We start from the raw sequence: 72089 nt of genomic DNA, 5'->3' as shown, positions 1-72089 counted from the left end.
GTGTGGAAATAATTAGTAAGTACCTCAAAAGTTCACAGCATTGCTCTGATTTCAGTGCCGAGTCTATCAGTAAGGACTGCTACTATATGGAGGAGCAAGAGCAACTTCTAGATTTCTGCAGTAAACTGTGCATATACAGATGCCAGAAGTTGCTGTCATATTTACCTTGTAATATAAGTGTGATCACTGATAGTCTCTGCATTATTAATACAGCAAAATCCACACTTTATAGTCCAGGCCCCTTGTCTCAGGATTCCCCTCCAAGTTCTTGATGTAATTCAGTTTAGTCAACTGAACACAGTTCAGCGCTCCTTTGCATTGTTATTGTTATTGTTACATTCATTAAACAAAATGCACAGACTTGAAACTTGCCAAAGACCTATGTCTTTCTATCTTGTCACTCTGCCCCAATTTAAAACTTTACATTTATATAACCCACTGATAAATTGTTTAATCAGGTGATTACATATGCAGCGCAGATGGTTGCGTAGATTCACTCCCATGGTTCAACCATCCTGTAACTTCAAGAGTATTATACTCTTTACTCTGAGCGTACAAACTGAAGCAATAATTTTCACATACAGCTTCTGATTGTTATAAATCAAGGTAATTTGAGAGGGGATCCTGTGTGTTAATTTCAAGTCTTTTAAAACATGTGAGTGAAATAAAAAATTAGTAGATATAGTGCAACAGTGCTTTCTTAGTGATAGAAGACACTACCTTTTGGGTCACAACATCAAAATAGTATCTTCCTCGTCCACTTGCAATATTTTGCAGACGTTTTGCCAAGTTCAAGTTTTCAGATGCAATTTTTCTCAATCTGTAACTTCTTCCTGACCTGTTTAAACTGTTAGAAGATATTTTATCAGATATTACAGGCTTTGAAGTATCAGTAAAATGTGTTTATGTATACTTACTAAAGATATGTGTTCACCAAGTAAATGTAGGCGTTTGTTTAATGGAACCCACGTGGGTATCGGAGCTCCTCCTATTAATTCTATTGTTTGAATGCCAGCTGGAAGACTTTGGTACATGAAAGCACTTTACCTGTATTGCAAACTCAAGCATGCGCTGTCCACAATTTTCCATCAACTAAATGTAGAAAGAAAATTGGCAACCACTTAAGTGCTTGAATTTACAGTAAGTGTTTCTGGCCTGTCAAATGTTTATGCCTGGCTGTTATGTTCCTATTGTTTATTTTACTTATAACCCATCATTAAATTAGAAATAAACAACAATCTTGAAATCCTGGCTGTCTTCAATTTAACCTCTTACAAACTCAATTAAAGAATATTATTAAGGACTTTACTGATTGAGGTAATGATAAAGAAGTGATTCAGAACAAGTGACATACGTTCCACGCCTTATAACATTCCAGCAATCTACATTTGGTGGAGTGTACATTAGTTGGGCCAGTCTGTATATCATCTTCAGATTATCTCTTCTGATTTCTTCTCTCTGCAGCTCTAGCTACAATCATAAGAATAGTTCAAATTAAATGCGGATCAGACAAATTAATATATCTGTTGGATATAAACTTTAATGCAGATTAGTTACAATTAAGTATAATATGCTTCATTCCTCAAACATAGTTCAACCTTCATATGAAAGGTTAAATATGAAAACTAATGTGAATATTAACACAAGCAAAACTAAAGACAAGGAAAGGACATTCAACCCAAAGCACACCATTCTGTTATCTTCATTTACAGATTACATATGGCTGAATATTGAATGTGCCTAATAAAGTTGTTCTCACTGCCCTGCTCATTACTCTTAACATTTATCACCCCTTCAGTGCATAAATCATTTTTAGATATTTGCTTTAAGTTTATTTTACACTCATAAAATTTATATATCCAGCATCGCAACTTCCTGATTTACTTTCATATCAAACTTCTGAATCACCTTTGTCTACGCTCCATAAACTGTGAGGAGGCGGTGACATAGTAGCATTGTCACTAGATTAGTATTCCAGAGACCCAGGATAATACTCTGGGGACCTGAGCTTGAATCTCACCATGGCAGATGGTGAAATTTGAATTCAATAAGAATCTGGAATTAAAAGTCTGATGATGATTGTTGTAAAAACCCCTCTGGTTCACTCATACCCTTTAAGGGAAGAAATCTGCCATCCTTACCTGGCCTGGCCTACATGTTGACTCTTAAAATGCCCTCTGAACAAGGGCAATTAGGGGGTTGAGCAATAAATGCTGGCCTAGCCAGCGACACCCGCATCCCATGAACAAATAAAAAACTCATGTTTTAATGAGCTGGTTGTTCATCTAACCTACAGAGCATATTTCTGACAAACAGGACAGACTCTACCAGCTATACTGTTATCTTACAGCTTCATGGACCAAATAGCATTTTCCCATTCTGTGCATTATAATCTTAATCGACTACATGAATGGACACTTTGGTCCTGACCTTACAAAAATAAAATACTGCAGATACTGGAAATCTGAAAAACAAAACAAAGATGCAAAAAATACTCAGCTGATCAGGCAGAATCAGTGGAGAAAGAAACAGACTTAGTGGGCCTAATCTTGTGCTGGCGTTGGGGTACTGAGCCGCTAACTGGAGAGCTAGCGAGACACCCATATCACCTCTTTTTGAAACGACCCACTGCATCTTGTGCCACTCAGACACCTATCAACCCCACAATGAACCTTGCATCGCAAACCCCACCGCCTCCCCCCACAAACAACCAAGGATCAAGGACCCCGGTAGCAGACATTGCAGGGTGGGGTGGGGGGGAATGGGTGATGGTGGCCACTGCTGATACTGTACCCACCCAAGGCCACGGATTGAGAAGGGATCTAGGCACAGGTGAGTGATATAAAAACTGAAAACTCTGGAAAACCTCAGCAGGTCTGGCAGCATCTGGGGAGAGAGAAATAGAGTTAACGTTTCGAGTCCGTATGAATCACAGGTGAGTGATGGTAGGAAGGGGTTCAGGGGGAGGGTGGGGAAAGGGGTCAGTAGCAAGACCAGGGGCCCCATTCCCCATGCCGGATCCCTCAATCAGGCACTGAATGACTTTGAATGATACCTAGTTTGCTCTTAGGTAATATGGCAGGCAGTGCACTCTCATTTGGAATTGTGCATGCACCTCCTGACTGCCATCTGGAAACTTGGGAGATAGCGTAGAACCTAAAAAGGTGCCACTGCACGACCAATTTCCAAGCCGCTGTAATCAATGTGTGCGATGAATCAAGCATCATATAAATCAGCCTCTGAATTAGCTAAAAAAAAAATCTTTTTATAAAATGCCAGATTGCTTGTAATCTACAGTCTATAACCCATCAGTTAAAATGGCATTTACTTATTGTAACATTGTGGTTTCACTTCCACAGCTGGACAAAAATAAAATCGTTCCACTAATTATACTTTTTTAGACGTGCACATTAAAAGTTCACCTCCATCAGCCGAAGAGTTTTTCCATGTGACTTAATAAAGTCTGTTGCCCTGTTGTCAATCATTTCTTTTGCTGTAAAAATGAAGAATGTAATCAGCCTAATGTTGGAATATTTAAATGGCTCACCCACAAAGCAGCACTGATAAAAATTTGCACATAGTATAAGGTTGGACGGGCAGTGTTCTTAACGAGCTTAATTACTTTCTTAATGGCCTTAATAGGCCATTGGCATTTTGGCAGATGGGCAGCCGACTCAGCGCACCCCCACCGAATGAAATATCGCCATGGCACATGATGACATCGGGATGCAGGACCAACATCACCGCACGTCAGCATGTCAGGCCCATCCCTGCATACTGACCGGAAGATTCGACCCATAGTAAATGTGTTGACACAAGCATCAACCAAAGTCACCAATACTTATAAAAGACAAGTTATCTCCAATGAGTTCTTCGTGTAAGTAATGAAATGCATTTACACAGGAAATAAGGTGAAATTTGTAGATAATTATTTTAAGAAAGTGTTTGATAAGATGCCGCATAGGAGGTTTTTGATAATATTAAGTCACAACAAATTGGAGGGAACGTGGTATCATGCACACCAAATGAGATAATGGACAGAGAACAATAGTTAATGAATGCTTTTCAGAGAGGAAGAGTGTAAACATTGGTGTTCTCCAGAGTTAGAGTTGGGACCACATCTATAATCTAGAACTGACCATAGAAGGCATGGCATCAAAATTTTCAGACAGCACAAAAACAGGGAGTATTATTAACTATGAGGGGGACTGTTAGAGACATCAAGAAGAAATCGGCAGAGTCACGGATTGACCAAATAGATGTCAGATGAAAATTATGGTGCTGGAATGTGATTTATGAGGAAATATAAGGTGAGGGATTAGATCTGAAATGGTAAAACTTTAACAGGAGTAGAGGAGAAAAGAAACTACGGGGCTCGGATATGCAAACCTTTATGAATGGAAGAACAATTTGATAAATTTGGATGAAGGCATTCAATAAAGTGCCACACAAAAGATAAGGTCTCATGGAGTGGAGGTAATATATTACCATGGATGGAGGGCAGAAAGGAAGCAAAGAGTAGGGAGAAACAGCATATTCTCAAGTTGGCAGACTGTAACTAATGGAATGCTGCAAGGATCAGTGCTGAGGCCTCAGCTATTTACAATTGTTATGAATGCTGAACTTCATAAGATGGTTGTGTTTCAAAACGCCTCCTTTAACTTAAAGTGAAACAGAACATTCTGGATGGGGAATATGTCTTCATGCTAAACCTCTTCCCAGAGACAGGCGCATGTGATCTGATTGACATGAGGAAAGAACCCCAAACCAAAACCTATTCAAAAGCAAGAGACAGTTTTCAGACCTTGACACAGAAAAAAGAGACAGCTGATTTTTGGACCCAGAGACACAGAGGAAGAAAGGCAAAAGCAGCTACAGCTGTGAAGAGGTTGAAAAGGCTATTTTTGTGTTAGCTACCAAATAGGATGCTGGTGAGAGCTGGTTCTCTGTTCAAAGAGAAGAGAATGGAGCAGACAGGACTCTTGGACAATTAAGAAACAAGGAGTCACTGAGATGGGCCTTGCTGCTGGAAGTTGGTTCTGGAATACACAGGCCGAGTGGATTGATTTTTGAAGAAACCTGGAATATTCTTCCTGGTGTGGCAGAGAGAAGGATGCCTGCTGGCAATCTGGGAGGAATTTGGGACTTGATCTTTAATGCTGCATGGCGTAAATTTAAAAAGTTTCATAAGACACATTTCAATTGCATTAGTTAGTTAATATGAAAGTATCCTTTCTTTAGTTGGTGTATTAGTTTCCTGTTACGTAATCTTTAGTCTATGCTGATTTTAGTTTTTTTTTTAAAAAGTAAAATTCTTAAACCGTGAAATCTTGTCTTTTGGTTACTTCTGTCAGTCACAGGGAAATTCACACCTTTTTAAAGTTATTGGTCTCTACAGGGATTGTAACACAATCTATATTGATGACTTTGATGAAGAGACCGGGAGTAATATGCCTAACCTTAGTGATGACACAAAGGTAATTGGGAGCATAAGCTGGGAGGAGAGTATAAAGAAGCTGCAAAGAGATACAGACTTCTTCTCCCATTGGTTATTTAACCATGAACTACCATTCATCACTGGCTGTAGCAGGATTCCATTGAAAATATTTGCAAAATTAACATTTAAAAGTTTATGGGGAAGGGAAAATGAAACTGTGGCAATCTCGTGCACAGAACCAATAGAGGCAGGATAAGCTGAATGGTCGCATGATAAGCTGAATGGTCACATTCTAGGCTTTTAAAATTCTATTCTATATTGCTTGATGCAGTCATGACCTCCTGAGTTAAGAGGTAACGATTGTAGCTTTCATTAAAATAATCAGGACCTCTACAATGATGCACCAACAAAAATGGTTTTCCCACAATGAGGTCAAAGTGACGATCAAACTAATTATATTCTTAGGGCCAGAGTGCGGCCAAACACCCCTTTATGCAACCTATTATCCAAATTCTAAATATGTAGCCACCTCAAGATTTCCTTGTTTCTGGAATATCCTTATAGTTGCTGTGATGTAAGGTCCCTGTGGCAGGCTGCTGAGCAATTCTGTTAAGGACAACAGAAGATATTTTAGGTTTGGAATTACTCACCGCATTCAAAAATTCTTCTAACTGAATATGCAACTGCTTTGCACTTATCTTAACTACCGTGTTAGTAATAAAACAGCCCTGATTTTAACATTTATTCCCCCTTGCAGTTTGGTGGAATGTGGACAGTTAAAATGAGGATAATCAATCCGCCTGTGCCCGAATGATCTTTTCTTTAAAGGCAGCTCGTTTCTCTGTTACCATTTTATTGCCAAACATTGATTCCAATTTACTGTGCCCACCCCCTCCATTAATTATTTTGTTCTGAATTGTTCCTTGTCCTTTTCCACAGCTAACCTAAACCTTATGATATTATAATCACTGTATTCTAAATGTCCCCCTGCTGAAACTTGATGCACTGAACCCACCTCTTTCCCGAATCCAGCGATGTCTCCTCCCTCCTTGGGCCATAAACATGCTCAGCTAGAAAATTCTCCTGAACACACTTCAGAAACTCTTACCCCTCTCTGCCCTTTATAATATAACTGTCTCAGGGTATTAAGATAATTAAAGTCCCCCATTTTAACTATGGTTTTTGTACCTCTTTCCTTGTAATTTTGATCCTCTACATCTATCCCACTGGTCAGAGGCCCACAAAATGCTTTCGGTAGTGTAATGGTGCCTCTATTGTTTTCCAGCTCCAAACATGATAGGGTCCCCCTTGTCCTCACTTATCACCCCACCAGCCTCCGCATTCAAAGGATCATCCTCCGCCATTTCCGCCAACTCCAGCATGATGACACCACCAAACACATCTTCCCTTCACCCCCCCAGTGGCACTCCATAGGGATCGTTCCCTCTGTTACACGCTAGTCCACTCCTCCATCATCCCCTATACCTCAACCCCCTCCCATGGCACCTACCCATGCAACCGCAGAAGATGCAACACTTGCCCCTTTACTTCCCCTCTCCTCACCATCCAAGGGCCCAAACACTCATTTCAAGTGAAGCAGCATTTCACCTGTACTTCCCTCAACTTAGTCTACTGCATTCGCTGCTCCCAATGAGGTTTCCTCTACATTGGAGAGACCAAACGTAGACTGGGTGACCGCTTTGCAGAACACCTTTGTTCTGTCCGCAAGCATTACCCAGACCTCCCTGTTACTTGCCATTTTAACACTCCACCCTGCTCTCATGCCCACATGTCCATCCTTGGCCTGCTGAATTGTTCCAGTGAAGCTCAACACAAACTGGAGGAACAGCACGTCATCTTCTGACTAGGCACTTTACAGCCTTTCGGACTGAATATTGAGTTCAACAATTTTAGATCATGAACTCTCCTCCAACCCCACCCCCTTTCTGATTTTTTCCCCTCCTTTTTGTTTTTTCCAATAATTTATATAGATTTTTCTTTTCCCACCTATTTCCATTATTTTTAAATGTATTTCCATCCATTGTTTTATCTCTACCTTTTAGCCTTTTTCGATTCCTTCACCCCACCCCAACCCCACCAGGGCTATCTGTACCTTGCTTGTCCTGCTTTCTATCCTTAATTAGCACATTCCTTTGGATAATATCACCACCTTCAACACCTCTTTGTCCTTTTGTCTGTGGCATCTTTTGGTTGTCTCCACCTATCACTGGCCTTCTATCCAGCTCTCTTGTCCCAACACACCGCGCCCCCCTCCACTTAAACCAGCTTATATTTCACCCCTTTTCTATTTTTCCTTAGTTCTGTTGAAGAGTCATGCGGACTCGAAACGTTAACTGTGCTCCCTTCCACAGATGCTGCCAGACCTGCTGAGTTTTTCCAGGTATTTTTGTTTTTGAAATAAATTATGTCCTTCATCTGTAGGACACCCTCTCTCTCCAGCAACGTCACATTCTCCTTAATCAATACTGCCACCCCTCCTCCTTTCTTTCCTTCATTATCTTTCTTGTACACCTTGTATCCAAGAATATTTAGTACTGAGTCCTCCTCTTTTTTTGAGCCAGATCTCCTGTTATCGCCATTACATCATATTCCCACTTGGCTATCTGTGCCTACAGCTCACCAACTTCATTTATTATTAGCCATGTGTTCACGTACATGTATAATATAAACCTAATTTAGACCTTATTAGGTTCCCTCTTACCACGACCCCACCTAATACCTTACCATTTCTTATTCTAGTGCTATCTGTCTTTCCCACTTCTTTATGCACGTTTTTTCTCTCTCTAATGTTATATCCTGGTTTTCATGCCCCTGCCAAATTAATTTAAACCTCCCCAATTGCACATCTATCTCTGCTCTGTTGAGGTGCAACACATCCAGCCTATGTAGGTCCCGCCTCCCCCAGAAACTGGTCCCTATGACCCTTGAAAGTAAAGCACCCCACCCAACCCCCCCCCTGGCCCCCATCCTGGCACCATCCCAGCAGCCACACATTCATCTACTCTATCCTTCTATTTCTACACTCACTAATGTAAGGCACTGGGAGTAATCCAGAGATTATTCCCTTTGAGGTCCTGCTTGCTAGTTTCTTTCATAACTCCCTAAAATCTGCCTGTAGGACCACATCTTTCTTTCTACTGATGCTGTTAGGGCTGGTATGGGTCACTATCACTGGCTGTTCACACTCCTCCCTCAGAGTGCTCTGTAGCTGCTCAGTGAACATCCTTGGCCCTGGCACCAGAGGGGCAACAGACCATCCTGGATTCACACCTGCAGCCAGAAAGGTCCAACAGTTCCCCGTGTAGAATCCCGTATCACCATTGCTTTTCCAAACCTCCTCCTTCCACCTTGTGCAGCTGTGCCAGCCACAACGCTGTGGGCCTGGCTCTGGCTGCAGTGCCCAGAGGAACAATCACTCTTACCAGTACCCCTGAACTAAATGCTGATTGGAGAATGAGGTCACGCCAGGGACTCCAACGCCACCTGCTTGATTGTCCTTGATTGTCTGGCTGACCCTCTCTGCCTGCGCACCCTTAAGCTGCTGGGTGACCACATCCAGAAACATGCTATCCACATAGATCTCGGTCTCACAGATGAAATGCTGTGATGCCAGCTGCCGTTACAGCTTGAAAACCCAGAGCTCAAGCTTTTCTAGCTGACGACACCTGCCGCAATTATGCTAGAACAAGAGAAGTTTGAAGTTCCCACATGGAACAGGATGTGTATTGAACAGGAATAAGTTACCCTGCCATACTCCTATTAATTAGACCATTAACTGACTTACCAGACTTAAATAAAGAAATGCTCACCAGCTACTCACCATTCAGCTGCTTCTTTTGTGCGAACATCACGTAATTTTATAAGAAGGTTAATTTAAATAAAACGCAAAGTTTACTTAGGTTTAAGCCTAAATAAACATACCAAATTTAAAATTTCCCCAAATTAAAAACCTATTGGGAATTAACTACATTTCTTCATTTAACCCATTGCCTGTAGAGAGATAAAGGCAACAGTAATACTCACCAACCAATCATCTACCTATTATGCTGTGATGCCACTCCTTGATTTTATCTTTTTCACTGACTATTACATTGCCACCATTCAGCAATGTTCAGGGCCTTTGTCTCCTGCTCTATCTAGGACCAAGTCCGTAATGAGATCAACTGAGTGCTCCTGGGGGGACCCAAACTGACCTTTAGTGAGCAGGGTATTGGTGTGTAAGTACCACTTGATAGCATTATAAACAACACTTTGCATCACTATCCTGCAGATTGAGAATAAATGGGGCAGTAATTGGTCAGATTGGATTTGTCCTGCTTTTCCTGGACAGGACATACCTGGGCAATTTTCCAATTATCAAGTAGATGCCAGTGTTGTAGCTATATTGGAACATTTTGGTTATGGGTGCAGCTAGTTCTGAGGCCTTCTACTGCTGGGATGATATCAGGGTCCATAGCCTTTTCTGCATCTAGTTCCTTCAGCCATTTCTTGATATCAAATGGAGTGAATTGCATTGGCATCTGAGATGCTGGGGGCCTCAGGAGGAGGTCAAGATTCATCATCCATTCAGCATTTCTGGTTTAAGATGGTTGCAAACCCTTCAACCTTGTCTTTTGAACTCATTTGTTGGGCTCCCCCATCATCGAGGATGGAGATGATTATGCTGTCTCTTCTGCCTGTTAGTTGTCTAATTGTCCACCACCATTCACAACTAGATACTGCAGGACTGCAGAGCTTTGGTTTGATCCGTGGGTTGTGGGATCACTTACCACTGTCTTTAGCACACTGCTCCTGCTGTTTAGCATGCAAGTTGTTCTGTGTTGTAGCTTCACCAGGTTGACACCTCATTTTTAGGTATACCTGGTGTTGCTCCTGGAGTCAGTGTTAAGCACACCCATGGCCACTACTAAATGTATTCCACTGTGCCATCACCTCTGGTTGATCTGTCTTGACAGTGGGAGATGACTCCTCCAGTGGAGGAATCTGGGACATTGGCTGTAAGATACGATTTGGTGTGTACAACTATGTCAGTCGGTTGACTGATTAGCGTGTAGGACAGCTCTCCCAATTTTGACACAAATCCCTAAATGCGAGTGAGGAGGACTTTGTAGGGTCAACTGGACTGGGCATACCTTTATCGAATCTGGTGTCTCGTTCGATGCTGGATGGTCTGTCCAGTTTTATTATTCAACATTTTTCTACTGGTTTAATACAATTGAATGGCTGCTAGGCCATTTCAGAGAGCAGTTAAGAGTCAATACATTGCTGTGGATCTGGAATCATATGTAGATCAGACCAGGTAAGAATGGCAGATTTCCTTCCTTAAAATGACATTAATGAACCCAATGGATTTCTATGACAATCTAATAGTTTTGTGGTCATCATTACCGAGACCAGCTTTTTATTCGCGATTCATTTAATCAATGGAATTTGAATTCCCCGGCTGGTAGTGGGATTCAAACTCATGTCTCCTACCATTAGTCCAGTCCTCTGGACACAACCACTGTGCTACTGTTCCTGTTTCCTTTTACAGAGTCAGAATAGTACTTTTTTTTTGTTTTGTTTTTGTTCAGACAATATATCCTCACTTTTTTATAGCTGGAGGCGGAGATCAGAAATCTTCAATAACTGGTATAACACAACCCACAGGCTCTCCTCTTGCTCAGCATCCTCGAGTGCTTACAACTTTGCTTGATGTATACATGCTTGGAGTCCCCCATATCTAAGTGAAGACATCGGACAGACTGAATCTAGATCTGCCTCTAATCTATTTTTCTCATTTCAGGTTCTTAAAGCTGCATAAATTTTCCGTCATCCACAAACGATCATCCAGTTCCTACAATGGTTTCATCTAGATTGTAGATAAAGACAGTAAAAAGCAAAGGCGCTAATATTGATCTCTGCAAGATCCCAGTTATGACCAATCTCTTTGGCCACCTCGTCCCTCTTTAACACACTGGCACTGAATCCGATTGTCACACCCCATATTGCGAGGGAATTGAATAAAATCACTGGGGTAATAGTAGGAGTAGTAAAATTTATCCTGGGTTCCTCGGAGTTCTGGAGGGATAAATCAGGGCTTCTGCTTTTGATCGCAAGTCAATATTCCTCCCCGAAAATGTACATGTGGGCATGTTAGGTGAGTACATGGTCTGCTGTTGTGAAAAGATCAATCTTTTCTATCATACCCTTTGCTGTCAAATAGTTCTGCTCACCAGACATGAAGACTGCCCCCTTGGGATGAGGTACTAAAGGGTGACGGACATTTTCTTCATCAGGGAGTCAACGCCTGGACAGGAGGAGGATGAGAAAGAAAACTGACAGGAAAAGAAGTGCTGATCTGGAAATAGGCCAACTGAATGGCCAACTAAGAGTCACTCATTAAATATACTCTGCCTGAAGAATGTTCAGCGCATCTGTTAACTGATATGGCTCTATGGCCTCATTAAAGAATCCAATCTGTACAAAATAAGGAAGTTATCACAAAGTAACTAGAGTTGGTTATTCACATGGAAAGGTACTTACCCTTACAGCTTGCTGTCTTAAATGCACATTTATTTTACTTGTTAAACAAGATATGTCATTGGCATACAGTTTACTTGAATATGAAACGGAGGTGTCATAAATGTATTTGTGACACAATTGAGACATAGTTAAGTAAACTGATTGCACTTCAGTATCTTGCTATATTAATAATGTACAAGTGCCATTTAAGTTTTAGCCAAATGAAATTAATTTTGATATGATAACAGCACAATTATTTTTTACCTCAGGAATCTTTCATTCACTCACACTCTCTTCTCTCAGGCAAAAGATTGAGTATCAGGCTATCAGGATAGCTAAGCTGATATTACAGGGCACTACTGGAGAAACTGCTGCATTATCGGAGGTTATGTCCATCAATTGCAATGCATGTAAAAATTCCCACTGGGGTATTCAAAGTGCATAGTTAGAGATGAGCTGTCCGACACCATCAGAACAACTTAACAGAACTTTCATGTATTTACTTTTTATGTGAAGTAATAGAGCACTAGCTAGCTGCCATGTTCACTTACCTGGCAGTGACTTCAAAAGTAATTCATTGGTTGTGAAGTGCTTTGGGATATTCGGGAGGACGTAATAAAATGCAATAAAAATGTAAGCCCTTTCCTGTCTAACTTAGTCATTTCATGACATATGGAAGTGTTACAGGCTGGACATAATGGCCAATGCATATGTTTTTTCAATTTAAAACATCTGAATTCTCTCCATAATTGCATGATAAAATGGCACAGAATACAAGGCAACTGATCTGAATTGGAGAGTAGCTCAGATAAGAGATCTTAAAAGTCTTATAGTACTAATAGCATCTCATTCTTATATTTAGACTAGCTTCCTAATCACTCTCATGCAGCTGTATTGCTAGCAGCATATGTCCTTTCAGTAGATGGCAAAGATTGGTAAGTGACTCCTTCACAATCATTGTCACATAAGTGTATTAGAGCATGAATGACCTGATAGATGATATTGTGATTAAAGGCAGTACCACTCTGGTGCCTGCTGAACTCTCTAGCATATCTTCTTTCAAATAAATCTAAAGTATTGCAACTGGAGTGTTTTCAAAGAAACTGCCAACATTAAGTCACCAGTGACACTCCACGACGGTGCTTATAGTTTGATACTATGGTGCGGAGTGAAGTGCTACTATTAAAGGAGACACTTGACAGGAATGTTCTTCTTTAAGGGTCTTCCTGTTCTGCAGAATTCTTGAGAAGAGTTTATTTACAATTGGTATTTCTGTGATATTGGAAGTGACAGTTTTCCTGCCTGGGGCAATTTTCATGTATGCAGTAAACACATGGGTGGTTGGGTGGCAACCGGCCAGAAAAATTGGCAAGGGGACCGTGCGATTTTCTAGATCACCTCTTCATTATTATGAGCTCAGTGAAATGTCAGCACAAAATGTGCTCCTCATCAGGCAGCTTACCAATGTACTGATGACAACTCGGGAGATGAAGCCACCAAGAGTGTTCAGCAGCAAGTCAAAGGGAAGTTGTATTTTTTACGTGGCACAGAAAGAACCAAAAGTGTAAGGCAGTAGGCAACCTAAGTTAAGAACCTATAACAGGAACTACATGTGCTTTCAAATTCTTTAAGATAAAAAAGCACAAGAGTCTGCAAGAAAACTAACTCTTAAAACTTCCACACTGCCTTTCTTGAAAGCATCTGAAGGTCCATTTAAATATCAATGACAGTGGTCATTTCCTAACCTGCACAGACCCAGGGCGTCGCAATTTAAATCATATCATTGATACCTATTTGCACATATTCAATTCCTCCATGCCCTGATTAGAAAATCCCAGTAAAAATCCATATTAAATCATATTTCAAAGGCAATAGGATGGTAGGTAGTGTAACTGAAAAAAACCTGTTTCTCTTTCATTTAAAATTACCTGAGCAACTTACCTTTAATATTTGATCTGAATGGTGGAAGGAACTCAAATACTGCGAGATTTGGTAAGAAGACAAGATAAGTGGAGGGACAGTAGTGTGTATTTATTAAATAGGAACTATAACATAGCAAAACTTCTTCAAGTGTCACTGTCAAAAAATAGAAACTGAAGGAATTTTAGTAGGGGCTGGTTGCAGGGGGGACCAAAAACTTGGTCAAAGATGAGGACTTTATCGAGATCTGAAAGGAGGTGAGGAATTGAAGAGGCAGATGGGTTTCGGAAAGGAATTCCAGATTGTGAGGCTTAAGGTTGCCGATGGCAATCCCCCCACAATGGTGGGGCACAGGGAGGGAAGGAGCAAAAGGCCGGAGTCAGAGGAACTGAGTGTACATCAGGTTTACAAGGTTGGAGAAGTTCTCAAAATTGGGGAAGCGGGAAGCCTTGAAGGGATTTAAAAATGAGCATGATCATTTTAATTTGGGGTCCAGGAGTAGGTCAGTGAGGAAAGGGATGATGAGCAGCCACGACTTGGTGCAGGATGGCATACAGGTACCAGAGCTTCAGATGATTTGAGCTTTATGGGAGGCTGGAAAACCTGCAAGGAAAGCATTGGAATAGTCAAGTCTAGAGGTGACAATAGGTGAGGGTTTCAGTGGCTGGTGAGCTGAGGTAGGACAGATGATGTTATGTGGATGAATTTTATGATGAGGAGGATCATTAGCTCAGTTTGAATAGGATGCTGAGGTTGCTAACACAGAAATTTAATCCAAACAAATTAATCAATTTGCTAAAAATAAAGCAGAGCAATTTCTACCCTTTAATCATCAATTTAAATATTTCCTGAAAGTTCACTGGTCATTTTACAGATTTAACACTGGCATTAGTATAATAATCACTTTGGAAGGATAAATAAACTCCAAATAAATAAATGAATAATCTAACCGCTACAAAGTCTAAAAGGAATGAAACCGGACGGACCACACAGCATTGACCTCGGCACCAGAAACACAACTGCAAACTCAACCCTGTTGTCCCTGCAAAGTCCTCCTTACTAACATCTGAGAGTTTGTACCAAAATTGGGAGAGCTGTCTCACAGACTAGTCAATCAACAGCCTGACATAGTCATGCTCATGGAATCATACTTTACGGACAATGTCTCAGACACCAACAGCACCATCCCTGGGTATGTCCTGTCCCACCGACAGGACAGGCCCGCTAGAGGTGGCATTAAAGTTGTATACAGTTGGGAGGGAGGTACCTTGGAGTTAACATTGACTCTGGACCCCATGAAGTCTCATGCCATCAGGTCAAACATGGGGAAGGAAATCTCCTGTTGGTTACCATGTACCATCCCCCTCAGCATATGAATCAGTACTCCTCCATGTTGAACACCACTATGGAGGAAGCAGAGAGTGGCAACAGCACTGAATGTAGTCTAGCTGGGGGACTGCAGTGTTCATCACCAAGAGTGGCTCAGTAGCACCACTATAGACCAAGCTGGCCGAGTCCTAAAGGACATAGCTGCTAGACTGGGTCTGCAGCAGGTGGTGAAGGAACTATCAAGAGGGAAAAACCTACCTGACCTCACCCTCACCAAACTGCCTATTGCAGATGCATCTGTCCATGCCAGTATTGGTAGGAGTGACCATCACACAGTCCTTGTGGAGATGAAGTCTTGTCTTTAGATTGAGGATATCCTCCATCATGCCACTAAGAACACGATAGATTTTGAACAGATTCAGCAGCTCAAAATTGGACATCCATGAGGTGCTGTGGGCCATCAGCAGCAGCAGAATTGTATACAACTATAATTTGGAACCTCATGGCCCAGCATATCCTTCTCAAGGGCAATTAGGGATGCACAATAAATGTTGGCCTAGCCAGTGACACCCACGTCACATGAATGAATTAAAAAAAAATCCCCCACTCTACCATTACCAGCCAGTCAGGGGTATTGACCCTGGTTCAATGAAGGATGCAGGAGGGCACGCCAAGAGCAGCACCAGACACACCAGAAAAAGAGGTATCAACCTAATGAAGCTACAATACAGGACTACTTGCATGCCAAACAAATGAAGTAGCATGTGATAGTCTGAGCTAAGCGATCCCACAACCAATGGATCAGATCTAAGCTCTGCAGTCCTGCCACATCCAGTTGTGAATGGTGGTGGATAATTAACCAGCTCACTGGAGTCAGCAGCTCCACAAATATCCTCATGCTCAATGATAGGGGAGTCCGGTGCATCAGTGCAAAAGGCAAGGCTGAAGCATTTGCAGCCATCTTCAGCCAGAGGTGTCAAGTGAATGATTCATCTCAGCCTCCTCCAGAGTTCCCCAGCATCATAGATGCCAGTCTTCAACCAATTCAATTCATTCCACATGATATCAAGAAACAGCTGAAGGCATTGGATACTGCAAAGGCTTTGGGCCCTGACAACAGTCCGGCAATAGCACTGAAGACTTATGCTCCAGAACTTGCCACACCCTAGCCAAGCTGTTCCAGTACAGCTGCAACACTGGCATCTACCCAGCAATGTGGAAAATTGCCCAGGTATGTTCTGTCCACACAAAGCAGGATAAATCCAACACATCCAATTACCGCCCCATCAGTCTACTATCAATCATCAGCAAAGTGATGGAGATTGTTGCCGACAGTGCTATCAAAGTGGCATTTACAAAGCAATAATCTATTAATTCACGCTCAGTTTGTGTTCTGCCAGGGCCACTCAGCTCCTGACCTCATTACAGCCTTGGTCCAAACATGGACAAAAAAGCTGAACTCCAGGTGAGGTGGGAGTGACTGCTCTTGACATCAAGACAACATTTGACCGAGTGTGGCATTAAGGAGCCCTAGCAAAACTGGAGTCAATTGGAATCGGAGGGGCAGGGGGGAACTCTCTCCTGGTTGGAGTCATACCTAGCACAAAGGAAGATGTTTGTGATTTTTGGAGGTCAATCATCTCAGTTCCAGGACATCACTGCAGGGTTTCTTCAGGATAAGATCCTAGGTCCAACCATCTTCAACTGTTTCACCAATGACCTTCCTTTCATCATAAGGTCAGAAGTGGGAATGTCTGTTGATGATTGCACAATGTTCAGATTGCTCAGATACTGAAGCAGTCCATGTCTAAATGCAGAAAAACCTGGACACTATTCAGGCATAGGCTGATAAGTGGCAAATAACACATGTGCCACACAAGTGCCAGGCAATGACCATCTGCAACAAGAGAAAATGTAACCATTGTCCCTTGACATTCAATGGCATTACCATTGCTAAGTCCCCCACCATCAATATTCTGAGGGTTAACATTGACCAGAAGCTGAACTAGACCAGCCATATATATATATATCATGGCTACAAAAGCAGGTCAGAGGCTGGGAATTCTGCGGCAAGTAACTCACTTCCTGACTCTCAAAGCCTGTGCACCATCTACGAGGCACAAGTCAGGAGTGTGATGGAATACTCTCCACTTGCCTGGATGAGAGTAGCTCCAACAACACTCAAGAAGCTTGACACCACTCATGACAAAGCAGCTCGCTTGATTGACACCCCATCCACCACAATAAACATTTACTCCCTCCACCATCGACACACAGTTGCAGCAGTGTGTACTATCCACAAGATGCACCACAGCAACTCACCAAGGCTCCTTGACAGCACCTTCTAAGCCTGTGACCTCTACCACTTTGAAGGACAAGGGCAGCAAATGCATGGGAACACAACTATTTGCAAGTTCCCCTCCAAATCACACACCATCCTGACTCGGAATTATATTGTCATTTCTTCACTGTTGCTGGGTCAAAGTCCTGGAACGTCCTCCCCAATAGCACTGCAGGTGTACCTCCACCACATGGATTGCAGCGGTTTAAGAAGGCACCACCTTCTCAAGGGCAATTAGGGATGGGCCTAGCCAGCAACAGCTACATCCCATGAACAAATTAAAAATAAACATCATTAATTTCTTTCTCAATGTCTAATGAGAGTAACTGTTTGAATAGTGTGTCTGCCTGAAGTGGTTGCTGTGAAAATCATTATAACATCACATGCTTTGTTCCACAATACCGACACTGTAGCAGACACATTAGTTGACCTGTTTGTGAGAAATCATTTGCAACATTTTTCTGAGTTCGCTGCCCTCCTGTCTTCCCTTAACCCCTCCCTCCAGACTATCCCCTCGTCCTTGACATTTCACTTGAATTCTCAATTGAGATCATCACAATCACAGGCACTTTCTTGTAATCTTCATCAATCACAATCCCCTTCCAACCCAATTATTTTTGCACCCATCTGTGGAAAAAAACTTTCTCCCATCACTTACAATGGCACTTTCAGACTACCAAATGCCTAGCTTTTGACCCTCAATTTGCTTCTACAGCTGTTGATCTGCTCTACAACATCCTCATCTCAATCCCTGATGCTTTGTTCACAGCAAAACCCTTGCGCTCACCCACCCTGTTTGTAACCCGGTATGGCCTCCACCTTTGCTCCATTAAGACCAAGGATGCAAACCTGAACGCAAAAATGTGCACAACCAATTCAGCCATTAATCACCAGAACTGGCTGAGCCACATCAAGCTCCTCATTCCTCTGCCAAATCTAATAACTACTTCAGGATTATCATGGAATGCAATGATAAACACTGGCTTCTTTTTTCTAATTTCAAATGTCTCCTTAAACCCTCACCCCTATTCCTTTCGCCATCACCTTTTTTGTCACTAATGTTCAATTGCCTCTGCCACTTCCTCCCTTCTCTATCTCCCTTCCCTTCCCCACCACCAACCCATTCTTAGCACTGGACAAGAATATTTCTCTAGTGTCTCTCAGATCTTCCGTCTTGCCCTCTCTGAGTTCATTTTTTCAAAAGGCTGACTTTTAGCTCTCTTGACTCTACTCCCACTGAACTGCTGACCACTCAACTTCCCTTCTTGGCCCTCATGCTAGCTAATATTGTAAGTGCCCCTACTCAGGAAGTACTAGTTTCCATATATACACAGGTTATCTCCAACTCTAGCTCACCAACACCACTCTCGCTTCCTCCACTGCTTTCCCAAAATTTCCTCCAATTCAGCACTGGGGAGATCAAAGCCATTTTCTTCAGCTCTCATCACACATTCCATTCCCTGGCTACTGATGCCATCTCAAGATGAAGCAGACCTTTTGTAATCTATTTGACCATCAGCTGAGCTTCCAACTCCATATTCTCTCACAAAGTCAAATTACCTTCCTAAACTTCTGTATCTACCTCTCACTTTCTGTTTAAGACCCACCTTTCAACTTACCTTTGTGACCAAGTCACTTCTACTAATAGCTCCTTCTTTGGCCTGATGTCATACTACATGCGTGTGAAATGTCTGGGATGCTTACTAACATCAAAGATGCAATATAAATGCAAGTTGCTATTGACCTCTTTTGACATATTTACAAATAGTCTGCTTTATAGAACACCTCTGTTCAGTCCGCAAGCATATCCCCGAGCTTCCATTTGTGGGTTATTTTAATTCTCCACCTTGCTCTCATGCTGACCACTATGTCGTCTGCCTCCAGCAGTGCTCCAATGAAGCTCGAGGAACAAATCTCATCTTTCAATTAGGCACCCTACAGCCTTCCGAATTTAACAATCTCAGACCGTAATCTCTGGTCCCATTTTGTTTCCTTTCTTTGCTGGTTTCAGTAGTAGTCTTGTTTTTCCCTGTTCCTTCTTTGCAATGGCTGCTGTTCATCATTCTGCCACTCACACTGCCTCTAGACACATCTTTTGTTTCTTTACTTGTCCCATTAGGACTTCCTTTGGCCCTTCACCGCCAACTCCTTTGTCATTTAATCCCTCCTGTCTTCCACTCTATCACATAACTTCCCTTTTGTTCTTTTTCCATCCTTTCCCCCATACCCCTTCAGTACCTTAAAATCTATGGCACTTCTAACTTTTCACTGACCTGAAACATTTACCTTGCTTCTCTTTCCACAGATGCTGCCTGACCTGTTGAATATTTCTAGCATTTTTCTGTTTTTATTTCAGGTTTCCAGCACCTGCAGTATTTTGCTTTTGTACAACTGGTTTCTAAGTTTGTCCCTTCCCAATTTAAGGGTGTAGAAAAGAAAAAATGGTTTCACTGTGTCCGGTGCCACTTAAAGAATCAAAAACGGCTTAATCACAGTAGTGAACAGTTTTATTAACTGCAGTTTATTTACCCCACATAGAAACAGAGCACAATGATCAACACATTATGTGAGTAGTGCACTTCAAATAGCAGATGCCACTGTACTATCACTCCAGCTTCTTATCAAATCCTTAACGTTGGCCTTTCAGTTTTCATTTTTCTTATGGTTTGAGGAGACAGGAGGGAGTTTTTGGTTGATGTCCTGTAAAAGAATATTTGATTTGATTAATAAGAAAAGACCTATATCTGAGACTAGCAAGTTCACTTTGAAGATGGCATCAGAGACTATCTGAAATTATGTTTCAAATTCATGTTTAACCCATTATTTAGTTCCTCACCAACTAAAAAAAAACAACTGCAATGCTCACTGTGGATTTCACTCCTGATTGTTGTACAGTGATCATGGTTACAAAGAGTACTTTTGGACACTTGGTGAAGCAAGAGAAGGTTTAGCTATGATACACTCATAACTGTGATACACCATGGTTTAAAGGACCATGACACACAACACTTAGGCTCACAGACCTGAGAGACAGAAGGGCTTTAGCTGCTTAAGGAATTACACCCAGTTACTAGCTTCAGTGAAAGAGAGGGGTAAAATGCATGAACTACATGCAAAGAACTGAGAGGTGGGTCCTACCTTCCAGTTATCATTCTGATCACTTGTGCTATATTTCTGTTTCTTCTGTTTCATTCCACCCCTGTCCTTGGGAATGCTAGGAAACGATGTTGATCTTTGATTCGTTGCATAACTAAAGGAAATGAGTTATGTGATTAAATAACACAGCTCAGTGATGCCATGGAACTATAGCCCTTTCGGGTGCCTTGCTCCTATAGCTCCTAAAAATCCTAATTATACATCTTCCAGAATGTACTTAATGTGACTAATAAACGGCATGACAACCACCCAGGATCACAATCAAAGTAACTTCTCAGTAGGCGTTTTTACTGTTTGAGTTCAGACACATAGTGGGTCTGATGTAAATATTGCTGCACATTAATGTTGTTGTAGTCCAATGACAATACCTGATAACATACCTTTGTGCAAAGTGCAATGGCTTTTCATCGTAGGAACATTGGAGCAGGAGTAGGCCATCTGGTTCTTCAAGTCTGCTCTATCATTTAATAAGATCATGGCTGATCTGGTTATGGTTTCAGCTCCATTTTCCTGTCTGTCCCCCATAACCCTAGACTCCCTTGCCGAATGATAATCTGTCTGTTAAATTCAAGGACCCATACAGCCTCCACTACTTTCAGGGGAAGAGAATTCCACACAACAAGAACCATTTGGGAGAGAAAGTTTCTCCTCATCTTTGTCTTAAAAGGGAGACCTCTTATTTTTAAACTACACCCCCTGCTTTTAGTCTTCCTCACAAGAGGAAACATCCTCCAGGTATCCACCCTATTGGATCTTATATGCTTCAATAAGGTGACCTCTCACTCTTCTAAATTCTAATGGGCCTAGCCTGTTCAATCTTTCTTGTTAAGAGAACCCCTTTATCACAGGAATGAGTCCAATGAACGTTCTCTGAACAGCTTCCCAAGCAATTATACCTTTTTTTAAATAAGGAGACCAAACTGCACACAGTACTCCAGATGTAGTCCACCAAGGCCCTGTACAGCTGCAGTAAAGCTTCCCTACTTTTACATTCCATTCCCCTTGCAATAAATGGCAACATTCCATTTGCCTTCCTAATCACTTGCTGTCTTTTGTCAGATTCTTTGGTGCATTATGATAACACTGTTACAATTCAGGCTCTCAACACTTAAAACAAATATAAAATAAAAACATAAAACACTAGAAATACTCAGCAGGTCTGGCAGTATCTGTGGAGAGAGAAACAGAGTTAATGTTTTATATGTTTATGACACTTCATTCAAACTCAGGTAGTTTTCATGTACCCTAACTGGAAGCTTGCATTCTAATGTGTGACATGAATGGGAATAACACATGACAAGGTTAACAATTACCCTTTTACTTCGTTATGCCGCACCACAGATTCAGGCATTTGACTCCACCAATTTAGACAGTTTCAAATATTTAATTGGAGAATATGAAAACTTGCAGTGTCAACAATTCCTGTAATAATTATGGCCAACAGTTTAGAATCAATGAGTGGCTTTAATTTTAATCAAAGTTGCTGCATGTATCTGGTTCAATGTAAACTGTTAGGTTTCTATTAAGTGTTGGCAGTGAGAGTGACTGAGCATTGTTGGACAAACACCACAGATGGAAAGTGTGAATTAGCCTTCATCCTAAAGAAATAAAAGGGATGGAAATTATTGCACTTAAATCTTATTTCATTCAGTTTGGATTCAAAAGCTTAGATGTCTGGATTAATATTGCAAAAGGGAACAAATGCTCAACCATCTAAAATCCTGTCAATGACAAGAGATAAAGAGCTGAAGTGTGCTGTTCAGAATTTAGCTCTATGTACAGGAAGAGTGGAGCAGGATTGCCTGGCTGAGGTGACAGTGCAGTAGCTTAAATCCTTAGCAAGGTTCTATACAAAGAGGTGGCAGGAGAATTTGCTCTGGAAGTCTTACAAATGGCATGCAAAAACTCGAAGGCCAGGGTGAAGACTTCAAGACTGGTCGCCCCTGTATGTAATGCAGAGTTTGATGGGAGGGGCAGTGAGCATGGGAGACAGAATCTGTAAGGAGCTTCTCCTCCAATCACAGATTCTGTCTCTCCTATGCTTCTGTTCTAGCTCTTCCAATCACAGGCTCCACAGGCAGAATCGATAATTGGAGGAGCAAGAAGGGTGGAAGGAAAGGAAGTGCATAAGTTACTACACAGAAGTTAGCTTTATTTTCCAGCCCAAATACATTTTTCAATTGCATACATTATGTTTCGATCTGTTACCATGTTTTGTAGTTTTGATTTTCATATGTTTTGATGAGGCTTTGCTTATTCTGAGAGACTTGAGATAATCAGAATATAGTTTCCTTTGAAACTATTTATTAAGAACTATTCACAAAGACCTCAGAGTCCGCACATAGTTTCCAGGACACACACAAGCTCTATGTCTTGATCTCTTGGAGCCTCTTAGTCATCTGACTCTTAATGTCATGCTCACATCATCAATACCATCATGGTGTCATTAACATAACTATTAAATCATTACTCTACATTCCCCACCAACACTCCCCCCACTTCCCAAAGTATAATCTCCAAATTGTTACATTATTTTGTTGAACTATTTACATTACATTCCCAATATCTGTAATTCTGCTGCAATGTTCAGAGTTTCCATCCAACTCCTACCTCCCCCGACATAAGACACTCCCTGGCCCTGACCACACCACCACCCCCACGCTGTCACCAAAGGCTCCAATCTCCAACAGTGTTGTCACCTTCTTGGTGGAAGTGGTTGGGCTCATGCGTTCCCTTATCTTCGCTTTGGATGAGCAACAGGGTGAAGACTTCAAGACTGGTCGCCCCTGTATGTAATGCAGAGTTTGATGGGAGGGGCAGTGAGCATGGGAGACAGAATCTGTAAGGAGCTTCTCCTCCAATCACATGTGGAATAGCAGCTTCTGACAACTGCCAATTCCTGGGTTGAGACCCTCACGACGACTTGACTATAAAAGCTGTGAAACATAACCAGTGAACAACTGACTCAAGGGAGAAATCTTCAGGACTTGGATGATCACATCCCCCTGAAAAGGAAGAGAACTGATATTTTCTCCATAGTAATCTTCTTCAGCATGGCACACTGAGGGAAGGCCTGAGAAAATGATGCATCTTCAACTTCGATGAAGAATTTCACAGTGGTACCATTCACTGCTGCTGTGACGATGAAAAGTAGTCAACACCTGAGACCTGAATAAATCTGGTAGATAAGGAGAAGAATGAAGAATATCCTGAAGACATTGCAGGATATGAAGGCAACTTCCCTGCTACTCTTAGGGTAGGATTTTCACTTTCTGTAGGTAGTGGCATCATTTCCATTCCATTCAGAGTGAGGCTGCTCCGCTGTGGGCAATGGAATTGCAGTGTCAGCATGAGAAGATAAGGCTACATCATCTTCAACAATGGAATAAACCTTCGGACCTGGATCTATATGAAGATTCTGCAAAGTGCTCTTCATCTGTAGAAGGTCTGTAGTTTTGGCCTCTGCTTCTTCACTGAAAGGCAACTTCAGTGTACCCATGACTTGCTGGTGAGATTCAAGTGTGAGCTTACATTCGTACGAACTAATAAGCTCTGAACTTCCTCTATTATTGGTTTGATCCAACTTAGAATTAAGCATCTCTTTCTCCCTGGATAGCTTACTGCTGTCAGCCGGCAATTGATGATGCATCAGTGGGCTCAGCAGGAATAAGTTGGCAAATTCACCTCTCTAGTACCTTCTTCAAAGGTAGGCTACTGGACCTCTGGGTGGGGAGGGTGGGTGGTTGCCCAAAGTCAGAAGAGGACTTCTGATGAAGGTGACATCTACCATCCTCCCCACCCGAGGCCTAAGCTTCTCATTTTCCGGCTTCCCCTATCCAGGTAAATCCTCCCACCTGCCTAGGAATTGAGGCTGGGCGGCAAACAGCTCAAAAATTGGCCACTTAAAGGCCTCAACTGGAGCAAGAGCAGGCAGCTTGTCGGAGGTTTACCCGCCCCAGCGTAAAATCATTGCGGGGTCAGGGCAGAGGGGAACTCAGAGGGAATTCTGTTCCTTCAATTTTACGCTCCACCCCCACCCCCTGCCTAAAAGCCCACCGGTGAGGGAGAAGGAAATTCAGGCCCAGAACGGTTTAAATTCTGCTCTGTATCCTTGGACTTCCAACTCTACAGACCAGAACTGTTTGTTGGCTTCTTTGATTTTGCCTAGGAATCATCAGGTTGGAAAGGTGCGTCCCCTATTTCTTGGGCCTCAAAAGGATCAGGAAGATATTCTAGCATTCTTCCCTTGAATTGTGTTTTAGATCTGCAGAACTGTTCAAAATGTCGATAATCTTCGCAGTGGTATTGTCTGTTGGCACATCTGGAACATTTTAAAACTCCTGAGGCGGGTTTGGTGAGCTTTTCGGTGGACAGGCTCCTGACTTTGATCCTACATACTGAATTAACCCTTCCTGAACCTCGACACCTCTCTGACTTACATCCTGATTCTGTCACAACTCTGCCTGCCTCGAAGGTCAAATCATCTTTGGATTATAAACAAATCTAACAGCATGTCATCGAGCATGTGGACTATGGTATGATCGTGAATTAACATGTCCTTTAAGGCTCCATAGACACAACTGCTAACCAGCCACTATAAATCTGTAATAAAGGGATCAATGGATTCACCCAGCCTTTGGCTCCTCTGATTGAATCTTGCTATATGATTAGATTATTCTTAGGGCTGAAGCATTTATTGGGAGCTCCCAAAACCTTGTAATAGAATGCCAAAATCTCCTTGACATCTTGTCATACCAGCACATCATCAGCTATGATCCCAACTGCATATAAAATGGCACAGACCTGCTATTACTATGCTTTTCCTTATAAACCCAAAGACATTTTGTACCTTTCAAACTGTCTCCTCCAGAGCTCCTATCACTGCCCATGCTGCAGACACTCCATATGTTGGCTAGGATAGTGGCTGTTCAATGGTTGTCAACATTGTGCATGTCTCACTTTGCCTTACCAAGGTACTTTTTGGTTTTGCTCTTCATCATTGCAAAGTCGATCAGTTCCAAAATCTTCACCCATGGGTTACCAATCTATGGCCTCAATTTCTTGAACTGTGGCTTTCAATACTGCTGCCATATTTCGATCTATTACCATGTTTTGTAGTCTTACCATACCTTGATGAGGCTTTGCTTATTCCATGAGAGACTCGAGATAGTTGGCATATGATTTTCTTGAAATTATTTATTAAGAACTATTTACAAAGACCTCAGGGTAATCACATGATTTCCAGGACACAGACTGTTCTGCATTTTGCTCTCTTGGAGCCTTTTAGTCACCTGAATCTTGATGTCATGCTTACATCATCAATACCATCATGGCCTCATTAACATAACCATTAACCCATTACTCTACACATTACATTGCAAGAAAGCTCAGGAGCCTGGATGGTAACTAAATAAGAATAAATTACCCAAAAAAAATTCTGCATCCTAACATTCAGATACTGAATGGCAGACCAATCCCTCCGTGCCAGCCTTGATTATTTCTTAACTCATGAAACAGTTCTGTTTCATATGAGCCCAGTTATGCTGTGATTGAGGGCTTGGGGAAGAGGGAGGCAGAGAGCAAGAGGGTCAGGGAAGCGGCAAGAGGGAGAGGTGGGGAAGGAGATAACGAGGCAAAAATAAATGAACCCATTTCCTCCAATAAACAGATGTTGGCATTGGGTGTAATATGTTAGTACCCAGTGTGCCAATATTGTGGAATGATTGGAAACGGCTGTATGAAATTCGCCAAATGTAGCTCTGAGTTGGAGAATGCATCAAGTGATAGGGTGACAGAAAAAGTCAATAACCAGGTGACTAAGATGTTCCAATCAATGCCCTTCTCATGAGGAATTACAAATTAATATAATGACCAGGAAGTCAAACATTTAGTCTCCCAAACGGAGAATGATAGCATGCTACGAAAGTGCTGAAGGGAGGGGCAGTACAACATCTGAGGTAAGACAAGTCTCATAGATTGATACAGCTTATGAGGCCATTTAGCCCATTAAACCTGTTCTAGCTCCTTAAAAGAGCTATCTAATTATTCTAACACCCCTTGTTTTTTCCCTATAGCCCTATAATTTTTTTCTTTTCAAATATTTGTCAAGTATCTTTTTGCTAGTAAATGTCATGCTTCCACCATCCTTGTAAATCATAACTTGCTGTATAAAATACTTTTCCTTATGACATATTTCATTGTTTTTCTAATATTCCTAAAGTTTTGCCTTCTGGTGAACGTCCCTTCTGCCACTGAAAAAAGTTTCTCCTTATTTACCCTGTCAAGACCTTTTATGTTTGTAATCACCTCTCATCAGCTGAAACTATAAATATTACAGTAAGGGGTGGTGGTGGTGGAGTCGTAATGTCACTGAACTAGTAATCCAGAGGCCCAGGGCCATGGGTTCAAATCCCACCACAGCAGTGGGTGGAATTTAAATTTAATTAATTAATAAATCTGAAATATAAATCTAGTCTCAGCAATGGTGACTATGAAACTATTTGGTTCACTAATGTCCATTAGGGAAGGAAATCTGCTGTCCTTATCCTACATGTGACTCCAGACCCACAGCAATGTGGTTGACTCTTAACTTGCCCTCATTTCAAGGGAAATTAGGGATGGGCAACAAATGTCCACATCCTATGAAAGAATACAGAAAAAAAATTGTAAATGCACACTAGAGTCAGGAAGCTGGTGAAGAAATGTAAACATGGGACAAGTTCCCCTTGGAAGAACTGCTTATGTTGTGATGTTTGCAGGATCAATGGGACAGCTACTGGACAGTTTACTTATCCCAGTTGTGACTGACTTTGTTCATACCAGTTGTTTATTTTTCTGATTGCATATGCTAGTTCCAAAATCCTATATTCTGTAGCTTCCCATTGAATACCATTGCTTGATTCAATCATTTACGAATGATATAAAGCTGCACCAGCCACATTGGGGTCTCCAGAGATGTGATGGGTATTACCCACGATTAACCATGCAAAAATTCATTTGGTCTATTACAAACTCACATAAACTGCTTTTTATACCTGTCTTTTCTGTTTCATTGTGTCAAATAGTTGGAGTTTGCAATGAATCTGATATTAGTTTACTATTGTAAATTGAGAATTACATTTAGAATTCAAATTTGAGAAAATACCAAGGCACTAAGGAAAAAAGGTATCCTGAGTTCCTCTTATAAAATTGAAAAAGTTGCCCACAAAAACCAAAAACTTGCTCCTGAAGTAGACCTCAACAAAATTAAGCTAGTCAACCTTTTTTTCCCTCAAAAAGATCCCTCGGAGGAAAAAAAAATTGACTCCTGGTTCTTACCAGGATAATGTCATAGATGATATTAATCACTCCTTCCAAGGGAATATAAAAATTGCTGCTTTTTTTATTAAATTCCAAAATCCCCAAATCAGGATAGTTGTATGATGGTGATAGGCAGATTCTGAAAACCGGTAAAAGATGCCTAGTGAGTTATAAGATGCTGGAATAGAAAATCAATGTTACAAATTGGCAAAACAACCAAATTAAGAAATGAAAAGCTGTAGCTGTTGTACTCTTTTCAGAGCTTTGCAAGCTCTCTCTCTCTCTAACCACTGCCCCTTAATAACCAATGACTTGAAGTAGAAGATTAGCCACAATTTTGGTGAATGGAGGAACAGGCTTGAAAGATTAAATGGCCTACTACAGCCCCTATTTCTTATAATGTCAGAAGTGGGGATGTTTGTTGATGGCAGCACAATATTCAGCTTCATTCACAATTCATCAGATAACAAAGCAGCTCGTGCCCACATGTAGCAAGATTTCGTCAACATTCAGGTTTGGGCTGAGATGTGACACAATTTCCAGACAATGACTATTTGCAACAAGAGAGAGACTAACAATCTCCCCTTGACATTTAATGGCATTATCATTGTCCAATTCCCCGACATCAACATTCTGGGAGCCACCATGGACCAGAACCTTAACTGGACCAGCCTCATAAATATTGCAGAGAGTGACTTACCTCCTGCCTACCCAAAGATTTTTCACCACCTATGAGACAAAAGTCAGGAGTGTGATGGATTGCTCACCACTTGTGCAGCTCTAACACTCAAGAAGCACAACATCACCATATCCACCACCTTCACATTCTACATATTCTCCACATTCACTGTCTCCACCTCTGGCCCAATGGAGTTGCAGTTTGTGCCATCCAAGGTGCATTACAGCAACATGCCAAGATTTCGACAGCACCTTCCAAACTTGTAACTTCTACCACCTAGAGGGGCAAAGGCAGTAGATACAAGGAAAAACCAACACCTTCAAGTTTCCCTGCAAGTCACACACCATCCTGAATATCCTGAATTGAAAACAAGTCTCTGTTCTTCATCATTGCTGGGTCAAAATCCCAGAAACCACCACCCCCCCACCGCCAAACAGCATTTTGGATGATGTATCTATACCACATCAACTGCAGCGCTTTAAGAAGGAGGTTCATCACCATCGTCTTAAGTGCAAGTAAGGATGGGCAATAAATACTGGCTTTGCCAATGATGCCTACATTCTATGAATGAATAAATGTTTTAAAATTACATTTTTCTATTATTTTGCATTTTTTTAGTGCCAGCAGTTGACCTGGCAATAAATCATGTTTTTTAAAAAAAATCAGTAACCCAATTAACTTCTCAAAGATTTTAAATATTAAAGAATGAACTCAATAGTATTTTTCTGCTAATTTAATGCATATTGAGAGAAGCAATGTAAAACAATGTCCTACGTTTTTGATTCATAGTCCTTCCAACTTGGTCCACCTGGAGTAGGAGCCATTACCTTAGCTAGTCTTTCTAGCATGAGAAGATTGGCTGTTTCAATACTGCCCTTTTTCATGGGGACTTCCTGTTAAAATAATCATAGTTAATTCAGCAAGTGAATACTTGGCAAATGGATGCTTCTGTGAAATATATAGGAGTCAAGGGAGTGAAAATTCTCATTGTATTATATACAGATTTTGTGCTCATGAATAATATTTTTATTTAACCTAGTGCAGCTTTTATGTACTAATGGTATTACCATCAACAACATTCTTGAGGGTTACCATTGACCAGAAGCATTACTGGGCCCACTACATACATATTATGGCTACAAGAGCAGATCAGAGGCTGGGTATTCCATGGTGTATGATTCATCACCTGACTCCCCAAAACTTTCCTACCATCAACAAGGCACAAGTGTGATGAAATACTCTCCACTTGCCTGGATGAGTACAGTTTCAACAATACTCAAGAAGCTCAACACCATTCAGGACAAAGCAACCCACTTGACTGGCACCCCATCCACTGGAGCTGCAATGTGGCTGCAAGATGTGCCATCTGCAAGAACCACTGCAGCAACCCACCAAAGTTTCTTTGGCAGCTCCTCCCAAACCTGACAATCAATTCTGTCACTCTTTTGCAAGGTCACTGCCAAGCCCCAAACTTCACAACTTGCACCCCGCAGAAAGATCCCATAGTAGCTACCAGCTACAGAGCTCAAAACAACTAACTGAATTAAGATGTAAAAAAGTAAGATTTAAGGCTAGGCCAGTGTTATATTTCATCTGCACAATGAATAAACTCTAATGATTGTTAAACTTAGAATCCTGATAATGTAAAGGCCAAAATCAAATGACCAATATGTTACTTTACTCAGCTCTGTTATTTTCTATTGTATTTATGCATTGTACTAGGAAAAATGATTGACTGTAACACTTACCTCAATTTGGTCCTCAGCCATGACAGAAGTTGATTTTAAGTAAACCTTTGATGAAATGAAACCTGAGGCTTCTATCACATAAGTAGGTCAGAGGCAGCAGGCTTAAGGGAACAGCACCACCTCTAAGTCACACGCCATTTTTCCTTGGAAATATATCACTCTTCCTTCATCATTGCTGGTTCAAAATTCTGGAACTTGCTCCCTAACAGTACTGTGGGTGTACTTTCACCATATGGACTGCAGCAGTTTAAATAGGGAGGTTACCGCCATCTTCTCCAGGGCAATTAGGAATGGGCAGTAAATACTAGCTTTGCGTGTGATATCCAGATTCCATGAGGGAATTACCATTCACCATTTGTTTCCTGATTTCGGCTACTGAAATGTTATGAATATTTAAACTACTCCCATACATCGGTCAGGTTTAGCTTGTTAAATCCTTGTTCTAAGGCATATAAAGGCAATGTGCATCTCCGTTGACTTCAGCCAAATTCATTATTAGAGACGGAGGGCAGTATGCAGAAAAGCAACTGAAAAAGTCATGCAGCGAGAGGCTTTTGATACTCAATTTGCTCCTCACAAAAAGTGCTACATTGATGGATGACCAAGTGAAAAAAAAAGGCAGGGAAGGACAGCCAGCAAAATATTAAAAAGACACATAATTCTCAGCCAAAAATGGAGTACCACCAAGTTTCTGACAAAGCAGCAGTCTACTTAACACAGAGCAGAGATGCAGAACACTTTTGTGTCACACCCAATTTTCCCTTTTATGTGGAGTCATACAACAATAATAAGTTGGCCTCATCTGTCACTACCCCAAAATGCCTGCTTGCTGGGTTTTTCAAAAACTGATTATGATCTTGAATATCCTTTTCGGTGCAACAGGGCTTGAATTGCAACACTTTAGGGATGAGAATCCACGTTATTAGGTGAGGAAGCCTAAGATTAACTCTGCATCTCTCCTACACGGCACATTGACAACATAGGTCAATGTTCTGCAGGTGGAACCTGTGTACAGACTGTGCACAAGGCTCATAAAGCTCTAGCATTTTATGTTATTAATAATAATAGTTCCAGAGAGCACCTGATGAGTGCTTTAAATGCTCAGTGCCTGCTTGAGGACTGATGAGAAATTGCTGGATGACATCCACCACAACATAGGTCCACCCTTCATTGAGAGATCTGCTGTAGCATGGCTTCTAAAATCCTATCTGTTAAACTGGTTCGCTCAGCCCCAAAAGGCATATTTAGCTCAAAAAAAAAGACAAATATTTATGGGCAGGCAACAATCCTTTAACAGCTCCTGACACCTGGTAATACTCTTGATCCCAGTGCTCCACCAGGCTATCATTGTTGCTATGATTCAGAGCACTGACTAAATGCTTTGGCCTGGGAAAAATCAGGAAAACGTGCTCAAAATGCCAGTTTCTGTGAAGTCACGCCCAAGTGACTTTGACCTTCCCGCCATCATAAGGTCAGAAGTGGTGTTGCTCACAGATGATTAGTGTAGTGTACCATTCAAGACTCCTCGGATAATAAAGCAGTCCATGACCTCATGCTGGACGACCTGGACAATATTCAAAATTGGGCTGATAACTGGCAAGTAACGAGTCTAAGTTAATGGCTATCCCCAACAAGAAGAAAATCTAATCATTTCTCCATGATATTCAATGGCATGACCATCATTGAATACCCCACCAATGGCCAGAAACTGAACTGGACCAGCCACATGAATACTGTGGCTACTAGAGCAGGTCAGAGGCTGGGAATTCTACAGTGAGTAACTCGTCTCCTGACTCCCCAAAGCCTGGCCACCATCTACAAGGCACAAGTCAGGAGTGCGATGGAATACTCTCTACTTGCCTGGATGAATGCAATTCCGACAACACTCAAGCGCAACACCACCAAGGACAAAGCAGCCCACTTGATCAGCACCTTAAGCATTCAATCCTTCCACCGCTGCACACAGATGCAGCTAGAAAATGTACTGCAGCAATTCATCAAGCCTCCTTCAACAGTATCTTAAACATGTGACTACTGCCACCTAAGAGGACAAGGGCAACAGACGCACTGAAAATTCACCGCCTGCAAGTTCCCCTCATATGACTTGAAACTATCACCATTCCATCAGTGTCACTGGGTCAAAAACCTTAAACTCACTTCCTAACAGCACTGTGGGTGTACCTACACAAGATGAACTGCAATGGTTCAAGAAAGTGGCTTGCCACCATCTTCTCAAGGACATTTACAGATGGGCAAAAAATTCTGGCCTTGCCAGTGACACTCATATCCCTTGTAAGGATAAGAAAAATTTCCATTCACTCATTTGCATAAGCCTAAACATAAAATTTCCCATGAATCAGTGTAATCAAGAAGTATTATCAATTATAATCAATTATTGACTGGAACAGACTAGTGGGACTTCAAGATTACTGAACTAAACTAACTTACTGAAAATTTCTTCAAATAATTGATTAAAGTTAAGAAACTGACCAATGTGGGCTTCAACTGACTGCTCATCACAGCTCAAGGACAGATTAAGTGACTGAATTTGAACTTATTCAAATGGTTGACAACTGATTCGGATACCTGAGAACTGACTTTAAGGTACTGTACCTTAAAGACATAGCATAAATTAGGCTTCAACTGATTGCTGGTCACTGCATTTGCAGGTCATTAACAATGGAGTAATGTGACCACAGAAGCCTGTGCACCCAAATTTCAGGGAGTACTGTGGTGAACACGCTAGAACAGATGCAATCAGCTGAAACTCTGCATGCTTATCTAGGTCAGTTTTATTATAATATAATAGTTTTTATAATATTTCTTCTCACTGGGGAGTGAGAAAGGGAGGGATAGCGCTGAATACTAAAACCAAATGACAGCAGCAGCTAAACAGGTCAGGGAACAACACTGACCCACAGAAGCAAGTAAAATAGCAGACAGTGGGAGATCATGAAGAGGGAGAAACAATCTGCGACAGAAATCACAGGCAAAAACAGGACGTGCAAAGGATTATGATATCAGTTATTTCCTCTATTCACTAATGCTAGCAAAAAAAGGTTTCCATTAAATATTCATTGTGACACCTGGCACACAATCTAATAGATAGATATTGGCCTGGATTTTGCGGTCAGTGGAAAAGCAATGACACTTGCTGCTGACCTCAAAGAAAGCAGCTCACAAAGACCTCCCACTCATTGCGGTGTGGATTCTCCTTTCCCAATTGAAGTTTGAATCTGGCACCAAGTCAAGGGGTGTCTTGGTGTGCAGCAGCAGTGAAATCATCAGCAAGCAGGTAAGCAGCCTATCCAATTGAAGCATTCACATACAGCACACAAATTAAAAGCACTTAATATTCTTCAATTTTAATTTAATTTCCAGATAGTCTGATTGTATTAAGATAGAAGTTAAAATAAAGGTAAACTTTAAAAAAAACAAAATATGAATTTTTGTAACATAATGGAGAAATTTGACATTCCACCAATATAAAATTAGCTTCTCAGGGTCAGCGAGAATGTTTAGCAATAATTACGAAGTTAGTGCAGTGCACCCAGTTACATCTCATTCAACAAAGTGTAACTTTCACATGGTTTTTACAGTAAGACTAACAACATAAGAGTGGAAGTTCTTGTCAGTTCAATTGATTTCTCATTGATTGCAGTATTGGCAGGAGAGAGGAGTGGTGAGAGGGCGGTGCCTCAACAGCATACCCTCTGCACCAGTGTAGAATCACTGATACCATCTACAGGATTTCCATGCGGCTCTGCACATGCATGGACTCCAGAAGTTGCTGCCAGTTTCGGTGCAGTAATGACAGCAATGCTAACAATTTCACCTTCATTACCACTGTAAAATCTGGGCCATTAGGTAAGAGTTATATATTTGCACCACTCCAAAAATCTATTTTAATTTACAATGGGACAGGACTTACCTTCAGCTTCAAGTCTTTTGGGCGGTTGCTATTCTGATTTGCTACATTCCTAGTTGGTGTAATTTTTGGCATCCTGGTAGCGTATTTAGGTGCACTCAGGCTAGAAGAAATCAGTCCTTTAGTTAACAATTAAAATACTGAAGTAAGTGGTTCCATTTATGTAGTTAGCTGCTGGGTATTTTAATTACACACTTAACAAGAAACATTTAAAGGGGACAAGTGATCAGGGATTTTTATTTTCTAATGTTAAAAAACACTTGCAAGTAACATAGAGATTCCTGGAACACACTTCCTTCAGCTACAGTGCTCAGTTTCCATCTCACACTTGCTAATGATCACATGGTAATGTAATTTGGCAGGTTATTTTATGTTTAAAACTTATAAAGAATCATCCGCTTGAGAAAAACATTTTCTCAAAACCACAGATTTAAAGTACATTTTCCAAGTATATGTATTACAAAAATATTTGGCCAATAGCTGGTAGTTAAGGAGGAACCTCATGAATGGAGCCTCAATATGAAGACAATTGCATCCATCCACAATCATAATATACTGAAAAGCAAAATATTTAATTCAAATTACCAATCAATGGATGTAATTTTTTCTAGTGAATGAACATAATTTGGATCGGATTGAAATGTTTAATTTATGACTTTTTTTTTGAAACAACGACCATAACTATTTTTCATTTATCTGAACACAAATTAACTTGTCTGTTCAGGGAGAAGAGTTACATTTCCTTGCAACACAGATGGTTCCTACATCAGTTCACCTAAAAATCAATCTATAATTTCCCAAATTGACCAGTAAATGTTATCCTTTCATCTACTATTGCTATCCAAGTACCTCCTATGTCTAAAATAGACATTTTAAGTGAACAGAACCATAGTATATATATTTTGCTCTATACTTTAATTAAAAAATAGGCTTCACATTTCTCAATGCTTCTGTAAACAAAATCCAGTATAAGACATGTTACTCAGGATTTAGCATAACCACAATGTTTACCGTGAAGATTTAGATACAGGGGGAGATGCAATATAAAGTTGGGTTTATTGCAGTTGACAGGGCTGTAGCAACATACTTCTCAATTTTTATGACAAATCATTGGTTACAATTCAGACTTAAAATTCACTCACAAACAACCTGCATTTATATAGTGTCTTTAAATAGTAGAACCCCAGGTGCTTAACAGGAGTTTAACCAAAAATGAGCACTAGCCAAAGGAAGGGGCATTAGGACAGCTGACCAAAAGTTTGTTCAGAAATGTAGGTTTTGATGAACACCTTAAAGGAGAAAAAAGAGGGAGGGGAGAAGCATAAGGTTTTAGAGATGGGAATCCAGTGAGAGTCAGGATACAGAAAGCAGAATTTTAGATGAGATCAAGTTTATGGAGACTGCAAGATAAAAGCAGCCCTTTCCAACCTGTAAGGCAATCCTGTTATATCAGTCATTATGCCCTGATTTTCTATCAGTTTGGCCACAGATTCTGGTGCTGGCCTAAATATTTTAGCCTGGTTTAGGTATGAGCCTCAATCTTATAGGAGGACTTATTCTTAAAGTGCTGCCCTGCAAAAACCTTAATAGGTGATTTTGCTGTATGAAACTTAGCAGCAGGGAAAGCACTAACTCTAATAATGAAGAGCCTGCCTATAATGACTGGCTCATTTAGGCAACCTTTACAGTCCACTCTAAATCCTCACGAGCTTTCGCTTAAATCTCAGCCTCTTCCTTCAGGTATCATTTTGACAACTGGTTTAATTTGTCCATTACATTCGAGTTTTCTGTTAAGAAGTTCAGTCTTTGCGTTCCAACATCGAAATCCCTTTGAGCACAGTCTGATGTTTGAAGAAGAGGCTTTAATTGTGACATCACTTCCTTGGAGCTCAAGAATGCATCAGAATTGTCCTCAATACTATATGCTGGTGAGTACATAAACTCAGTAGGGCTCCCACTCTGGCAAATACTGAATATGTGCCAGAGTGTACATCTAATACACTGGGCTCAGCTGTAATGAACCCTGATGAAGGCTTACACATGAGTAATGTCCCATAGACAAGGGACCAAAGAACAAGTAATGTCTGTGAAAGTATACCTCAGCAAAGAGCCATTGCCCTTATGAGCGAAGAGGAGAGGAAAAATCATTGGAAGAAATTTATATGTTTAGAATGACATTCAAGTCTACTGATAGGAAAACGCCTACACAGGTCCAGCATGAATTCGCTGATTTTCCTCATCTTAAAACAAGACCACATGGTTGCTATCTCAAAACTGTTCTAATTATCAGTTTGACAACACTGCAACAATATTAACCAGAAGTTTGAAATGCATTCCTATTGTGCTCACAAGATGTCCACCATGAGCTCCAGAGGATTAACAGAGAAGAATTTCTTCCCCTGGGATTAAATATTAAGGTAGGTGTTCAGAAAACAGATGAAAGATGTACCTGTTTCAATAAGCCAATTTTACTCTTTTTAATTTTTATTTTCATTCAAAAAATAACATACATTTTGTGAAATCGTTGTCCAGATCTGTCTGTCCAGATTATGTTGATCAGAGCCTATATATCATCACTTCAAACACTGATGTTTCAACTACATTTTAGTCATGAGGAGGATTTTAGCAAAGCAGGAAAGTGTATCCTTGAAGGTGGATAAATCACCAGGGCTGGATGGATTGTATCCTAGGTTGCTAAAAAAAAATATGCCAGGGAGAAAATAGAAGATGCTCTGAGGATCATTTTCCAATCCACAGGTGAGTACTAGGGGATTGCAGGTCTGTGAATGTTGCACCAATATCTCAAAAAGGGTGCGAGGAATAGGCCAGAAAATTATAGGCTGGTCAGTCTGACTTCGGTGGTGGGAAAATTATTGGAATCAATTTTGAGACACAGGATAAATTGTCACTTAGAAAGGCAATGATTGATCAGGGACAGTCAGCATGGTTTTGTTCAGGGAAGATCACGTATTACTAACTTAATAGGTTTTTTTGAGGAAGTAACAAGAAGGATTGGTGAGGGTAGTGCGGTGGATGTTGTCTACATGGATTTTAGTAAGGCATTTGACAAGGTCCCACATGGCAGAGTGGCCAGGAGAGGAAGATCCCATGGGATACAGGGGAAGGTGGCAAGTTGGATCCAAAATTGGCTCAGCGACAGGGAACAAGGGGTAATAGTTGATGGATGTTTTTGCAAATGGAAAATAGTTTCCAGTGGTGTTCCACAGGGCTAAGTATTGGGGCCCTTGCCGTTTGTTGTATATATCAATGATTTGGACTTAAATGTGGGAGGCATGATTGGGAAATTTGTAAATGATGTGAAAATTGGCCATGTAGTTGATAGTGAAGAGGATGGCTGTTGTCTCCAGGAAGATATCAATGGTTTGGTTAAGAGGGCAGAAAAGTGGCAAATGGAATTCAATCCAGAAAAGTGGGAGGGAAGGCAAACAAAACAAGGGAATACTCAATAAACAGGAGGATACTGAGAGGAGTTGAGATAGTGAGAGACCTTGGAGTGCATGCCCACAGGTCCCTGAAGTTGGCAGGTTAGATGGATAAGGTGACAAAGAAAGCATATGGAATGCTTTCCTTTATTGGGTGAGGTACTGAATACAAAAGCAGGAACGTAATGATGGAACTGTATAAAACGCTGGTTAGGCTAAAGCCGGAATTTTGTATACAGTTCTGGTCACCACATTACAGGAAGGACAGTTGCTCTGGAGAGAGGACAGAGATTTATAAGAATGTTGTCAGGGCTGGAAATTTGCAGTTATGAACAAAGATTGCATCGGCTAAAGTTGTTTTCCTTAGAACAGAGGAGGCTGCTTTGTGATCTAATTGAGGTGTACAAAATTGAGGGGCCTAGATGGGGTAGACAGGAAAACCCTGTTTCCCCTAGCAGAGAGGTCAATTACCAGGGGGCATAGACTTAAGGTGATTGGTAGAAGGATTAGAGGGGGCACGAAGAAAAACATTTTCACCTAGAGGGTGGTAGGCATCTGGAATCCACACCTAACTTAGTGGCTGAATCTGAAACGCTCAACTCATTTAAAAGGTACTTGGATCTGCACCTGAAGTGCTGTAACTACAAGGGTCAGGTACTGGAAAGTGGGATTAAAAATGAGCAGCTGGTTTATTTTTTTCTCTTTTTTGGCCAGTGGAGATACAATGGGCTGAATGGCCCCTTTTTTTCTATGTAACATCTTGTAGCTAACTGCAAGAGTTCTAAGAGAAAGCTGCTCTCCAGTGTATAAGTCCATTAGGCACAGGCTTGATTCTACAGGGAACATATAGCACAGATAGGCCTTTGTAACCATAAAACAATAGCATAGAAGGGCACAGTCGGAACATTAGTAGAGATGCGCACTGTAGGAGGTATACTGCCTAAATATACATGCAACATTATAAATAAGCTTGAGGGAAGCTAGATTCATTTCAAACTGCTGAGTTGAAACAGCTGACATTTTTTTATTGTTTCATGGGATGTGGCCATTGCTGGCAATGCCAGCATTTAGCACCCATCCTTAATTGCCCTCGAGAAGGTGGTAGTGAGTTACCTTCTTGAAGTGCTGCAGCCCATCTGGTGCAGCTGCATCCACAGTGTTGCTGGGAAGGGAGGGTCCCAGGATTTTGATCCAGCAACAGTGAAGGAATGGCGATATAGTTCCAAGTCAGGGTGGTGTGCAGCTCGGAAGGGAACTTGCGGGTGCTGGTCTTCGCATGCACCTGCCGCCCCTGTCCTTCCAGATGGTAGAGGTTGCACATTTGGAAGGTGCTGTCGAAGAAACCTTGGTGAGTTGCTGCAGTTGAAATGGTTGAAAGGTTATGGGGAGAGGGTGGGAAATTGGGGCTGAGGCCGAAATGAGATCAGCCATGATTGTAATGAATGGTGGGGCAGGCTCGAGGGGCTGAATTGCCTACTCCTGCTCCTAGTTCTTATGTTCTTATCTTATACATAGTCCACACTGCTGCCACTATGCGTTGTTGGTGGAGGGACTAAATGTCTAAATTGGTGGATGATGTGTTGATCAAGCGAGCTGTTTTGTCCTTGATGGTGTTGGGCTTCTCGAGTGTTGTTAGAGCCTCTCTCAACCAGGCAAACGGAAAGTATTGCATCACACTCCTGACTTGTGCCTTATAGATGGTGGATAGGCTTTGGGGATGCAGAAGATGAGTTACGCACCTCAGAATTCCCAGCCTCTGACCTGCTATTTTTAGCCACAGTATTTAACTAACTGGTCCAGTTAAGTTTCTGGTCACTGGTAACCCTCAGGATGTTGATAGTGGGGGAATTCAGCAATGGTAATGCAGTTGAATATTAAGGGGAGAAGGTTATATTTTCTTTTGTTAGAGATGGTCATTGCCTAGCACTTGTGTGGCACAAATGTTACTTACCACTTATCAACCCAAGCCTGAATGTTGGCCAGGCCTTGCTACATTTGAACACAGACTGCTTCTATATCTGGAGTCACAAATGGTGCTGAACACTGTGCAATCATCAGCGAACACCCCCATTTTTGACCTTATGATGGAGGGAAGGTCATTGCTGAAACAGCTCCAAGGTGGTTGGGCCTAGGATGCTACCCTGAGGAACTCCTGCAGCAATGTCCTGGGGTTAAGATGATTGGCCTCTAACAACCACAACCATCTTCCTTTGTGCTAAGTATGAATCCAGTTGGTGGAGAGATTTTCCCCTTACTCGCATTGACTTAGAACCATAGAAAAGTTACAGCACAGGAGGAGGCCATTCAGCCTATCTTGTCCATGCCAGCCCAAGGACACCCAGGTGCCCTTTCTAATCCCACCTTCCTGCACCCGGCCCATAGCCCTGCAGCTTACGGTACTTAAGGTGCAGATCAAGGTACTTTTTAAAAGAGTTTAAAATTTCAGCCTCTACCACCAACTTGGGGAGTGAGTTCCAGATACCCACTACCCTCTACGTAAAAAAGTTCTTCCTCATGTGCCCCCTTCACCTTCTGCCACTTATGTTTGCTGGAGTTCCTTGATACCACACTCGGTTAGATGCTGTCGTGATATCAAGGGCAGTCACTCTCACCTCACTTCCTGAATTCAGCTCTTTTATCCACGTTTGGATCAAGGCTGTAATGTGGTCAGGTGCCATGTGGTTCTGGAGGAACCCAAACTGAGCATCAATAAAGAAGGTTATTGCTTTTAAGTGCCACTTGATAGCGCTGTCGACAACACCTTCCATTACTTTGCTGATGATTAAGCATAGCCTGATGGGGCAGTAATTGGCTGGGTTAGATTTGGCCTGTTTTTTGTGGACAGGACATAGTTTGGCAATTTTCCACATTGTCAGGTAGATGCTGGGGTTATAGCTTGGCTAGAGGTGTGGGCTAGTTCTGGAGCACAACTCTTCAGTACTATTGCCGGGATGTTGTCAGGGCCCAGAGCCTTTGCTGAATCCAGTGCCTTCAGCCATTACTTCATATCACATAGAGTGAATCAAATTGGTTGAAAACTGGTATCCATGATGCTGGGGATCTCAGGAAGAGGCCAGGATGAATCATCCATTCAGCACTTCTGGTTGAAGGTGGATATAAATATGTCAGCCTTGTCTTTTGCACTGATATGCTGGACCATGCCTTCATTGAGGATGGGGATATCTGTGGAACCTCCTCCTCCAGTCAGTTGTTTAATTATCCACCACCATTCACAACTGTACGTGGCAGGACTGCACAGCTTAGATCTATCTAATCCACTAGCTGTGTGATCACTTAGCTCTGTCCATTGCATATTGCTTCTACTGTTTGGCATGCATACAGTCCTGTGCTGTAGCTTCACCAGGTTGACACCATGTGCCTGGTACTGCCAGGGTTGATCGACTGGCTTGATGGTAGCTGGAGAATGAGGGAAATGTAGGACCATGATGATACAGATTGTGGCTGAATACAATTCTACTGCTACTGATGGTCCATTTATGACAATCCGATAGCTTCATGGTGACCCATTACTGAGACTAGCTTTTAATTCCAGATTTACTAATTGAATTTAAATTCCATGTGTCCCCAGGGCATTAACCTGAGCCTCCGGATTACTGCTCCAATAACATTATCACTACGCCACCGTCCCCGATGTTAAAATAAAGCAAACTGCTTTTAGTGAGCAATACATATGACAAGGCTGAGTGGGGATTTTATTTCAAGGCATTCTCTTAAGAACTGACATTTATCCATTTAACTGTTAAAAGATTTAAAATGACTTGAGAGTAAAGGCTGTAACAACTTAATTCCACTAACTGAATCTCTTCATAGGGAAGATTGTAAAAGCAAATCTCCCTACCTCTTGAAATCATAATTGCTCCAGGTGGCAGCACCTGAGCGTGGGGCCATTATTGTAGCCAGCCTCTCTAGGATGGCGATATTTCCTGCCTCAATTGTGGCAAAGTCCTTCTCTGCCTGTAAAAATCCACACACAAACACAGATTTATGCAGCGGAGCCTCAGCATTTCAAACGTCAAGGGCCAAAAAGTTGTTCTTCTGATCAGGGATTCACTTTCTCATAGTTTTACCTCCACTGTCTCTATTTTGGCTTCAGACAAGACTTGGATATAAAAAAGTTGTACGGCTCAGATTGTTTTTACTATTGTAAACGTTAATTTGATTCAATTTATGATCCACGCATTATATAAGTGGACAGCTCAGTACAAAATATCTTAATATTTAGCTGAGGAATTGAATCTTGGGAGTGAGCCGTGGTAGCACTCTCACTTCTAAGTCAAAAGGTAGTGGCTTCAAGTCCCACTCCAGGACTTGAGCGCAAATATCATAGCTGACATTCCAGTGCAGGACAGGGGGAATGCTGGATGTGCTGTTTTTCGGATGAGACATTAAACTGATGCCTCACTCGTTCTCTCAGGTAGGTATAAAAGATTCCACGGTACTATTTCAAAAAGGAGAAAGGGAGTTATCCCCAGAGTCCTGGTCAATATTTATCCTTCAGTCAACATCACAAAATCGGATGATCTGGTCATTATCACATTGCTGCTTGTGGAAGCTTGTGTAAAAATTGGCTACTGCGCATCCTACATTACAACAGTGTCTATACTCTGGGCCAGTGCAACCACTAGGCAAACTGGATGGTTGCCTGAGAGGCAAAATTTGTGGGGGCGGGGGTGCAAAAAAACTGGATGACTTATTCATCAAACTACATAAGTAAACAAGCAGGCTTCAGCAGTGGAAATGAAAAGGTCCAAATCTACTGATATACATCCACATATATTGACAGACATATAGGTTTCCATTGCAATCTTTCCCAAAAATTTCATACTATATTCCTCACTCTGTTTATGCAACAGTTTTACAAATTTGTACATCCTAATGACTATTTGAAAACTGCAAACCTGTAAATAATATCCAAGAACGCAATTTCATCTTGCCCACTCTATCTTAATGATTAATGATTGTGTAAATTGTGCATAGAATCATCTAGCCACTGTTGCACGAACACTTGTATTACATAATGTGAGCCATATTAAACATCATAATCTGCATTTCTTTGAGTGCATATTCTGTGAAAAGTGTAGAACAATGAGAGTATACAATCCATATCATAATATTCCTCTTTTCCATGTAACAGGAATGTGTAGTTATAAATGCAGAATCTTTATTCATACTAATGAACAATATTCATTTTTGAAAGTTAATTATGAGGTGGGGGGAGTGCAGGAGATGCACGGCTGAAGATTCGCCTCAGATGCCTAATACTCTTGCACTGGTCCCAAACTACTTCAAAAGTACTACATTGGTTGTAAAGTGCTTTGGAATGCCCTGTGTCCATGAAAGATGACATATAAATGCAAGACCCATTATTTTGTTTGAGTTAAAAGTAGCTGCAGCTTACCTTCTGAGCCTTCGGCAATGGTTTTCTGGACATCACGCTCCTCGGTTCTTGTGAAATTAGAGGCAGCTTGCCATGCGTTGTTGGCGTGCCACTCCATCTAGAAGAAATCAGTTGCCCAGTGAAACAATGCCAGCAGTGAAATAACATCACAGTAACACTCTATTCTTATTGAAAAAAATTATTTTGATATCTTTTAAACACAGATTAAAAATTGCAACCATACACTTTAGCAGATTTTCTTATTACAGCACAGAGGAAATTATACCTGGATCATACACCAAACTTGGCAAATAAACAATGGACCAAATGTTGAAGAGCTGGGTGCAGGGTCCTACTATTAGAATGACCAATGAACTCCACAGGCCATTAATCCAGCAATTTATGGAGTAAAAGAGACATACCATGAGTTCTGATTCCCTGCAAATTGCTGGATGATTTGTGTAACTCCACAGTTAACCTCACCAAGGTCAATAAAAAGTTTGCTCTCGCCATGAATTTCTCCGTTGAATTTAACGGTGATTGTGAAATTGTGGGACTTACATTATTACAAATCATTCCCACGACACTCATTGAGGACTGGTAATGTCACAGAGGACCCTGATAATGAGGTGGTTTATGGTGCTCACATAACACTAAACCTTAAAGGCCCATAAAGAGTAAAATGAAGCTGTAGAGTCTCACTCCAGCAGTTAATAAGGTTCCTAGAAGGTTTTTGTTCTTTAGACATGTCTTGGTAGTCTCTTGTGCTAGTCTTGCCATCCACACTCATGTTTGTGCAGGAAGGCAATAATTTTCAGAATCCAAAGTTCCTTCGAAATACAAATTAGATTGCTTTATTTCAGAAAATAACATCTGGGACACGCATGTGAGTAGGTTGAGACATGACATGTTAAGTGCAGCAATCTCAGGAGGAAATAATTGACTTTGAGACTATGGTTCCCAAGCTCTCAAGCGCTGGGCTTTTCCTCGTGCCATTTCTAAGCCTGTTGTAAACTAGTGGGTAGAAAGTAATTACTATAGTCAATAACTCCACTATCAGCATGGTAGAAGGCAAGCAAGATGGATCTTGATCTTTTTTCATCTAGAAATTCCAACGTACATTCCTGTGAAAACAGTGCAATAGCATATCCACTGGGTGTTTCACTATTCTTGATCATGATAGATGGAACCACTGGTTTTTACAGTTCGTGGGTCACAAATGTTTGTATTTCAAACACCTACCCTCCCATTCATTTGCCTATGGCCTTCACAAATACAGCAATTTCTAAAGGAAACTAGTTTACAATGTCCTGTTCCTCTGCTTCCTTTGTCTCCTTTTTTTCTCTCTTTCAATCAACTCTCCTCCCTCCCTTTATTCTTTTCTCTGTCCCTAATTTAGCTCCAATTCACCATATTTCCTTGTCCGTCATTCGCTCTGTCTTTCTCTATCTAGTTCTTTCACTGGTCAAGAAGATAAGCCATTGAACAGAGTTCACGATGTCCCAGATACACTCTTATCAGATCAACATTCTAGCAATTTGCAATGTCAATATTGTGTGACATCATTGGTGAGAAAAAAAGTTTAACTATCAAATATCATCCACTTGATTGAAGTTTGAAAAAATGATTAAAAACTTAGAGATGGAAGGAAATTAAAAAATATAAAAGATTAAAAATTATAGTATGTACAATATACAATATGTGTGATGAGCCAGCCAGACTTGAGTTTTTCTGCTAAGAAGACAATTGAAGATAACTTTTACCAGTTATTTTTTAAAAAATAAATTACAGTAACTTATCTTTACATTGTACATTTAACATAATACAGCATCTGAAGATGCCTCACAGGAGCATAGGGAAACAAAATATGACACAGGTGGAGATATTGGTTGATCAAAGAGGTAGATTTTAAGAAATTACTGAAAAGACTACAGCAAGGTAGCAAGGTGGAGATTTATAGGAAGGGTGTATGAGAGCTTAGGGCCTAGGCAATTGAAAGTGTGGCCACCAATGGTGGAGTGGTTAAACTTCAGAATGCTCAAGGAGCCAGCATTAGAGGAATGCAGAAATCTCAGAGGGTTGTAGGGCTGGAGGAGATTATAGAGTTGGTTGGGGGAGGGGGGTGTGGGCAAGGCCCATGGAGGGATTTAAAATATAGGGTGATCTTTTTAATATCAAGACATTACTTGACTGGGAGCCATTGCAAGTCAGCAAGCACCGGGGTGATAGGTGAACAGGACTTGGTGTGAGAAAGGTCATGGACAGCAGGGATTTGGATGATTTCATGTATTTTTTTATTCATTCATGGGATGTGGGCATCGCTGGCTAGGCCAGCATTAATTACCCATCCCTAATTGATCTTGAGAAGGTGCTGGTGAGCTGCCTTCTCGAACCACTGCAGTCCATGTGGTGTAGGTACACCCATAGCACTGTTAGGGAGTTTATGGAGGGTAGAATGTGGGAGACCAGTCCCAAAAGCATTGGGATAGTGTTACAATCATGGTAAGGACTGTTAACACTTGAAAGAGAACTCCTAACACCCAACAATCAACTGACAGAACTATGCCACAAGATTTCACGTTTTTAAACAAAAACAAACTTTATTGTATATAAGAATAATTAAACAAAGCAATCACTGTTAACACTATAGATTATAATTGCCTATGTTATGAACTCTTTACTTCCTTTTACTTCTCCTGAAGAAGTCCCTTATACATTTCAACAATTTTGAAGCTTCATTCACTTCTTTAGGACCAACCCATAACGTATGCCATAGCCCTCCAGAATTCACTTTAATTCTCCTCAGTGTTCGAGCTGTTCTAGGGTCATCTTCTATGGGGATCTTTCCATTAGCTTTTGGCTAAGCGACTCTGTGGATGCCTCAGCTCCTTGATCTAGTTTCTGGGAGATACCCAACTGTGTTCTCACAGCTTCCAAGCTAAAACTGCTGACTGCTTTCTGACACAAGACTCTGTGAGAATTACTGTATATTTATTCCTCTAGCTTCAAGCTACAGCAAATCTTCCATCTGCTTCCACCCCAAAAAAAATCCAAACTGAACTTGAGCTCCACCCACATTCCACACAGTGAACAATAAAATTAGTATTCTCTCTGTTTAAAGCACAGGCCTGACATCTATCCAATGAGATATGGTTTACACCAAACCAAAACTGCACCTGCCTGCTTTCTGAGCAAACACCCAGATAACTTAAACAAAGGAACCTTCTAACCTCCATGACAACATGGCATACTTTGGGATGGTCTCTAACAGATATATAAACTAATTATTTTACCTTCAACTCAACTCTTTGATTCTGTAAGCCATATGAGCTTAAGGGCTCCACTAGAGGTCACACTGAAGTTGCATCTCACTCCAGGGTGCACTGCAGGTTCCCAAAATCCTATTGTATGGGCTTTACAGACAGGTGTTGCATTAGTATTGCTGTAAATTATTCAGCATTCCATGACTCTCAAAGAACACCATGACAAACAGCTCTTTATCACAGAATCTCACAGTGCAGAAGAGGCCCTTTGGCCCATCGAGTCTGTACCGAAACATGAGAAACATCTGATCTACCTACCTAATCCCATTTACCAGCACCTGGCCCACAGCCTTGAATGTTATGATGTGCCAAACGCTCATCCAGGTACTTTTTAAAGGATGTGAGGCAACCCGCCTCCACAACCCTCCCAGGCTACACATTCCAGACCATCACCACCCTCTGGGTAAAAAAATTTTTCCTCACATCCCCCCTAAACCTCCTGCCCCTCACTTTGAACTTATGTTCACTTGTGACTGACCCTTCAACTGGTCAGGGAACAGCTGCACCCTATCCACCCTGTCCACGTCCCTCATAATCTTGTACACCTCGATCAGGTCGCCCCTTCAGTCTTCCCTGCTCCAACGAAAACAACCCAAGTCTATCCAACCTCTCTTTATAACGTAAATGTTTCATCCCAGGCAACATCCTGGTGAATCTCCTCTGTACCCCCTCCAGTGCAATCCTATAATGTGGCGAGCAGAACTGCACACAGTACTCCAGCTGTGGCCTCACCAAGGTTCTGTACAACTCCAACATGACCTCCCTACTTTTATAATCAATGCCTCGATTGATAAAGGAAAGTGTCCCATATGCCTTTTTCACCACCCCACTAACATGCCCCTCCGCCTGCAGAGATCTATGGACACAGACGCCAAGGTCCTTTTGTTCCTCAGAACTTCCTAGTGTCATGCAGTTCATTGAATACTCCCTTGTCAAATTACTTCTTCCAAAGTGTATCATCTCACACTTTTCAGGGTTAAATTCCATCTGCCACTTATCTGCCCATTTGACCATCCCATCTAAATATTCCTGTAGCCCAAGACACTCAACCTCACTGTTAACCACCCGGCCAATCTTTGTGTCATCTGCAATTTATCAATTAGTTTAGCTCAGTAAGCAACTCTTGTCTGGATCTTTGGACTCAGCAGTTGCTACACATTTGTCCTTAGCTTTTCCTTTCTCTTATTAATGCTGGCGTGGTGCCATCTCCTTCTCCTTCACCAAATATTCTCTCCTAACTCTCCCTATCCAATTTTCCTGTAGTGAATGTTCTTGTGCTGTTGCTTGCAGGATCTGCGGTGCTTGGCAGGCGTTCATGGCACAGTGCTGTTTCCTACACATCTCTCGTGCCAGCATCCTCACCTTGGAAGCCCCCTATGGAAAGATAGTGGCGTAGTGGTAATGAATGGGCTTAGTAATCCAGAGACCCAGGGTAATGTTCTCGGGACATGGGTTCAAATCCCACCACGGCAGCTGGTGGAATTTGAATTCCATTAATAAATCTGAAATATAAAGCTAGTCTCAGTGGTGGTGACCATGAAATTATGATTGATTGTTGTAAAACCCAATCTGATTCACTACTGTCCTTTAGGAAGGGAAGGAAATCTGCCATCCTTAGCTGGTCTAGCCTACATGTGACTCCAGACCCAAAATGTGGTTGACTCTTAACAGCCCCCGATGAAGGGCAATTAATGATGGGCCATAAATGCTGGCCTTGCCAGCAAAGTCGACATCCCATCAACAAATTTTTTAAAATGGTGTATGTTACCACGGAACATGCAGCCAATGACTGCATGAAGTAGCAAAGCCAAACATGATGCCTTGAGCAGCAAATGCTGTTGTTCACTTAATGAGTTTAAAGGGCTAGCAAGTAGAGGAGACTGAAGAGAACATTTAACATGTTGTACTGGCACCAAGGGATCAAGCTCTTCCACACGCATTCCATCAATAGATGCTTTCAGCATTAGAATTTAAAACAAGATCCATTGCAATGTTCCAGCCCACACTACAACTGGTGAGAAAAGAAGACTATACAGCTAATTTGCCATAATGCTAAAACAAGCAAAGAGAAGCAGCAATTCTGCAATTTTTTCCTTTAAAAGACTTGGTAGTCAGTGCAAGATTTCAGGATTGTGTCCATTGTTGACACAGCACATGCTATGAACTTAATGGCTGCTGCATGATTACTTGCCTTTGAGTAAGCATCCTTTAGCCAAACCTAGTTTGGCATTTTTCATCTGCCAGAAAATATCTTTGCTCATTTGTTCTACATGAATGAGAAACTGCACTGACATGGCTCACCATCTCCTGCCATCTGCCATTCATGTACCACCTACAAGGTGCACTTCAGAAACTCACCAAGCCTCCTTAGACAACACCTTCCAAATCCACGGCCACTACCATCTAGAAGAACAAGGACAGCAGATACATGGGAATACACCATCTGGAAGTTCCCCTCCAAGCCACTCACCATCCTCACTTGGAAATATATTGCCGTTCCTTCACTGTCGCTGGGTCAAAATCCTGGAACTCCCTTCCTAAAAACGCTGTGGGTGTACCTACACCATATGGACTGCAGCAGTTCAAGAAGGCAGCTCACCACCTCTTCTCAGGGGCATTTAGGGATGGGCAATAAATGCTAGCCCAGCCAGCTAAACCCACATTCCTTGAAAAAAAAATTCTGTCCCATCAGCGTTAAATACTGCCATCTTCTTGCATTGTACCCTTCTCCGGCATCACATTCAGGCTTTCTTCGCTAAAAGCAGGACTCCTCACTGTGGGTTCACTGAGAATCAGCAGCAGCAAAGGGCTAAACAAAAAAGCTTTTTCTCCTTCAAAGAGCTGCGGCACTATGGATTCTCCACACACCATAGGCTCCATGCTTGTGGACAGTGAGTAGAGGACACGTTAAATATTTCAATTACCTAACCTTGTGGGGGTGGAGGCCGCTCCAGTTGTGTGCGAGTGCACACGAGTTCCTGGGGCTTGAGAGGGGTTCCCTCACAATCAGGAACTCAACCCTTTGTTTTCGTTATAGGGTAAGCAGGAAGAGAAGCATGGAAGGAAGAAAGCAAAGTTCAGGGCATCCTTGATCATATAAGAATCTATATAATTGAAACCAGAAGTTACCACAGAGAAGTTAGAGTCTTGCGTGATTCCTACAGGCAATATATTTTATTTTATAGCGCATGACAGCATGCAAGGAAGTTATTAAAGAGAATTAGTTGATGAAGGGAAAATATTTGCCACAAAAGAAGAAACCAAGTTCCATGGAGGTAGCTTCAGCAATGGAGTCGATGCGGAAGTTAAACTTGAAATAAGAGGTGATGGGATCAAAATATCGAAAACTGAATGTCTAAAGATAGAGTCATCACAAGTGTAGTAAACTGTATGTTGGGTTTGCAGAAAAAAATGAAGAAACCACACCTTTGAAAAATTGAAATTATTTCAGGTGAATTGCACCAGTTATCCGCTTCATTTGGGCAGAGCTAGGGTTTCCTGGAGAAGTAGGGGTAGATACTTCTTGTATTTGTCATCTGTTGTAAGGTGGCCGAGTTGTACTATTAATGATAGAGTTGATCAGCAGACACTTCTTGGGTGGAAACTTCAAGTTTATTTACAATATACTCAGCAGCAACTACATGTGTGCTTCCAACTCCCAACTCTATCTCTACACTGACTGTTGAGGTAGCCTGTGCTACTCTCCTATTGGTTACTACAGATCATGTGATCTTGCCTAACAAGTATTATTCTTAAAGGTACATTATACACTAAATAAAACCATAATACCACACCATCCTTATGGGTTACATCACATATATAAATTCCCACTAGTTCCACCTCTGTTGCCCTATGTGCATGCAGCTGGCATAATTGGTGGCCACAACATGTGGAAAAGCCAGTTTCCTTATAGCAACTGACTTTTTAAGAATATAGCTCTTGTTGGAAAAAAGGGTCTTTCTCTTTTCTTAAAAATTCTCTTCACCCATCACTCCTACCAAGTAGCTCCCAGCTGCCAAATATACCATCCTCTAACCCAACTAACTGACCGCTACTTCAGGAAATGCCTGACCTTCAGGAATTCAGGCAGGCTCAGAGTCTCCCACAGCTAAAGAATGGACATCTTATTCCGCTGTTACAATAGCACATCTGAACTGCCAATCTCAGGGCCCTAAAATGTTCTTGCACTGTTGAGACTACATGTCGCTGTCGCTGCACTGTACCAGTGGAAAAGGGCATTAAATCAGAAGGAATTGCATAACCTTAGAGTTATGAAATAATGGATAGAATTGTATCAGAAATAGAGAAGACCACTTATCTGGAAAAAGAGGGGACAAAGCCCTGGATAATCCCTGAATTGATAAGAACAAATGATCTGTTAGCCAAAGCATGGGACTATTTGAAAGGAAGCTAAATACCCATTAACATAGCTTTAATTAGGCTTTATAATGGCAACTTACTTAAAAGAGCAATGGCAAAGATTTTGAAGATATCCAAAGTAAGGTAGATGACCTAAATTCAAGCACAGAGGTTCAAATATGGGAAATCCAAGTCAAAAATAAGCAGCTCTGTGGCGCCAGCCATGCTGAGAGCCATACCGGCCATCATAGATTAAAATAGAGATAAAAACAAAAAAACTGCGGATGCTGGAAATCCAAAACAAAAACAGAATTACCTGGAAAAACTCAGCAGGTCTGGCAGCATCGGCGGAGAAGAAAAGAGTTGACGTTTCGAGTCCTCATGACCCTTCGACAGAACTTGAGTTTGAGTCCAAGAAAGAGTTGAAATATAAGCTGGTTTAAGGTGTGTGTGTGGGGGGCGGAGAGATAGAGAGAGAGAGAGGTGGGGGTGTGGTTGTAGGGACAAACAAGCAGTGATAGAAGCAGATCATCAAAAGATGTCAACGACAATAGTACAATAGAACACATAGGTGTTAAAGTTAAAGTTGGTGATATTATCTAAACGAATGTGCTAATTAAGAATGGATGGTAGGGCACTCAAGGTATAGCTCTAGTGGGGTTTTTTTTTTATATATATATAATGGAAATAGGTGGGAAAAGGAAAATCTTTATAATTTATTGGAAAAAAAAGGAAGGGGGAAACAGAAAGGGGGTGGGGATGGGGGAGGGAGCTCACGACCTAAAGTTGTTGAATTCAATATTCAGTCCGGAAGGCTGTAAAGTCCCTAGTCGGAAGATGAGGTGTTGTTCCTCCAGTTTACGTTGGGCTTCACTGGAACAATGCAGCAAGCCAAGGACAGACATGTGGGCAAGAGAGCAGGGTGGAGTGTTAAAATGGCAAGCGACAGGGAGGTTTGGGTCATTCTTGCGGACAGACCGCAGGTGTTCTGCAAAGCGGTCGCCCATTTTACGTTTGGTCTCTCCAATGTAGAGGAGACCACATTGGGAGCAACGAATGCAGTAGTCTAAGTTGGGGGAAATGCAAGTGAAATGCTGCTTCACTTGAAAGGAGTGTTTGGGTCCTTGGACGGTGAGGAGAGAGGAAGTGAAGGGGCAGGTGTTGCATCTTTTGCATGGGCATGGGGTGGTGCCATAGGAGGGGGTTGAGGAGTAGGGGGTGATGGAGGAGTGGACCAGGGTGTCCCGGAGGGAGCGATCCCTACGGAATGCCGATAAGGGGGGTGAAGGGAAGATGTGTTTGGTGGTGGCATCATGCTGGAGTTGGCGGAAATGGCGGAGGATGATCCTTTGAATGCGGAGGCTGGTGGGGTGATAAGTGAGGACCAGGGGGACCCTATCATGTTTCTGGGAGGGAGGAGAAGGCGTGAGGGCGGATGCGCAGGAGATGGGCCGGACACGGTTGAGGGCCCTGTCAACGACCGTGGGTGGAAAACCTCGGTTAAGGAAGAAGGAGGACATGTCAGAGGAACTGTTTTTGAATGTAGCATCATCGGAACAGATGCGACGGAGGCGAAGGAACTGAGAGAATGGGATGGAGTCCTTACAGGAAGCGGGGTGTGAGGAGCTGTAGTCGAGATAGCTGTGGGAGTCGGTGGGTTTGTAATGGATATTGGTGGACAGTCTATCACCAGAGATTGAGACAGAGAGGTCAAGGAAGGGAAGGGAAGTGTCAGAGATGGACCACGTGAAAATGATGGAGGGGTGGAGATTGGAAGCAAAATTAATAAATTTTTCCAAGTCCCGACGAGAGCATGAAGCGGCACCGAAGTAATCATCGATGTACCAGAGAAAGAGTTGTGGAAGGGGGCCGGAGTAGGACTGCAACAAGGAATGTTCCACATACCCCATAAAGAGACAGGCATAGCTGGGGTCCATGCGGGTACCCATAGCCACACCTTTTATTTGGAGGAAGTGAGAGGAGTTGAAGGAGAAATTGTTCAGCGTGAGAACAAGTTCAGCCAGACGGAGGAGAGTAGTGGTGGATGGGGATTGTTCGGGCCTCTGTTTGAGGAAGAAGCTAAGGGCCCTCAGACCATCCTGGTGGGGGATGGAGGTGTAGAGGGATTGGACGTCCATGGTGAAGAGGAAGCGGTTGGGGCCAGGGAACTGGAAATTGTTGATGTGACGTAAGGTGTCAGAGGAATCACGGATGTAGGTGGGAAGGGACTGGACAAGGGGAGAGAGAAGGGAGTCAAGATAACGAGAAATGAGTTCTGTGGGGCAGGAGCAAGCTGAGACGATCGGTCTACCGGGGCAGTTCTGTTTGTGGATTTTGGGTAGGAGATAGAAGCGGGCTGTCCGAGGTTGGGCGACTATCAGGTTGGAAGCTGTGGGAGGGAGATCCCCAGAGGAGATGAGGTCAGTGACAGTCCTGGAAACAATGGCTTGATGTTCAGTGGTGGGGTCATGGTCCAGGGAAAGGTAGGAGGAAGTGTCTGCGAGTTGACGCTCAGCCTCCACGAGGTAGAGGTCAGTGCGCCTCGTGGAGGCTGAGCGTCAACTCGCAGACACTTCCTCCTACCTTTCCCTGGACCATGACCCCACCACTGAACATCAAGCCATTGTTTCCAGGACTGTCACTGACCTCATCTCCTCTGGGGATCTCCCTCCCACAGCTTCCAACCTGATAGTCGCCCAACCTCGGACGGCCCGCTTCTATCTCCTATCCAAAATCCACAAACAGAACTGCCCCAGTAGACCGATCGTCTCAGCTTGCTCCTGCCCCACAGAACTCATTTCTCGTTATCTTGACTCCCTTCTCTCTCCCCTTGTCCAGTCCCTTCCCACCTACATCCTTGATTCCTCTGACACCTTACGTCACATCAACAATTTCCAGTTCCCTGGCCCCAACCGCTTCCTCTTCAGCATGGACGTCCAATCCCTCTACACCTCCATCCCCCACCAGGATGGTCTGAGGGCCCTTAGCTTCTTCCTCAAACAGAGGCCCGAACAATCCCCATCCACCACTACTCTCCTCCGTCTGGCTGAACTTGTTCTCACGCTGAACAATTTCTCCTTCAACTCCTCTCACTTCCTCCAAATAAAAGGTGTGGCTATGGGTACCCGCATGGGCCCCAGCTATGCCTGTCTCTTTATGGGGTATGTGGAACATTCCTTGTTGCAGTCCTACTCCGGCCCCCTTCCACAACTCTTTCTCCGGTACATCGATGATTACTTCGGTGCCGCTTCATGCTCTCGTCGGGACTTGGAAAAATTTATTAATTTTGCTTCCAATCTCCACCCCTCCATCATTTTCACGTGGTCCATCTCTGACACTTCCCTTCCCTTCCTTGACCTCTCTGTCTCAATCTCTGGTGATAGACTGTCCACCAATATCCATTACAAACCCACCGACTCCCACAGCTATCTCGACTACAGCTCCTCACACCCCGCTTCCTGTAAGGACTCCATCCCATTCTCTCAGTTCCTTCGCCTCCGTCGCATCTGTTCCGATGATGCTACATTCAAAAACAGTTCCTCTGACATGTCCTCCTTCTTCCTTAACCGAGGTTTTCCACCCACGGTCGTTGACAGGGCCCTCAACCGTGTCCGGCCCATCTCCCGCGCATCTGCCCTCACGCCTTCTCCTCCCTCCCAGAAACATGATAGGGTCCCCCTTGTCCTCACTTATCACCCCACCAGCCTCCGCATTCAAAGGATCATCCTCCGCCATTTCCACCAACTCCAGCATGATGCCACCACCAAACACATCTTCTCTTCACCCCCCTTATCGGCATTCCGTAGGGATCGCTCCCTCCGGGACACCCTGGTCCACTCCTCCATCACCCCCTACTCCTCAACCCCCTCCTATGGCACCACCCCATGCCCATGCAAAAGATGCAACACCTGCCCCTTCACTTCCTCTCTCCTCACCGTCCAAGGACCCAAACACTCCTTTCAAGTGAAGCAGCATTTCACTTGCATTTCCCCCAACTTAGTCTACTGCATTCGTTGCTCCCAATGTGGTCTCCTCTACATTGGAGAGACCAAACGTAAAATGGGCGACCGCTTTGCAGAACACCTGCGGTCTGTCCGCAAGAATGACCCAAACCTCCCTGTCGCTTGCCATTTTAACACTCCACCCTGCTCTCTTGCCCACATGTCTGTCCTTGGCTTGCTGCATTGTTCCAGTGAAGCCCAACGTAAACTGGAGGAACAACACCTCATCTTCCGACTAGGGACTTCACAGCCTTCCGGACTGAATATTGAATTCAACAACTTTAGGTCGTGAGCTCCCTCCCCCATCCCCACCCCCTTTCTGTTTCCCCCTTCCTTTTTTTTCCAATAAATTATAAAGATTTTCCTTTTCCCACCTATTTCCATTATATATATAAAAAAAAACCCCACTAGAGCTATACCTTGAGTGCCCTACCATCCATTCTTAATTAGCACATTCGTTTAGATAATATCACCAACTTTAACACCTATGTGTTCTATTGTACTATTGTCGTTGACATCTTTTGATGATCTGCTTCTATCACTGCTTGTTTGTCCCTACAACCACACCCCCACCTCTCTCTCTCTCTCTCTATCTCTCCGCCCCCCACACACACACCTTAAACCAGCTTATATTTCAACTCTTTCTTGGACTCAAACTCAAGTTTTGTCGAAGGGTCATGAGGACTCGAAACTTCAACTCTTTTCTTCTCCGCCGATGCTGCCAGACCTGCTGAGTTTTTCCAGGTAACTCTGTTTTTGTTATAGATTAAAATAGAACTTCTAACATGATTGCTAATTTAAGAGTCAAACAGGAGTTAACTAAGAGCAAGAAGTAGTTAGAAAGGGAATGTAAACAATCCAGCAGAAGCAGAAATAGTACAAAAACAATGACCTACTTTTCTTTCTTGTAGTCATTCCAGCTGGGTCCTCCTGGGTGGGGAGCCATTATGTCAGCCAACCTTTCCAGCATTAAAATATTTTCGTTTTCAATCTGCGTTCGTTGGAACTCAAGCTTCTACAAGAACAAGTGGAGTCAATTCTATAATTGTATATTTGAATATTCCTCTAAAATTAGATATTGACAAAATAAACTAAATTCCAACCATAGCCTTTATAGGTTATCCAGCTCATCTGGCATCATGACCTTGAGGTGCCCAAACAGATTTTAACTCTTTAGTTGGATTATGTTGCAACCTCATAACTTTGCAGAGCAACAATTTTCCTTTTCAATAATTTGCTCAGGTCCACGATGGAATAATAATTTGCTCAATTCCAGTATTTCGTATTTTTTTGGCAACTCTCAAAACAACAGTAGCTGATGAGTGTAAGCTATAGGTTATAGCTATAGACAATCATTTTCTCCTGTGGTCCACTTAACCTTGAATTTTGGTTGGGCTTGTTAGCACTCTTGTCTCAGCAAGAATGTGTTGACTAAATAACAGTGTCTCACATGTCAATGCCATAATCAGGGAAGGCTATATTGTCAGAGATATTCCCAATGAGACATCAGCTGAAACTTTCATTTGACTATTTCAGTGCATTCAGGCAGACAAGATTGTATGGCACTATTCAAAGAGAGAACAAAAAATGTCTGCTTGTATCTTGACCACCATTCTTTGCAGAATCAACATTGCCAAAAACATTGTGGCATTTTACATGCTCACTTACACAACCACAGTAACTGCATTTCAAAGTAATTTATTGTATATGAAATGCTTTCAAAAGAATTTCTGAGAAATGCAACAAGGCACAGGATAAAAGCAAGTCTTTCTTTCCTCCAAAAAGGCTATAAAGCTTTAGCCATTAAAGGGGAAACAACCTAAGGTGTTTTCATTCATTGATTATGTTAACAAGGAATTGTACTAGTTTAAAAGGAGAACACATCCTATTTGGTAGCTGCATTTTCTTCCTCTGAAACATTGCTGCAGATGCTAATTAGTTTCTTCAGCGACTGGAACTGAGTGCCTCTTTGGGGCTCGAGATAGTCTTGGGCAACAGCCCTTTATGACCTATGATTGTTAAGATGACACCAGAGCTGAACATATTGAACAGCTAAGGCTAGGTCAAAATCTTTCCTGAAGCTTAAGTTATTTGTATCCTACCTTCTGCCTGAGCTTGGCTTCTTCTCGATCATATTTTGGTGGCCTGTAAGAAAAAAGTTACATGATCAAAGAATTCAAGCAATGATTTATGACTACAATATGTCTAATATCTATATTAGTTTGGATTCTGTGCTTAAGGTCACCTTCCAGGAAACTTCTAAGAGAACAATGGGCACTTCTTACAGGTCCAATCATCTAAAGACACAAAGAAATTTCAGGGTTCGCAGCTTGATTCACAAGTTACCCTCCCAGGGAAAAGGAAAAGGTATGTTTGTTTTTTGTATATTCTGGCGGGAGCCCTAAAGGATTTAAAAAAGAACTTTCCTAATTAAAGTTGCCTGAATAATCTCAACATGGGATAACAAGACAAGAATCAAATCTGTAAACTGAGAGGGGAAAGAATTCATATCAGAATCAATTTCTACATTTTACAGGATATCAAACTGTTGCAATGAACTTCATTGCTATGGGAAATGTACAATATCGTATTTTTCTTTTAAAGGATATTTTGATACATCACATGTGTTTCAAGTAATCTTGAGAACTCAGTGGTTTAAAAAAAAGGAATTGAATAGGAAGAAAAAATAAAGGAGAAGGAAATGGAAAGAAGAGCAAATGGAAAAATAAATAGACACACAGGGCAATGAAGGAATTTAAGATAGCGAAGGCAAAGATAGCCAGGAATGACAAAAGAGAAGGAAGAACAGTAACAAGGTGATTTGGAAAGCAAGAAGTTGAGTACAAATTCCTGAAGAAAACAATGAAATAGCTAAACTGTTACAGAAGAAATTTTCATTTCCTTAGAGTTGTTATTACTGCTGAATAACTGGGCTCATGGGGGAACCCACAGGAAATGGGAGGGAAACGTCCATGGTACAGCAAAGTTTGATGAAGTAATGAGATTGCCCAAGTCTTCAATTTAGCAACAGGAAACAGAACCCACTGTGTTTCTCTGTTTTATTCTTCCAGTGGATAGGCAACCTCCAAAGACATCAGAGTACCTGTAGTGTATCATGAAACTATGTCCTCACGCTATGGGTGGAATCGTCCCAGATTTGCTAAGTGCGGTAGCAGGCAGGAAAAATGACGCTTTACCCACTGACCACAATGGCAGGTTTTTGTGTGGGTACTGAAAACATGCCGTCTCATCGGTGGGTAGCCTGATTTGTCCGCCACGCAATTACCTCACCACTTCCTAACACCGGGTGCTGCGCACACTGTTCTCCATGCTTGCAGCCCAGGGCTGCTCCAGTGAAGACATGGCCTCAAAAGCCAAGAAGAGTGCAGCCCCCTGATTCAGTGACACATCCCTTGGATGCCTTCTGGATACCGTGGAGGCCTGCTGCGATGTCCTCTGCCCCCGCTCTGACCACAGGAGGCCCCATCAGTCTCATCACTCCAGCTTGGGAGGTTGTGGCAGAGTTGGTCAGTGCCAACGTGGCACACAAGAGGTTGGCCATCCAGTGCAGAAAATGAATGATCTCATTCGTGCTGCCAGGGTAAGGCAACCATCTCACCATTCTAATCTCACACACGCACAAGGCTATCACACATTCACTGGCATCTCACACACTGCCAACTCAAGGGACATCACCACTCACACACACATCCAAACATCTCCATCTGGCCTCATCTCCTCTGGGGACCGCCTCCTCGGCCTTCACCATCTTGAGGCCACATGCACAGATCAAAATGTGCCCAACACATACTGTGGGATACCACTCACCTTCCCCAGTGCAGCCCTCATCCTGCAGCCTCTTCCCTTGCCTGAAGCCACTTCTCCCCCTTCCCCAAGCAAGCCCCAGCACTGCAGCTGTTGAAAAGCCACCCCTGCCTTACGGCTGGTCTGGTAGTCTGAGGCCTGCCCATGAGCCCCACTAAAAGTCATGTGGTGCTGCCTGTGAAGCCTGGCACTGGTGATCACGAGTGCTGCCCGAAGCAAAGTAGGCAAACAAACCTCGAAGCCCCAAGTGAAGTGCAGCTCACCAGGTGCATGTCGCTTATGTACAGTTGTGAAATACGCCAGAATGCAATCAGGCCAATGTGCCCGAATGAGCCAGCATTTGGGTGAGGGGGGGGAAGAGATGATTTCGGCAAGCAGGGCTTATAATGAGATGCTAAAGTATTAAAATTAGGTTCCCAACATGTGGCAGCAGGAAATGCGGCCCACCATTCATGGGTGGAGTTGACAATCGCAAACTGGTTTCGCGGCAGCCTAAAACCAATTTTTGGCCTTTTGCCATATTATCTGCTCATGCCCCCACCAACGGGACAAGACAATGCTGCCCTATATTTTTATGAAATATACATATATCATCATGGCTACTTCTTAACATTTCAAAAACTGGAAAATTACTTTTTAAACATGGCTGAACCCATGTCTGGTTGTGACCTTTGAGGAGCTAATCTAGCAGTACTGAAGAAATTTGCACCTCGTTATCTCTGAAGCGATGCTAAAGACTCAGTGGGCTGCAGAGACCAAATTCAAAGGTAATTATACAAAGGTTATCTACGTTTCATAAGCCAGGCCTGACCACTGGAGCCCACTGGTCTGCTTGGACAAAGGACCCTGCAACCTCCTTTGAAATTCTTAATGGTTGGAACATTAACAATCTCAAGAACCCAGACAAAGGAATATAGATCCTTTGTCAAAGCCAAAGCAAAGAGGTGGGAGTCATGTGACGTGCTCACCGCCACCCCCCCACCCCCCCAGCTGGGAGAACCAGTTATACTGTCTTGCTGTCCTGCAAATCAGTCTGCCATCTTTCCATCTACCAAACAGAACAGATAAAAGACTTTGTCCATGTTTGAAAGCCTAACCCTATCTACATTGTTTCTACTGGAACTTCTGAACCATCACCTATAAGACTATTTCATCTTCATGTGCCTATCTCATCTTGGGAGTCAGACCTACTGGAAAAGTGAATTATCCAGCATCAGTTTTCAACCTGCTGACCTGTGAAGGAATACACCATGGACTCACATGAAACAATAATTCTTTGCTCTGTGGTCTTTGTCATGTAAATTTTTCTTTCTCTATCCCTCTTTTATTGTATGAATACACAGGTGCACATGGTGTGAAATAGGGTCACCCCCTCCCACATTTTGAGTGTGCATGAATAAACTAACCCCCCGAGTTTACCCTATCTTGAGTTTGCTGTGGGGTTATTAATAAAAATTGGGTCACACTTACAAAGAGGGAAATAAAAATCACCTTTCTGTTTAAGGACAGGTGGTGAGAGGAGAAATTGGGGCTGTGTAAATTAAACACCCTCTTATCCATAACACATGAGATAATGCTTGTTTAAGATATTGTGATCCCCTCCATGTGGTTCTGCTCACTTCCACACCTTACATAAAGACTGCCCTACCCACATAACTCAACTAAACCACAAAGTATTAAACTAAGGAGGAACCTTTAACATTCATTTCCTCAGGAGGTAGGGTGTAACGTATGGAATGTTCCAAAAATGGAGACTGCTGATGACCCAGAAAGTTGGACAATAGTTCTTATTTTCATCATGGCATCCAGTACTAACCTCTGGACACTGACCAAGTATCAATTCTAAGTAAAGTGAAATTTTGCAAAGAAACATACCAGAACAGGTGTCAGAAATGTATTTCATTCATATCTGCAAGCCCCAAAAACTACTGTTTAGCAAACGTGCTGTGATCACTGCAAGTAGCTGTTTAACAGATGTGGTTACAATTTCAGCTTTTAATAGAGTTGTTTCTCTCTAAATGGGCTCAAAGTAGTTATCTTAAACAAGCCTTGCCTCCTACAATCCAGAAGCTGTAATTTTTCAGAAATCTCGCATTGCAGAATGGGTGAATGCAGCCATATGCTGCACAGTTACATTCACCTCAGAAATGGTGAATAATTGCTATATTAGAAAAAAGTTTAAAATAAAGATAGCGCCAATGTTCTGAAAATATGAACAATACCTGAAATAAGTCTTCACCTTATGTATAGTTTATCTAAATCTAACAGGAAGTCAACTACCCTTAGTAACAACTTTCCCAAGAGAAACAGTGGTCTTTTCTGTTTGCAATGCACAATCCTGGCAAAGCAGATTCGGTGCGTTTATCTTCCTATACTAGTGTGCCCCTTAGATTAGGAGTTTGCAGAGTAACTTCCATTTGAATTCACACTATAAATCACAAGAGTCCCTGAGAATTCCTGTTTTTATTTATTCAAATTCTTTGAAATCAGGACAGCAGCCAAACGTAACAATATTTACATTTGTAAACTAGTCAATATTACAGATGTTATGCATGGCAAGTTAAAGGCCAAGTGCAGATTTCAGGCAAAAAGGAGTAAAAAGGGAAGGGGTAATTGGCCAGATGCGTAGACATAGTTATTCTTACACATGTTGATTTTACAGTATCATTATAGTTTATTTTATAGCTTCATTATAGTTAAAATACCAACATTTACAGCAGAAATAGAAGTGGCTGCCGTGTAGAGACTTCTCTGCAGTTTGGCCAAGGAGCTGGTATATACAACACTGAAATACTGGAGAAACGTAATTGACCAATTTACATTATAATTGGGTGTAGAAATTCATAACAGAAAAGTTGACATTAAAATGTGATAAAACGAAATAAGGTTTTGTAGCCGAGGCGTGATTACAGAAGTAAAGTTGTGCAGTACAATGTGAATGTAAGGAACACAAAAATCAATACATTTCTGGAAGGTTGGAGTTTAGCAGAATTAATACATTAGGCAATCTGCATAGCTCCCACTTCTGTCATACATTTCCAGACAAACTAATTTATTGGCCAAGCAGCAAAATATATTCTGTCAATTATTGAAATGAACAATTTTGAGATGAGGTCAGAAACTTTTTTTTTCAAATTTCTGACACTGTCCATGATTAAAATCATCATCTTTCCCTATTATCCTCTCCATTACACATGCTCTTAACTGGGCATAAAAGCAGAACCAAGATCTGGCAAGAGAAATTAATGCCAAGTATAATAGGAGACCCATGAGCTATGATAATTACTTCATGTTATATTGCAATCATTACATTCAAGCATGTGCAAACTGCCTGTGGGTGTTAAGTTAGGGTTTTAGTCATTGTGTGATCTGATGTCGATGACATTCATTTTCCTGGCACAGCAGGTTCTCTTAACTTAAATGGTTGGCAATCATATTTTCTCCAACCTCCTATTTGTCTTCCCTTTTAGGATGATTAAGACATTAAGACAAAATGTTATGTTGCTATGTTGTGGATGTAGCAAAGTACTCGACAACTTTGAGCTCAACTTGTAGGTAATGTGTGAAGACCACCTAATGCTTCGTAAAATGCTACGTGTTAATGTTAACTGGCTCTACTCACTCAATAATGACCCTGTTGTTTTTCTGATAACCTCAAGAGATTTGTTGCTGCCATTTTAAATATATTCAGCAGCTGGAAGCTTGTCCTTACTGATGATAAACTCATTGCATCTGGCACGGATACTTCTGCATTTTATTAGTCCATTGAAAAAATTGCCAGCAACTGGAAAAATTTGCCACTCATGATAATACAGCTCTCAGGGGCAAGCAGTATTCATGGCCTACTCATCCAGCAATAAAAAAAAAAGTTTTTGTCCAAGAAATAACAACTTGTATCTTTCATCTGAAAACACTGGGAAAAGACACATTCAGAACACAAAACAAATATTCTACCTTTTCAAATTATAAGCACTTGAAATCATTCCAGTTTTTGGAGGGTTCATTATTTTAGCAATCCTTTCCAGTAGGCAGATATTGTCGTTTTCGATGTTTCGACGTACCCTTGCATTTTGCTGTTAAAAATCAGTCCACAAGTAAAGAATTGAAATGAAAATAATAGTCAAAATGAAAAAGTCTCTTTAACTTACAAAACATTTCTACTGTCTTCATTGCTTATGAAGGGATTCAAGTGTCACCAAGTGAATATTTGTGTCTATGCTTCATCTTTTAAAATATTTTGGAGCACAAGCTACATACCTTCTGCATAATGTATGTTATATGTCAACTGTATAATCATACAGTAATAGGATTTTCCCAAGACTTGGCTTAATGGAACCGAGGATCCCTTAAAATATCACTTCTGAAACTCGCTTACCAGTTGCTCTTGACACGATTTTCTGGATGGGTTAATGAAGTGCAAGCATGAACACCCCTTCCCTGAGGCTAATTAGTGAATCAGTTGGGTTTATTGATTTATTGAGTAATTTTTCATTTAGCGTTATTGTTCTGGTGCTACAATACCAGGTTGTTTAAATTCAATTCCACAAATTGTCACTTGGGATTTAAACTCATGGCCTTTGAGTTGCAAGCCCATTACTATGCCTCTTTGGTTACCAGATCTGTGGTAGAATTCATTGAATAATGTATTTTAAAAAAAAAACACAACACAACAAAATACAAACAGCAAGATATACCCAGAATGATCAAGGCCACTTGCTCAAGGTTTTCATGGATGAACAGATGAGGCTGTAAATGTGAACACTCACCAGCTAACAAGACCAGCCACCTGCACCCACACCCCCTTCCACCCCCGACAAACCCAGGCCCCAAAACTATGCTGGTAGAAATCTCTAAATGCCATCTAATAAAAACCCAATTTGATTTATCTGTTCATTGCAAACTGGTAGCCCTGATAATGATTGAATTCATTCCATCCGCAATAATATCACCATATTAATTTCTCATATAAAGAAGACCCTGACGATGACAATGCAAAACAAAAAAATTCTGTGCTATGATCGAAAGATAAGAGGCTAAATTTATTCATAAAAAAGTCAAAATTTTGCTTACAATTGAAGTGAATCCTACCTGTTGCTTAATGCTCGACACTGCTTTATTCCTGTTGGTGGACCTTTTCTGGGATACAAGTTGATTAGCTTCAGAGCGTCTAGGTGATGTGTTCTGTTGTCTGCCCCTTTTTGAACTATAAGAAATGAGTTACCTGGTCAAACAATTCAAGAAATAACACTACAGTACTGTGGTTGTCTATTCAAGGGAATTTTATACCATTAAGTGTATAAACATAGATGGGACAAAATATGCAATAAAAGTCTGAGCATGAGAAAGCCACCTGGGAGAAAGTGTCTTCAGTGCACTGTGTGTAGCAAAACTACTAAGACATTTGGAAGAATCACATGTTTTCCCTACACATGGCACACACAGGATACTGCCTCAGTACAAAACATTGTAAGTGGCAGACAGGTTAATGGAAGCCATAGTTCAGGGAGTGAAGGGGCAATCTATCTATCAATGAAATAAAAAAAAAGTTGGGTCACAGCTCTAACTATACTAAGGCCTCATATTTGAAATGACTGGTGACAGGACTTCGAACACTAAGTCATGTTCTGATCTTTATTCACTGTGTTTGATGACCTGAGAAAGATCTGGGTTAGGATTTAATCAACTTTGAACACGCAGACATGCCAAACCAACTTCAAAAGTTTCACAGGTCTAGCTATGGGAAATCAGTGGGGTGACCAATGTGTGTTACCAGAGGGGAGCTCCACCTGCCAGTCAAACATATCAGGAAATCAAAATTTCCCATCTGTTGATGGCGAGATATGTGTCCTAAGCAGTTAGGAAGAGATGGAGAGTTTTCTTATTTACAATGATGCTCCCAGATAGTTGAATTCTGCAATAGCTTCTGAAAAATGATGTGTAATGCTCAACTGCTACACATTTAACAAATACTTTTTTAAGTCAATTTAAAGTATTAAATCCATCCTCAAAAGTAATGCTAGTAGTTCCAAAAGAACATGACGAGATATGACCTTCAATTATCTTTAGCATTCAGTTTTACCAAGGCCTGCTCTAATCACCTTTTCCTGTCCCTTCTCCCAAGTGAAACTGTAGAGAACACATCTGCGCCAAAAGCCATTCTCCTTTGCTAATTAAATTGTTTTGAATTATTTAATCAGATTGACAGCATTGATTTGCTGAAGTGCATCAATAGCAGTATTGCCAGGCTGAACTGATAGCATTAATTTCCTGCCTAATTTGTTAGAATTTACTTGGAGGTTCAGTTATTACAGTAACAAGAGCTTAGATTCAAAGCACTGCAATACAGAAATCCTCGCTTACATATTCCACTATAGGAATGATATTTAACATTTAGCCAGATATTGAAGAATATCAATAAACAATTATAAAAAGCTTAGTCATAATTTCAAGTCTAAGATCAATGCAACAATCAACAGTAAACTTTGCTTTGTCCTAAATGTTTCTGTAGGAAAGCAAAAAGAGGGCAAGACAAAAATATTGCCAAGTAAAATCAAGGAAAACCCAACTATGTTTTATAAATACATAAAGAGCAAGATGGCAATTAAGGAAAGAGTAGGACCAATTAGAGAACAAAAAGGTAATGCGTGTGTAGGTAGAATACATGGGCCACGGTTTTTAATTGATGGGCTATAACTTCCGAGTTCCTCCCCCAAGATGCACTGGGGAACCCCTCTCAGAATTCAAAGGTCATGATTTGCATGGCAATTGCCCAGAAGTGCAAACTTCCTCTGGGCAATTGCCCTGCTCTGGGAACCTTCCAAAAATGAGACTTAAATAGCAAACCTTGGATGGTTCTGGCTGTGTTACGCAAATAGTTACTCAGAAAAAGTTAGAAGATGGCAGACTGGAGAGAAAAGGCCTGTGGGGTCCAAGGACAAGCAGCAAGTTGGATCCAAAATTTGCCAAATGGCAGGAAGCCAAGGATAATGACCTATGGGTGTTTTTATGACTGGAAGTCTGTTTCCAGTGGTGATCAGTACTAGATCCCTTGCTTTTTGTCATGTCAATGATTTAGGTGTTAATGTACATGATTAAGAAGTTTTAGACAATACAAAAATTGGTTGTGAAGAAAGCCATAGACTGCAGGAACATATCAATGGACAGATTAAGTGGGTAGAAAAGTGGCAAGTGGAATTCACTTCAGAAAAAAGTGTGCAGCAACGCACTTGGGGAGGGCAAATGAGCAAGTCAACGCATAATAAATGGTAGGATACGGAGAAATGTAGGGGAACAGAGGGATGTTGGAAGGCATGTCCACAGATCCCTGAAGGTACCAGGATAGGTAGATAAGGTAGTTAAGAAGGCATTCGGGATACCTTCCTGCATTAGCCGAGGCATTGTATACAAGAGCTGGGAAGTTATGCTATAACTTTATAAAACAATAGTTAGGCCACAGCTAGAGTGCTGAGTATGGTTCTGGTCAGCACAAGAATGTGATCGCACAAGTGAGGTTACAGAGGAGATTTATGAGGAAGTTTCAACGAAGGAGGATTGATTCTTTGGAACAGAGGAAACTGAGGGGAAATTCAATTGAGGTATACAAAATTATGACAAGTCTGGGTAGATTGGATAGGAAGGAACTAATTCCCTCAGCAGAGAAATCAATTACCCTGGGCCATGGAATTAAAGTAATTTGCAGAAGGAAGAAGCAGGAATTCTGAAGAAATGTTTCCACCAAATGGTAGTGGGAGTCCGGAACTCACTGGCTGAAACGATGATAGTGGCAGGAGCCCTCATTGCACTTAAATAACATTTTGGTATACACTTGAAGTGCTGTAACTTATAGGGCTACAGACCAGGAGCTGGGAAGCGGGATTATGCTGGATAACTCTTATCAGCTGGCACATATACAATGGGCCAAATGGCCTCCTTCTGCGCCATAAATTTTCCAAGTTTCTATCTTATTTCTGAGCTAGAACATAAGAACTTAGGAACTAGGAGCAGGTGTAGGCAATTCAGCCCCTCAAGCCTGCCCCGCCATTCATTACGATCATGGCTGATCTTATTTCGGCCTCAACTCCAATTTCCTGCCCTCTCCCCAGAACCTTTCAACCCATTACTAATTAAAAATTTGTCTATCTCCTCCTTAAATCTATTCTGCGTCCTTGCATCCACTGCACTCTGAGGTCGTGAATTCCACAGATTCATGACCCTTTGAGAAAAGTAATTCCTCCTCATCCCTGATTTAAATCTACCACCCCTTTAGCCTAAAACTATGGCCTCTGATTCTAGAGTGCCCCAGAAGGGGAAACATCCACTCCACGTCTACTTTGTCTATCCCCTTTAGCATCTTATATACCTCAATTAGATCTCCTCTCATCCTTCTAAATTCTAGCGAGTATAGAACTAAACTGCTCAATCACTCTTCATAGGACAAGTCCCGCATCTCTGGAATCAATCTAGTGAACCTCCTCTGAACCGCCTCCAGTGCAACTACATCCTTCCTCAAGTAAGGGGACAAAAACTGTGCACAGTACTCCAGGTGCAGTCTCACCAATGCCTTGTACAGTTGCAACAACACTTCCCTATTTTTATACTCTATTCCTTTAGCAACAAATGCCAAAATTCCATTTGCCTTCCTTATTACCTGCTGTACCTGCATACTAGCTCAGCAATTCATGCACGAGGACACCCAGATCCCTCTGCACTGAAGCATTCTGAAGTTTCTCTCCATTTAAATAATAAGTCTCCTTTTTATTCTTCTAATCAAAATGGATAACCTCACACTTATCCACATTAAACTCCATCTGCCAAATTTTGGCCCATTCACCTAACCTATCCATATTCATTTGTAAATTTATTTCTTCATTGCAACTTACTTTCCCACCTATTTTGATGCCATCTGCAAATTTAGCTATAGCACCTTCTATCCCTGAATCCAAGCCATTAACATAGATTGTAAATAGTTGGAGCCCAAGGACTGAACCCTGTGGCACCCCACTAGTTACAGCTTGCCATCCAGAAAAAGACCCATTTATCCTGACTCTCTGCTTTCTGGTGGTTAGCCAATCCTCTATTTAGGCTAATACATTACCCCTAACTCCATGTGATCTTATCTTGTGTATTAATCTTTTGTGCGGCACCTTATCAAAGGCCTTCTGGAAGTCAAGATATACTACATCTACAAGATCCCCATTATCCACTTTGCTTGTCACATCTTCAAAGAACTCTAGCAAATTAGTCAAACACGATTTACTCTTCATAAAACCATGCTGACTCTGATGAATTGTAATTTGACTTTCCAAATGCCCCATTACTACTTCCTTAATATTGGATTCCAACAATTTCCCAATGACAGACATTAAACTAACTAGTCTATAGTTTCCTACTTTCTGCCTCCCCCCCAACTTTTTGAATAAGGGTGTTATATTACCATTTTTCCAATCGACTGGAATCTTTCCAGAATCCAGGGAGTTTTGGAATATTATAGACAATGCATCTACTATATCCGCTGCCACTTCCTTTAAGACCCTGGGATGTAAGCCATCAGGTCCTGGGAACTTGTCATCCTTTGATCCCAATAGTTTTCTCAGTACGTTTTCTCTAGTGATGGTGATTGTTCTAAGTTCCTGCTTCTCTATATCCTCTGCACTACCTGTTACTATTAGGGTGGTACTGGTGTCGTCCACTGTGAAAACTGAGGCAATATGTTGATTAAGTGTCTCTGCCATTTCTGCGTTCCCCACTATTAACTCCCTAGTCTCGTCCTCCAAGGGACCAACATTCACTTTAGCTACTCTTTAGCTACTGCATTTAACTTTTGAAAATTTTAAATGAAAACATTAAACAAAACAACAATGAATCGTGAATGCTGATTCACTGAATTTAAGAATGAACTGGGCCAGTTTCTGGCTGGGGCAGAGATCACTTTGAACCAAAGGTAGGTACTTCATGACAGTAATTAGGACCAGAGTTTTCTCATGAATCACTAGTTTTGATCTCCAAAGGACAACGTTCGCTCTAAGCTTCGTGCTGCACAGCATCCATGAAGGTCCATGCAGGCCGCTCACAAACTATCCCCGTTAATAAATTGCGCAAAAAACATAAAGAGACCAAGCATTCAAATAAACAGACCACTTACAAAATTTAGAGGATTATTGTTAAAGTGTCAGAGCAGAATTTTCTAGATACTTTCATAATTGGTCAATGTTTCTAACTGAATTTTCACCTCTCCCAGGAGAGTGGGGTGGGTGTGGAGTGTATATGCTGTAAGATATTGTTGTTGCCTGGGACAGACTGGATAATCTAGCAGGTCTTTTCCTGGCTGTCCATGTTTGTACATGATAATTTTTGTTAAATGCAACTATTGAAAGGAAAAATATAATGCAAAACAAACATCCTACTTTCTTGCCACATTGCTGCTACTCCTGCTGGATACTCCTCCTTGTGAGTTTGTTTTTGAAGTTGATCTTTCTACCATGGCCGTATTGGCGGCTTCAGATTCATACGTTCCCCACTGATTTTTAAAAAGAAATACATAGTCATTTCAAGAAATAAGATCTTTTCTCTTTGCAAAGTGTACGCCAGAAATGAGGGATACCACAGCTGAAAAATCTAAGCTTTTTGATTACTTTCTATTGCATCCAGTGTCAATAAGCAGTACTCAGGTGGTTTAGACAGTTCTGTCTGATTTAACACAGCCAAATTATAAAAGGGACTTGAGACTTTTTGCTATATTAAAGGGGCTATCTAAATGCAAATTGGGGTGTTTATGCCTTAATCCAAAACTCAGGAGACCTACTATATAACATTTTCATTTCTCACCATCCCAGTGCAGTAGGGCTTTCAATCTTGTGTCAAATTATAGGCAGTTTATACTATTGCAGAGCTTGTGTGTCGAAGAAAGCGCTCTGAGGCTCTCAAACATATTTTTCTTTAGACTTCTATGATTTCCATAGATAAAAAGACATTGGCATGGGTTAGATCTGGACCCTGTTCTCAGAGGTTAAAGAACAATGTTTTGAGATATCCAATTCTTGCCTCTCCTATCAAAAAAATGTTTTTGAAATTAGAAGTTAAAAGCCCAAATAGAAATCAGCAGAATAGAAAGAGTTGATAGAAACCTTAGACTACAATTGCACTCTCCAGCAAACTCAATACGTGATGGAGACATACAGTGATTTCACAAAACCTGTGTGGAAATAAAATTTTGAAAAAATTTAAACTGTGTAATTGATTCAATTGCTAACTATCTCATAACAAAAATAACAATTTACCACTCAAGGAAATCTCCAGATAAAAGTAAAATACTGAAGATGCTGGAAATCTGAAATAAAAAAAAAGGAAATGCTGAAAAAACTCAGGAGGTCTGACAGCATCTGTGGAGGGAGTTGACATTTCAAAACCATATGACCCTTCGTCAGAGTTCTGAAGGAGGGTCAGGCGGACTAGAAACATTAACTCTGTTTCTCTCTCTCTCCACAGATGCTGTCAGACCTGCTGAGTTTTTCCAGCATTTTCTGTTTTATTAAGAAAATATGCATCCTGGTGTAGGTTGCTGTAATTAGCTTCAGTCAATGATTTGGCTACGGGACCCTGGGAAGTCCTAAGCTGTAATGCAGCTTGACTTCCAAAAGACATTTGACAAAAGTCATATAAAGCTGTGAGCCTTCAAGGTAAAACAGAAGAACAGAGAAGGACTTGGCAAAAGGGTAAGGTGGGCAAATGCGGCAAGGATCTGTGGGCGCAGGTTAAGGAGCTGTACGTAATAATGATGGTAGAGAGAGAAGTATCAAGTGGAATGCCTCAGGAATTGGATTTGGAAGCCCTTTTGTTACAAAATTTACATCAGAAACTGGCACGCAGAAGCTCCATGCAAACTGGTCAAATTCACAGATGATGCCAAACTAGGATTTGAACACATAGTCCAGAAACTACAAAATGAGTTGGCCAAAATATGCCAATGACAGGAAAAATACAAACTAAATGTAATATTATTCAGCAGCTAATTATTCCAGAGGATATAGACAAGCTCAACTTTGAAAAATAAACAAAACTAGTTTGTTTCAGTTATGCAATTAGTACTCACCATTCTAGGAGTAACCGCTCAAATGTCTACCATGAACTCTCTTTACCTCTTGCGAAAGAAATTGCATCCCAACCACAATGAAAGAGATACTCCTGCCTCAGTACTAGTGTTAAGGATTAAGTGTTGGAGCATTCAAAACATTTAAGTTTGAAGAAGTCAGTCCAAAATTGCCTGACTTGGTATTCTTTAACCTAGCAGATGTGCAACAGGAGTTTTCTTTAAGATATTTTGTCTGGTGTAGTTATTTACAAGTGAATGTTGATACTAGTGTTAACTTGTACATGGAAGACTGTGGAAACTTGGGGAGTGAAGATGACAACTTGAGACATAGAATTCAATTCAAAATTGAACATTTCCTATCCTTCACTATTGTGTTTTGGACAGAAGGAAATATTTTTGATCCAACTTTTGCTTCTTCAATTTCAAAATGGCAACATTGAGACTTCAGGGGATTGTTTTTATGCAATCTTCCTTGAAAGCATCAAAATATTGCGTGCAAAATGCAAAATTATAGTTTGGTGTCAGGCAATATGCATGACTAGAGACAGAAAATACCCACCCATAATTAACTAAGAGAATTTGAAACTAGCACTTAGCATAAATAAAACTTGAGTAGTACAAAGTTAAAGTGAACTTAAAACATTCACTCAATTCAAAATCAAAGATTGCTTGGTTGCAAATAAACGGTGCAATCAAAGCTAAATTTGGCTAGGAGAAGGGGTTACCTTATATTGAAAAGGGGACAAGCATACCTTAATCTCAGTTACATGAGTTACCTTTCTGGTGGTATGTGAGGAGAGTAACAAATACAAAAGAAAAATAGATTTTAAAATTCTGCTGTAATTTTACCTGACCAGCTTGATCATCGATGTTGTCACCTGAAGAAGTAAAAATAATTTTTGTAACAATGTACAAAGCAGAACGTGAAACAACTTTTAGAATAATTAACTTCCAAATAAGGTATACCAAACACACCATGAATAAATTGCCAAGCCAAACTCAGAAACAACAAGTAGCATTTGTAATACTGTTAAGGATACCATAGGATATTCTACTTCCGTTATTAAACAAATAGAACATTCTTTAGCAGCTATTTTGAGTTTTGAACACTATACAGATAATTGTGTCTCAAAACCAGCAACCTCAGGGCAGAGACCGTACCAGATTTTGGATCTTGCTGGTTTTTGGATCAAGCAGTTCAGTCCAGGTCGGGCCAAGCGGATCGGGCTGAGTAAAGTCAGGCGGGATCAAGGGTCACTCAGACCATAGGAAAAGACAGGTGTGTGAAGC

The 72089-nt window shown here is 41.5% G+C and overlaps 1 protein-coding gene and 1 long non-coding RNA gene across 2 annotated transcripts; both read right to left on the bottom strand.

Annotated features, from left to right (window-relative positions):
- Positions 1-20086: 20086 nt before the first annotated feature.
- Positions 20087-58127, bottom strand: LOC121268948. Its single transcript, XM_041173252.1, has 9 exons — positions 58084-58127; positions 56989-57031; positions 55783-55901; positions 43225-43321; positions 41665-41780; positions 34366-34465; positions 29461-29579; positions 20691-20802; positions 20087-20252 (listed from the first exon to the last, which is right to left on the bottom strand). Exons 1-9 carry the CDS (start codon positions 58125-58127, stop codon positions 20196-20198), a joined length of 807 nt encoding a protein of 268 aa, XP_041029186.1. The 3' UTR covers positions 20087-20195.
- Positions 58128-61288: 3161 nt separating this feature from the next.
- Positions 61289-69905, bottom strand: LOC121269120. Its single transcript, XR_005941309.1, has 4 exons — positions 69835-69905; positions 69115-69227; positions 63800-63914; positions 61289-62784 (listed from the first exon to the last, which is right to left on the bottom strand). It is a non-coding gene; the product is annotated as an uncharacterized LOC121269120 (long non-coding RNA).
- Between the last annotated feature and the right edge of the window lie 2184 nt (positions 69906-72089).

This window comes from Carcharodon carcharias, chromosome 23, assembly GCF_017639515.1.
Source record: "Carcharodon carcharias isolate sCarCar2 chromosome 23, sCarCar2.pri, whole genome shotgun sequence".
Classification (NCBI taxonomy): Eukaryota; Metazoa; Chordata; class Chondrichthyes; order Lamniformes; family Lamnidae; genus Carcharodon; species Carcharodon carcharias.
Note: the sequence above shows the minus strand (reverse complement) of the source record. Positions and strands in the feature narration are given on the sequence as shown.

Bases quoted from the DNA above. Each gene is read 5' to 3' on its own strand.
- LOC121268948 (XM_041173252.1), bottom strand. From the start codon at position 58,127: ATGTTTTCAGTACCCACACAAAAACCTGCCATTGTGGTCAGTGG. The intron at 55,902-56,988 runs GTAGGATACAAA...TTGTTCTTGTAG, and splicing joins AAGCCAAGCTCAGGCAGAAG to AAGCTTGAGTTCCAACGAAC. The intron at 34,466-41,664 runs GTAGGGAGATTT...GATTTCTTCTAG, and splicing joins AGCAATTATGATTTCAAGAG to CCTGAGTGCACCTAAATACG.